The sequence below is a fragment of the Antechinus flavipes genome, chromosome 6 (assembly GCF_016432865.1).
Source record: "Antechinus flavipes isolate AdamAnt ecotype Samford, QLD, Australia chromosome 6, AdamAnt_v2, whole genome shotgun sequence".
In the NCBI taxonomy this organism is placed as follows: domain Eukaryota; kingdom Metazoa; phylum Chordata; class Mammalia; order Dasyuromorphia; family Dasyuridae; genus Antechinus; species Antechinus flavipes.
Window position 1 is genome coordinate 116,448,495 of NC_067403.1, and position 72,089 is coordinate 116,520,583.

A 72,089-nucleotide genomic window follows, 5' to 3' on the forward strand; every position below is an offset into this window, starting at 1 on the left:
ATACTGAAAAGAACATCTACCCAAATTTGTCAGTTTGTTACTATTTGGCATTAACTGAAGCTTGAATTTTGTGAATAATTATACTGCAATTATATATATCTATATTTCTCTCTATATCTCTATATGCACACATACATATATGTGTATATATATACATATCCATGTATGTAAATATTTTTGTAAATTATGAATATATAATAAGATTTTTTCAGGAATATCATGGAAGAAATTCTCAAATTAGATGAGCAATGGGGCTAGATGACCTTTAAGAGCCTTTTCCACTTCTAAGATATTATAATGTGATCTGTTCCCTAGGAGACTATGAAGATATGATTCATTAAATGAAAAACAATTTATGTTTTCTAGGAGAGTGAAAATAGAATCGATATGATCAATTTAGAAGAAAGGTTTGGGAGTCCTTGAAGAACATTGAATACTTTAGATTATTAGAGATCTACCATAGTTTATCGTTTGGTATTTGGCACAATGTCATTCATTTGACTATTTTTTTCTCAATTAATAATAATAGGAGGAAAAATCAAAGTCAGATTTGTTTATATTTTATCATTCTCTTAGCTTGGGTGTTTTAAAATGGGGCCTCCAAGAGTACCACTATTACAAAAGCATGGGGTGGAGGATAAAAACAAAGGATAAAAAAGAGAACTATTACCATCACTTAAAAATCATTCCTTTACATCATGCTAATAGAAAACCAATGGCTTATATTGCATTGTAAATCATGGATTAAGGTCTGGAAAGAGCTGCTAGACCATGTAGGAATTCTTGGATTTTAGGCTTGTTCAGGTATGAATGAATAAAATTGTCTATCCAAAGAGATTAGAATTGTCATCCCAAGCCTGGGAGGGTAATAACTGGAAATGTTATTTTTTTATAATAATAGAAGAGATGCCCAAAGGGCTATAAAACTGTGCATATCCTTTGATCCAGCAACGCCATTACTGGGTCTGTATCCCAAGGAAATCATAAAGGATGGAAAAGAACCCATGTGCAAAAATGTTTATAGCAGATCTTTTTTGTGGTAGCAAAGAATTGGAAAAGGAGTGGGTGCTCATCACTTGGGGAATGGCTGTGATACATGAAACTAATGGAATATTATTGTTCTATAAAAAATTATGAACAAGCTGATTATAGAAAGTACTGGAAAGAACTGATGCTAAACAATACATGCAGAACCACGAATACATTGTACACAATAACAGCAAGAATATGAATGATAAAACTATACGCTTGGTTCTTCTCAGAAGTTTCAGTGATCTGAAGCAATCCCAATAAACTTTGAACAGAAAATACTATTTGCATCCAGAAAAAGATCTAAAGAGACTGAATATAAATTAACACATGCTATGTTTACTTCTTTTTTCTTTTCTTTTTTTTTTATCTCTCTCCTGGTTTTTCCCTTTTGCTCTGATTTTTCTCTCTCAACATGATTAATAAAGCAATGTGTATTAAAAAAAATACACTTACTACAATTTTTAAAAAGATAATAATAGGAGAGAATTGTCAAAAAAATATATCATTCTATGGGTTGTTGGTGAAAAATGCTATGCTGAGAGATCCCTAGATAATATTTTAATTTGTTGGATCAAAATTTAGATTTTAAAAGAAAACTATCAATTAATAAGCATCTATTAAGGTTTATCTCTCTCTATATATATATATACACACACACACACACACATACACATATACAGAGAGATAGACAGACAGGCAGGCAGGCAGGCAGAGAGACAGAGAGAAAGATCAAGAACAGTGCTAGATGGTAGGGACACAAATAAGAAAAAATAAACAATCCCTGCCCTGAAGGAGCTTATATTCTATTCTGGAACAAAATGTGTGTATGCATGCATGCATGTATGTAAGTATGTATGTATGTATGTATGCATATAGTGAATAACAAATTTTAAAAAGGTAGTAAAATGCTTATGAACTGGGGAAGGATCTAGCAAATCGGTAAGAAATTAATATTTTACTGTCCTTTTCCCTGAAATCCTACTCTACTAATTATGTAGAATATATAAATTACTTAGAATTAGTTATAGAAAATGAGAGAATCTATTATTATTATTAAGATCTAATACTTAGAGGAAATTTTAAGCTTTATAAAATATTATATGTATAATCACATATATACATATGTACATATAAATATATATGATTTCATTTGATCATCAATAAAACCTTACAAGGTAGCTGCTATTGTTTTTTCCCACTTACAGCTGATTAAACTGAGGATTGTCATTGTCATATAGTTAATAAGTAGCTGCAATAGGAGACAAACTTGGGTCTTCCTATGTCCCATTCTCTCTCCCTATGCAACTAGTTCCAATGCTGCTTTTAGTGTTGGTACTTTAGGACTTCATTAAAAGTGAAATGTACTCTTTTACTAAACTTTGAATGAGATATAATATTAACTAGAATTTTGCATTTTATAGTAAGTACTTCATGTTAAAAGTCTCATTTTGGTTATACCATTTAATCACCTTGACTAATGAAAGTTACCTATTCGTCTGACAAGCAAATATGTAAAGGCCTTAAGTTTATTACTTACAGGAGACAGAAGTATTTGTTTTTATTGTTGTTATGTATGTGTGTGAACGTTGTATTTCTCAAGTATGATTCTGAAGGTATTCCATGAGAACCCTTGAATTATTTCTAATATTTTAAAGTATTATGCCATATGTTATATTTTTTTAAAAGAAAAGAAACAGAAAACATTTAGCTTTTTCTTTAGAGGGATCCATGTTCTCATTGGTGTTAGTTGTCTTTCTCTTGTTACAGATTGGATTATCTCCCTATGTTTTGGCCTATTGAATTTTGTTTTCCACATCTTTCTGTAAACATTCCCTAAATATTGTATTCAAAGTATTATATATACCTCCCTCGGATTCTATTTGATATCTTGATAATACAAATACAATATTCAGCTTGAACTCTTATCTCAGTCTTACTTCAATTGTCTTATCTCCTTACTTTGTCATACATATTAACTTTAATAATGAAATATCTTTGTCACCATATGTTGTTGTTTTTGTTGTTCATCCTTTGTTTTCTAAGAGAGATGGTATCGCGAGATAATATCTTGACTTGCATGTGAATTGCATATGTGAGGCAGAGCTGCACAAAGTCATCAGTGTCTTCCCTTCCAAACTCATTGATTCAGAGGTAAGATAAGGTCAGGACTAGTGGCTCAGGATTCAAGGGAGATCTTGACATCTTCAATATCTGACCAAATTCAAAGTACTATGTAATAATTTCTTCAGTTGCCTTCACGGCCACTGGAACAAATTATTCTCATCTGCCTATTCCACAAGGGAAAGTCTTCACATTCTTGAGGTAGATAACTCAACGATGGGTTTGAAACCTATTGGTTATCCAAGTTTATCCTGTCTTCCAAGATGTAATTAACAGTCTGTGGCCATTGTTCATGCTATAACTTCTTGGAGCCACTGGTGAGAGATGGATAAAGGTTGTTACCAAAAGTAGATATTAACAAAAGTGGATAAACAGCCCTGAAAAAGTCTAGGCAAGCGCTCACATCAGACATAGTAATACTCCCTGAACACTTCATACAGCTTAGTGATAATGGTGAACATAACTGCTTTCTGGATCATCATATAGGATTAGCTTCAGTGAGGGTAAATAGATCTAATCATGTGGACAGTCTCCATTGATCTGGCAAGTTTACTTAGCCTGGGATCCATGAACTTAAAATAAAATGATAATCGTATTTCAGCATGATTGTTTTATTTTTGTAATTATACATAATTTATTTCATGCAGTTAAAATTATTCTGAGAAAAGGTACATAGATTTCATCATATTGTTCAAAAGGACCACAAAACCAGAAAGGTAAAGAATTTATTTCCATAGGAAGATTTCAAAAGTCCGGTAAACTCCTTACACTGAAAATCCCACACAAAGACTGGGAAAGTTCATCAAATTGGAGAGGGGACTTCAAATCAAACCTCTGCTCTTTCTGTTATAATTACATAGATAGATAGGTATATATGAATGTATGCACATATTTAAATATGTATATATATATATTATATATATATACACACACACACACACACACACACACACACACACATATAAAATTATTATTCCTGCTAACCTGTGTTGTTTCCTCCAAAGTATCATTTTTTTTTTCTTCTGATTCACTCTAGTGAATATAAAGATTCAAAGATATCCTATAACTTTAAAGCATGTACCTAATGACTTTCAAATCTAAAATACAATCAACATTTAGAAGGTAGAATTTTGCTTTGCTGTTTTCTGTACTGGTATCATAGAAAAACAAGTAGAGAGATAGATAGATAGATAGAATAAACAATACACTGTATAAATGCCTATGGAAATTATATTTCAAAAATTTAAACTAGTAAGAATAGATACTTTAAATATAACAAATGGGCATCTCATTATTTGCACAGGGCACACATATATTCCTTTTTTCACTATGCAAATAAGCAACTGTCTGTTAAATGTGTTCATATAATAAATAAGGTAATATAATAATGGGTCATCACCTGCAAAATAACTAAATGCTAGACATAGTCTTCGAGAAGGTATAGTTAAAAATTGCTGTCAAGACAAATGTCTCTTCTGTTTTGTTCTCCAATATAATGGTGTTCATTTTTGCAGTACATTTAAAGATACACAACTGTAGCTATAGCAACGTAGGGAAGATCACTTTGTTTCCTAAAGCACATGGAGCCCTGTAACTAGGCAGCAGCACATTTCTTGAGTTCTGTTGTGCTGTGCATTTGAAATAAGGAACCAATTTTCAGTCTCAATTCTTCTCTCCTGAAATTAGAATATAGGTATTTTATTTTAACATGGAAAATGTGTCAAATTACCATAGTGTAGTGGTAGGGTTTTCTACATTTGAGTGTCTTGTCTTTTTTAATATTAATTCAACTATATGCAAATATAGTTGAATCAGTATGTAGGTATGTATGCACACATTCACACACATACATACACACACAGAGACACACACACATTTATTTCTAATTGATATATAATGACGCCATAAGTACTCTATACACAGAAGAGGTGGTGAAGCTGTTTTGGGATATTCAAGGCACCATCTGGTCAAATGATATGTCTACCCCTCTTTTAGATATCTGTCACAATTACAATTTGTAAAGTAATGTAAAGTGATAAATAACATACTTGTTAATTCAAAGAGATAAAAAGAAGAGTCAGTTAGATTTGAGATTTATGGTTAGAACACATAAACTTTAAACTTCCAAGTAAAATGAGGAAAGGTGTTTTGAGAAGTGACTTTGGGAGGAAAACTTGTTTCCTGCCCTAGTGAGTGAATCTAGGAATATTTCAGCAAGTGGTAGCCACTTTAATGGACTGATTCTCCCTCAATAAAATGACCAAACTTTCTTTTAAACATTATTTGAGAGGAAATAGAATTTTTTAAAATGAAGACAGAGAAACATAAAAAAAGCAACATGGAATTCTGGATAAGGATATTCGTATAATTAGGAAGACTTGGTTTCAATTTCTGACCAGGATCTATAAGATAGGACATCCTAGCTAAGTCTTTCAATTCTTCAGTATGCAGAGATAATTCCATAAGCTTTTGTCTACCACCCACTACATTTAGAAGCATCAAATTCAGATCTGTCATGGTACAGAGAGTTTATCTGGAGACTCTATGCTAGTGAAATCACAACTCTGGCCCACAAAGAAAAAAAAATGAAATATATGATTTTTTACTTCAATAAAATCACACACACACATACACAACACACACACACACACACACACATATAAAATCTAAATATAAATTCTAGAGAATGAAGGTATAATTCTTAACAATAGTCCTAGTTAATGATACAGACAAAATGAGACTTGCAGCTATAGAGGATGATGAAATAAGATTACCTGTCCTTGTACTAAGTGATGCCGTGCCCACCAAGAAAAGCAAACAAAAAACAATCAAAATCATGCACAAAAAGAGACACAGACATACAGAAAGAGACACAGAGATAGAAAAAAGAGAGAGACACACACAGGAGAGAAAGAGAAAGTGAGAGGGGAGAGAGAGAGAGACAGACGGAGACAGAGACAGAGAGACATACAGTGAGACAGATGCAGAGAGAAATAGAGAGAGATTGAGATTACTGGCCTCTGTGAAGGACCCAAGTGGAAGATGAAAACCTTCAATTGTGTTTTTCTCTGCCTTATCAGACCAAAAAAAGAAAAGGGATGAAGCAGAAAACAAAAATTCTTTGTATATCCATCTTATACCTTTCTCATGACTTCCAGCCTAGAAGGGTGATATCTAATTGCTTTCTTTCCTGGTGGATTCTTTATATTCTGCTCTGCAGCTGCCTCTAAAGGTTGTAAACAAAATTTCACCACCTCATAGTCAATCTCTTTCCCAGATTTGAGAGTCATTAGAGATGCTCTTCATTTTAAAGTGATAGGCTATTTTTGAAATGAGAAAGTCTGATTCAATTCAACCCAATATAAAATTTTATTATGTTCAAGTTCCTGAGTATACAAAGTGGAATGTAAGATAAAAGTGGTCTTCAAGTTGCTTGTGAGAGCATTGGATTTAGAACTTAAGGACCTGGGTTTAATGCCCATCTGCCCCCTTGTTATCTGGGGGCAAGTTCAGGAACATATTGACCTTGAACAAATTCCTTAACTTCTCTAGGTTGCACTTTTCTTATCTACAAATGAGATAGTTTGACTAAATGGCATCTTTTGGCTCTAAAGTGATGATTAAAAAATACAGATAAGTAAGTAAAAGATATTTTGAGGAGATTATGCTCTTTCTTGTTTTGATAGCATACCTGTCATGAAAAATTCTTACAAGTACTTAATTGCTAACAAATCCCAAGATAACCTCTCCCTATCCAATTTTAGATTTGATCAACAGAACACTATAATGACATATTTTTTGTAGAAATATTATAAAAGTTAATGAAATACTTAAAATATGTCAGTAATCGTTTTTGTATCTTTTTTTGGCTTTCAAAAAGTTCTTTAACCCATATTCATTTATCTGATCTTCATAATATAAGAGAAACACAAAAACTGGATATAATTCTGTTACTTTGGTTCAACACTTTTCTTTGCCCATCTTCTTTGAACCTGCAATTCCATCTTTTTTATAACTTACTGGAAATTACCTGCATTCCTGCCTGCACATCGTAGACATCATCTTCTATTAGGTACTTACCCTACTGCCACATTTACCACTGAATTAGAGAATTGGCTTCTACTTTATTCCAGCAAAGCCAGGGACAGCTTTCTCACTTTCAGTGTCTTCCTTCCAGCTCCTATTCCTCAGTGTTTTCTTCTCTTAAATAAGGAGAGAATAGGTAGAGAAAAGTGACAGGTATTTCCTCCCTGCTTTCTTAAAGCAACCCCATGCTTTTGTTTCCCTGATAAGAAATATAGTTTACTCCTATTGCCAAGGTACCAATTATACTATTCTACTCTTCTCTATATTCAGACATTTGCATTTTACAATTTCCCTCACCTGTTCCTGAACTTGCTATTCATTTCTCTTAAAAGACCTACAAAGCTGAAATAATTTTCAACTTAACCTGTCTATAACATAAGCTTTTTAAATAGGTACACCAGTATATTTTTCCCTCCGGGGATCCACTCTATTTCTCTCAATCCACAGGGAAGAAGATTGCCTGAATGAACTAACCTGAGCATAGTGTCTTTCTATTTTCTCAGTCTGAATGATAGATGATAAATGGAAAGTGCTTTGAAAACCCGAAAGTATTGTGTTAATTACTGATGATGGTGATGATACGGATGATGATTTTGATGATGACAATGTTTATCCTTGATGGGTAATGAAATTGGATCAGAGAAAAAATGGAAAAAATCATTTAAAAGCACATGTTCTTCATATTTTCAGGGTTATTTTTATAGTTCCTCATATGTCTTGCTTTTCCTTGCTCTGGACAAAGTAGCTACTCCTCCAAATTACACTCATTGATTAGTTTAGAACAAAGGTTCTTAACTTGGGGTCTGTGTACAGATTTCAAAGGAACCTTGAACTTGGATTCTTTTATAATTCTATATATTGTTTGCTGTTAGCAAATTAATTTGAGAAGTTATGCTTAGGCTTTATAAGATTTCAAAGGCGTACATTATACAAAAAAAGTTAACTTCTAGGTTTAAAGATTTTTTTTTACCCAAATTCAGTGAAAAGGTGTATATTTATTTATATGCAACATTAATCTCCTTGTATCTTAGGTAGTCAAATATTCAGGTTGTGTCCCTTTCCTGGGAAGCATTCCCTCCTCAATTGTCAATTTAATTTGATTCTGTTATGATTCATTTTTTGTCACCTTCTACATAAGGACTTTTCCAAATCATCCTAGCTTTCCTCTCATAATCCTGTATTTGCTTTTCTGTTTATATTTTGTAACTTTGTTAAACAAGGTTCATGAAAACAATGACCACATATATATTGCCTTCCAAGTAGTAGGTTTTTAACAGAAGTTTGTTAAATGAAATTGAAGTCAATCTTTTAGACATTTTAATTATCAGAAATAGATAAGGAAACATGGTGTAGAAGATTCTGCAAATGGAAAAATGTGTCAGGCAATCAGGAGTCACAGGAGATTCAATACTGTGTTTGGAGTAGAAAGATCTGCATCATATTTGTTTTATTACCCTGTGAAAATGGCTTAATTTCTCCAACTTTCAGGGTTTTGTTGTTGTTGTTGTTGTTGTTGTTGTTGTTGTTGTTGTGTTTTTGTAAAATGAAGCAATTGACCTTCATTTAAAAGACTTTGATGAACTCTTAAATTCTCTGTGCTAAACCATGATCCTATTTAAGAAGAATATAGAGATTTTACATTCTTTGTTATTTAAAAGGTTAACATTTTCTCATATCTTAGTCATCTGTAACTGCTCATTTTTTTTTCTAATAGGCACAATTTGGTGGATAGATTTCATGCTGTATTTGTTTAAAAATGCATATCCATCAAAGTGAATTTGTTTTCTTTGTACATAGGTCAGGTACGGACCATGTTGATATTATGAGAAGAGCTAGAGAACAACCACTTTTTGTGATCTTGAACACTTTAGTAGCTATTCATTTCTACAGAGGGTGCAGATTGGATATACAATTTGCTTATTTAATAACAACATCAGGATTCTAGTTGTAGGAATCTCATCTCATAGCATAGAAGCATTTGACCTCATGTATGAGTTTACATTTATTGTACTTTATAGTAGCCTCTTTTACCTCCTATTGCTAAGGGTCCTTTGATCATGCTATCCACCAGAGATTTCATGCCTCTAGTCACATAAAGGGCAATCTTAATTCATGGCTTTGATTTACCCCAATGAGGCTTCTATATAATATAATATATTAATAATATAACATACAAATATAATATAATGTAACATATAATATGTAGTTTTATTTGTATTTTGCACATAAATATAGCTGATGTGATATCTAATCCATCTTCTCCCTGGGAGACTGTAATTTCCTTCTGCTCGTTTGTGGATAGCAAGAGGGCTTGTATTTTCTTTTTTTTTCTTTTTTTTATTTTATTTTAATAGCCTTTTATTTACAGGTTATATGTATGGGTAACTTTACAGCATTGACAACTGCCAAACCTCTTGTTCCAACTTTTCCCCTCCTTCCCCCCACCCCCTCCCCTAGATGGCAGGATGACTAGTAGATGTTAAATATATTAAAATATAAATTAGATGCACAGTAAGTATACATGACCAAACCACTTTTTTGCTATAAAAAAAGAATCGAACTCTGAAATATTGTTCAATTAGCCTGTGAAGGAAATCCAAAATGCAGGCAGGCAAAAATATAGGGATTGGGAAGTCAATGTAATGGTTCTTAGTCATCTCCCAGAGTTCTTTCCCTGGGCGTAGCTGATTCAGTTCATTACTGCTCCATAGGAACTGATTTGATTCATCTCATTGCTGAGGATGGCCAGGTCCATCAGAATTGGTCATCATATAGTATTGTTGTTGAAATATATAATGATCTCCTGGCCCTGCTCGTTTCACTCAACATGATTTCATGTAAGTCTCTCCAGGCCTTTCTGAAATCACCCTGTTGGTCATTTCTTACTAAACAATAATATTCCATAATATTCATATACCACAATTTATTCAGCCATTCTCCAATTGATGGGTATCCACTCAGTTTCCAGTTTCTGGCCACTACAAAGAGGGTTGCCACAAACATTCGTGCACATATCCCTTTGAGGGCTTGTATTTTCAAGCCAGAATTGGGCCAAAATTATACCTATGAACCATACTAAAGATAAGCATATGTGTCTACAAATTAACACAAAAATAAATAAAAGGTAATTTGGCATGAGGGGGTGCTAGAAAATGGACTCTTCAAACCAAAACAAAACAACTTCTAAGTTGTTTCTAAAAAATCAAAGGATCCTTAGCAATAGGAGGTAAAAGAGGCTACTATAAACATGGGGAAGAACCAGGGGGTTGTCAATACAAAGATGTCGAGCAAGAAGGAGCCTTTCAAATTATGCATGATAGTGCCTTTATTTAATAGATGATCCGAAACCAAGAAATATTAAGAAATTTGCCAAAGTATAATAAGTAGTAAGGGGAAGTCATGGTTTGAACACTTCCTATGCTCCATATTCTTATCAAATTCTTTAAGAGCTCTACTGTCTTTCCTTATCTTTCTTTATTTAATTGTTTTTATTAAAAATTTTGTCCACAATATGTTTAGAAGAATTACATGGTTTACCTATATTGAATTACTTCTTGTCTGGAGGAAGGGGAGGAGTGAGAGGAAAAATTTGGAACACAAGGTTTTGCAAGGGTGGATGTTGAAAACTGTCTTTGCATATATTTTGACAAAAAGTTATTATTTTAAAAATAAAGATTTTGTCCACTACTGAGGTTTACTTACTTACTTACTACCTTATTTACTTTATTCTTTTTTCCCTTCTTTCATCCCACTCACTGCTCCAAACAGGCTTTGGTTAAGAAAGGATATATTTATATATAGATATGTAGATATGTACATACACATAAACACAAACATAGCCACAAACATATCTCCATTTCAGCCCTTCAAACACTACCCCCACCACTCCCAAGCAAGCTACAGTTAAGAAAAGCTATTTATGAATACATATGTAGATATATACATACACATATACATATCCCACATACACATGTCTTTCCTACCCTGCTGACTATTGCATTAAATTCTGCTCCATAACTTGACTTAGTGTTATTTAATCTCCCCTCGCCAGGAGATCCCTTTCTCCCTTATCTTTTTCCCTCACCCTTTGCTTCCCCATCTAGCCATAACTCCTCTCTTATTTCTTTATAAATTTTGGAGGGTTTTATACTCTTCTTAGTATATAATGTAGTGTTGCCTATTAAACTCATTTCTGATGTGAGTAGGTTTTCAGAACTTTGAACCCTCCTCCTCTCTCTAATGCTTTTGTGTCTATTCTCCCTTTGCACCTCATTTGTATAATGACTATGATTTTACCTTTACTCCGCCAGTTTTTTTTTGTTGTTGTTGAGATTATTCTATTGTTGATGTAAATCTTAAACATAAAGTATACATTTCCCATAAAAAAGTAAACAATTTGTCCATATTTAAACAGTTTGTCCATGTTGAGTTCCTTAAAATTGCTCTTTGATATTGTCTCTTATAAGTTAAATTTTCTATTAAGTTCAGATTTTATTGATATAAGTCCTGAAAATCTGCAAGTTCCTTGAATTTCCATTTTTTTTCTCATTCAAAATTATAGATAATCTAGCTTGTTGTGATATTTTTGGCTCCAAGTCTGGTTTTTTGTTTGTTTGTTTGTTTGTTTGTTTTGGTTTGGTTTTTTTTGTGTATCTGTAGATATGATACCAAGACCACTGGCCTTTTACTGTAGCTAAGTCTTGTACAATTCTAATTGCAACTCCAGCATATTTCAATTGTTTTTTTCTTGTTTTTTTCAAAAACTTTCTAATTTAGTAATAATATTCCTATGTTTTTTCCACCACTTTGAGGTAGTGATTTTTTTTTTTTTTCCTATTTCTACTTTCCCCTTATGTTCTATCAGTCCAGGACAATTTTCTAGGATTATTTCCTTCATTATTGTGTCAAGGTCCTCTTTTTGGTCACAACTTTCTGAAAGTTCTATTATTCTTATATTTTTTCTTCTTGATCTACAAATTCTACAAATCTGTTGTTTTTCTTATGAGTTGTTTCATATTCTGTCCTATTTTCTCATTGTTTATAATCTGTTTTGATATTTCTTGGTCTCTTGTTAGCTTCACTGGCTTCCCCTTGCCCAATTATAATTATATTTTTAAAAATTTAATTTAATTTTTATTTTTTAATAAAGCCTTTTATTTTCAAAACACTTGCATGGATAATTTGACAACATTGACCTTGCACTGCCTTGTGTTTCAGATTTTATCCTCCTTCCTCCTATCCCCTCCCCTAGATGGCAAGCAATCCAATATATGTTAAACATGCTAAAATATGTTAAATCCAATATGTATAAACATATTTATACAATTCTCTGACTGTACAAGAAAAATCAGATAAAAAAAGAAAGTAAATGAATAAGAAAACAAAATGCAAGTTAACAACAACAAAAAGAGTGAGAATGTTATGTGTATTCCATATTAATTCCAAAGTCCTCTCTCATTGTTGGAAAGAGTCGTCACATCCATAAGAATTAATCATCATATAATATTGATGTTGCCATATACAATGATCTCTTCTGATCATTTCACTTAGCATCAGTTGATGTAAGTCTCTCTAGGTCTCTCTAAAATCATCCTGCTGATTGTTTCTTACAGAACAATAATATTCCATAACCTTCAATTATCATAACTTATTCAGCCATTCTCCAACTGATGGACATCCACTCAGTTTTCGATTTCTTGTCACTACAAAGAGGGCTGCCACAAACATTTTTGCACATGTGAGTCCCTTTCCTTCCTTTAAGATCTCTTTGGGATTTAGATCCAATAGAAACACTACTGTGTCAAAGGGTACGCACAGTTTGATATTGAATATAGTTCCAAATTGCTCTCCAGAATGGCTGGATCTGTTCACAACTCCACCAACAATGTATTAGTGCCTCAGTTTTCCCACATCCCCTCCAACATTGTCATTTACTGTCTTCTTAGACAATCTGAGAGGTGTGTAGTGGTATCTCAGAGTTGTCTTAATTTGCATTTCTCTGATCAATAGTGATTTAGAGTACCTTCTCATATGATTAGAAATAGTTTTAATTTCTTCATTTGAAAATGGTCCAAATCCTTTGACCATTTATCAACTAGAGAATTCTTGAAAATTTGAGTCACTTCTCTATGTATTTTAGAAATGAGGCTTTTATCAGAACCATTTAATATAAAAATGATTTCCCAAATTATTGCTTCCCTTTTGATCTTTTCTGCATTAGTTTTGTTTGTACAAAATCTTTTTAACTTAATATAATCAAAATTATCTATTTTGTGTTCAATAATGATCTTTAGTTCTTTTTTGGTCATAACTTCCTTCCTTCTACATAGATCTGAGTGGTAAACTGTCCTATGCTTATAATATCACTATATGTCTATTTAGACACATGAACCAACCCATTTTGACTTTATTTTGGTATATGGTGTTTGGTGTGGGTCAATGCCTAGTTTCTGCACTATTAATTTTCTAGTTTTCCCTGCAGTTTTTGTCAAATCATGACTTCTTATCCCCAAAAGCTGGGATTTGGGGGTTTGTCAAACACTAGAATACTATAGTCATTGACTATTTTGTCCTGCAATCTTAACCTATTACACTAATCGACTACTCTATTCCTTGGCCAGTACAAAATGGTTTTGATGACCACTGCTTTATAATATAGTTTTTAAGTCTGGCACAGCTAGGCCACCTTCATCAGCATCTTTTTTCATTAATTTTCTTGAAATATTTAACCTTTTGTTCTTCCAGATGAACTTTGTTACTATTGTTTCTAGATCTGTAAAATAATTTCTTAGGAGTTTGATTGGTATGGCACTAAATAAGAAGATTAATTTAGGGAGTGTTGTCATTTTTATTATATTCGTTTCACCTACCCATGAGCATTTGATATTTTTCCAACTGATTAGATCTGACTTTATTTATGTGGAAAATATTTTGTTGTTGTGTTCATATAGTTCCTAACTTTCCCTTGGCAGATAGACTCCCAAATATTTTATAGTATCCACAGTAATTTTGAATGGAATTTCTTTTTGTATCTCTTGCTGCTGAATGCTGATGATTTATGTGGCTTTATTTTGTATCCTGCAACTTTGCTAAAGTTGGGAATTGTTTCTAGTGGTTTTTCAGCTGATTCTCTAGGGTTCTGTAAGTATACCATCATATCATCTGCAACGAGTGATAATTTGGTTTCCTCATGACCTAGTTTAATTCCTTTAATCTCTTTTTCTTCCTTATTGCCAAAGCTAATATTACTAATACAATATTGAATAGTAATGGTGATAGGGGGCAGCCTGATTTCACTCCTAATTTTCCTTAGAATAGTTCTAGTTTATCTCCATTACATATGGTGCTTGCTGATGGTTTTAAATAGATGCTACTGATCATTTTAAGGAAAAGTCTATTTATTCCTATACTCTAGTGTTTTTAATAGGAATGGGTGTTAGATTTTATCAAATGCTTTTTCTGCATCCAATGAGATAATCATATGATTTTTGTTAGTTTGGTTATTGATATAGTTGATTATGCTAATAGTTTTTCTAATATTGAATCAGCCTGCATTCCTGGTATAAATCCTGCTTGGTCATAGTGTATTATTCTGGGTTTTACTTTCTGTAATCTTGTTGCTAATATTTTATTTAAGATTTTTGCATCAATATTCATTTGGAAATTGGTCTATAATTTTCTTTCTGGTTTTCACCCTACCTCGTTTAGTTATCAACATCATATCTGTGTCATAAAAGGAATTTAGTAGGACTCCTTCTTTCACTATTTTTTCAAATAGTTTATATAATATTGAAATTAATTGTTCTTTGAAAGTTTGGTAGAATTCACAAGTAAATCCATCTGGCCCTGGAGATTTTTTCTTAGGGAGTTCATTAATAGCTTGTTCTACTTCTTTTTCTAAAATGGGATTATTTAAATAATTTATTTCCTGTTCTGTTAACCTGGGCAATCTCTATTTTTGTAGATATTCCTCCATTTCATTTAGATTATTAAATTTGTTGGCATATAGTTGGGCAAAATAACTCCTAATTATTGCTCTAATTTCCTCTTCAATGGTGGAAAGTTCTCCTTTTCACTTTTGAGACTAACAATTTGATTTTCTTCTTTCCTTTTTCTAATCAAATTAAGTAAAGTTTTATCTATTTTGTATTATATTATTATTGTCTATTTGTTTTATGGAAAAAACAAGTTCTTTGTTTTATTTATTAATTCAATAGTTCTTATTTTCAAATATATTAATACCCCCCTTTTATTTTCAGAATTTCAAATTTGATATTTAATTGAGGGTTTTTTAATTTGTTCTTTTTCTAGCTTTTTTAGTTGTAAGCCCAATTTGTTGATCTTTTCTTTGTCTATTTTGTGCAAATAAGCATCTAGAGTTATAAAATTTCCCTCTTATAACTACTTTGGCTGCATCCCACAAATTTGGTATGTTGTCTCATTATTGTCATTCTCTTGGATGAAATTATTGATTGTGTCTATGAGTTGCTGTTTCACCCATTCATTCTTTAGGATTAGATTAATTTCCAATTAACTTTTGGTCTATTTGCTCCTGGCCTTATATTACATGTGATTTTTATTGCATCATGATCTGAAAAAACTGCATTTAATATTTCTGCCTTTCTGCATTTGATTTTGAGGGGTTTATGTCCTAATACATAGTCAATTTTTGTATAAGTTCCATGAACCGCTGAGAAAAAAGTAAACTCTTTTCTGTCTCCATTCAATTTTCTCCAAAGATCTATCATTCCTAACTTTTCTAACATTTTGTTTACCTCCTTAATTTCTTTCTTATTTATTTTGTGGTTCAATTTATCTAGTTCTGAGAAAGCAAGGTTGAGATCTTCCACTAGTAGTTTTGCTGTCTATTTCTTCTTGCATCTTTCTTAACTTCTCCACTAGGAATTTCTTTCTTAACTTCTCCTCTAGGAATTTGGATGCTATAGCATATATGAACTACTTGATGCATATATGTTTAGTAGCCCAATTATAATTTTCAAAAAGTTATTTTCATCTTTGAGACTCTATTTCGTTTTCTAAGTTAACTTTTTTTTCATAATATTATTTTCCTTGGATGGGTTTTAATTTTTTTCTTTAGTTTTTCTTCAAAGTTTCTCATTTGATTTTTGGATTCTTTTTTGAGTTCTTCCATAAATTTTCTCTGGACAGGGATCCATTTCATACTACTCTTTGGAGTAGCTTTTTTTTTTTTTTAATTAAATTGTCCTCCTCTAAAGATGAATTCCTGTCTTCCCTGTTCCCATAACATTTTTCAATGGTAGGGTTCTTTCTTTGCAGGTTCATTTTTTAAATAAGGGCTATTAGTTTAATACCTCTGATCATAGATTGGGAAGATGGTGCCTCAAGTTTTTCTTCAGCTCTCCCTTCTGACCAGGAACCCCAAACCCTCCACCCTCCTGCAAGTGCCCACAGTCACATTGCTCCAACTCTACTGTTTCCTTCCTCACTAGGTGCTAGTTCCTTCTTTCCCAGGACCATGTCTCAACAGCACAGCTGGGCTTAGGGTTCACAATCACCTGAGGTACATTTTTTAGTGTGCCTCAAACTCCCACTTACAAACAGTCCGGGAGGTGAAAGTCTCTGTGATTTTTGATGAGAATCCAACCATAACCAGTTAGCCCAAGAAACCCTCACTTGATGTTTCTGTGGAGCTAGCTCAAAGGTATTTATACTTCAGATAGGTTAATCCGGGCCCAGGGTCTTCAGATCTTGTCTAGTTGTATCAGGAGTCCCTGTTCTACTCCAAGTCTTCTTGATTTTTCACTAGTCTGTGTTCATCCTGAGACACAAATTTGTTCTATTTGTAAAGGAAATCAGGAAAGCTTGAAATTTATCAGCCTACTCTGCCATCTTACCAGAATCCTCCTCCTATTCTATTTATTTTAAAGGAACTTAGTTGTAAATAGTATAGTATTCTTCCCTTCTTTATGTAATGTTCTGGAAGGTATAGGTACAAATATTGAATATTGGTTCCTTTTTGAGGTGATTTCTCCTTATGAGTTTTCCTCATTTTTCTTCTTTACATTATGAATATTGTTTTTAATTATAGTTTTTCAGTCTCAATTTTTTTTTCTGGGCCTTTCTTTTGATGATTTTTTTTTAACCTCCTTTGTTGTTACTTTTATTTTTATTTTTATTTTTTTTACTTTATTTGACTTTTTGACTTCTGTGTTTTTTTGTTTTTCCACATTAGATATGATGAAAAGAAACTGAGCTTAGAAGCAACCCTCTTTGCAGACATTGTGTCAGAAGGCTCAGACACTGGTATTGTGGTTTAGCCCATCAGATTTGGTAGGTTCTACCTGCCAAGTTTTTGTGTAGAATGATGGGATGGCATCTCAAAACAGCCTGCCTTAGTTTTGAAACATTCATATTACAGGTAGGTGAGACTACTTAAAGGGACAAACTTTTTTTTATAATAATAGCTTTTTATTTTTCAAATTATATACAAAGATAGTTTTCAACACTCACCCTTGCAAAAACCTTTGTTCCAATTTTTTCTTCCTTCCCCCTTACCTCGTATCTTCCTTCGACATAAAGTAACCCTATATAGGTTAAACATGTGCAATTCTTCTGAACTTTTTTCTACATCTATCATGTTGCACAAGAAAAATAAGATCAAAAGGTAAAAAAGTGAGGGGGTGGGAAATAAACAAACAAGAAAAAAAGCTAAAAATACTCTGTTGTGATCTATATATGCTCTCCATATTCTTCTTTCTGGATATTTTTTTGTTGTTGTTGTTTTTTTTTCCCTCCCCATCACAAGTTTATTGTAATTGCCTTGAATCAACAGACAACTTAAGGGTACAAATTTCAACATGAAAGTGATATTCTAATGACAGCTAAATCATGGATATCTGTTAAACTATATTTGGTAGAGGAGAAAGGTATTTCAATGACATTATAGATCGTAAAGTATTGAAAATAAAAGGAAAAGTAATCCTAATTCATTTTAGTTATTTTTTTTTATCATAAATCCCTCTGGGCCCTGAATTCAGAGAACTCAGAGAACATTTTTGTTTGTTAGGTTGTCACATATATTACCCTAACGTAGGAGGCTATTCAAAATTTGGCTTGAATTGTTAAGCCATTCCCACCCTGTAACTTTTCTTTCAAAACTTGAATCATGGTCTTAATTGCAGCTCTTATTTCTTGATGCCCTATTGAAGCATCTCTCATATATTTTTAAATATGAATATTTTTGATTGCATATTATTCTACCTTCCAAATTATCATGACTTCTGAATTATTCAGAAAAAATGAAGACCATACAAAATGGAAAATAAAAAAGATATTATTTTCTAAACTTAGAAAATATTTAGTAGAAATTTTATAATTTTGAGAAAATGATAAGGATATAAAAGGATGTTTGGATTCATCTATTACAAGAAATATATCTTGATTTGCATTTATAATAACATACAAAAATATAATATTCTTTATTTACAAAATAAAAACCCATTTGCTAGGGCAGTTAGGTGGCACAGTGGATAGAGCACCCTGAAGTCAGGAGGAATTAACTTCAAATCTGGTCTGAGACACTTAACACTTCCTAGCTGTGTGATCCTGGGCAAGTCACTTAACCCCAACTTCCTCAGCAAACAAACAAACAAAAAACCATTTGTTTATATAGTTTAGTGTTCATAACAAGTAGGTGGCATAAATAGTGAAATAATTATTAACCCCATTTTATAGATGAGGAAACAGAGGCTCAGAATTTTAATGATTCATGTAATGTTACAGATCTACGTAGTAATGGTCTCAGGTCATTTTGACAAGGTACTGTTTACCAGGTTGCTGCCCAACAAATATAATAAACTAGAGAGCTTGCCTCTTTGATACAAGTCCTCCCTTAAGGAATTAGGAATGATTACTCTTGTCTTGTACAAATTCTATATCAGTATATAGAAAAAGAGAATACATTATCAAGATGTTAAGATTATTTATGTTTTAAATAAATATAAACAATTCTAGTCAATGTTATGACATTCCATTTTATTTTAGATGTTTGGCCATTTGATATGGTGCAAAATATTTCTAACAATAAAACCTAATACAAGAAGAAAAAAAAAATCAAAACTTAAAAGCTCTTTAACATCATTTAGATAATCATCCCCTTCCCACAACAAATTTCTCTTAAATTTACTTTATGAAGTAGGTAGTATAAATATGACTTCCCCTTCATTTTAGAGATAAGAAAACCAAAAATTTAAGTAAATTCTTTGCAGTTATATAGGTAGAAAATAGTATAGTTATGACTTGAACACAAATCTCATGAACCTAAGTCCAATACTTTATCACATTATATCTTTTCTCTTTTTCCAACCACTCTCTTCTCTGTTCCAATACTTCTATGATGTTCAGTGTTTCCCAACGTCAAACATTTTTATAACCCAAGCTCAACTACTACCTTCCTTTCAAGTGTCCTCTTATATAAAATCAACTTCCCTTCATCCTTTTCCATTTGTTACCAGCAAATAGCAATTTTATTCCCTGAATGTGGCAGATATCAGCTTGGTAGGTATGAGGAAAAAAGTACTCTGATGGCTAAACTCCCAACAGATTTTTGAATTTTGACCCCAATAAACTCATAGCTGATAAAATTTTAAGACAATATGTAAAACAAATTATTGTCTATCCTGAAATCTTGGCAGCTTGAAATCACTCTGTGTAAATGACTGCCCTCTCCTAAAGCTTAGACTGCTTCATTTTATTGATTCATGAAGTTACTCTTAGTGGAATTCTATATGACTATGATGAAATCATAACTATGTCATTAAATGTGGTATATGATGTCAGAATTACAAATAAGTAAGCAATGCTCAGAATTTATATTAAATAGTGGAAATCATATGCCAATTGTAATTATAAAATTTTATAGCTGTATGGGGATTTGTAGCTTATTTGTTTTAATCACTTTATCATATACATAAATAGACTGAAGCATAGAGAGAAGATGACTGAACTAAGACCTCTCAGAATGTTAATGACAAAACTGGGAATATAATTTGGGTTCCCCTCTTATTTTCCTCTCTGCTCTATGGTCTTTAATTTCAGTTATATAATCATATTAGAATATAATGAGATTGCAATAGATACTATCAATAGCATAAAAAACACACATGGGATTATATACTCCTCTAAATAATAAAGTTCTGGGTTTTTTGGTAAAAATAAAGAAAAAACATTGCCAGGTACAAGCCAGATGTGGAAACTAAATTAAAATTTTAAATATTTTCAGATTATAAATTTACTGTTTTATTTTAGAAATGTTAAAAGTCTATTATTAAATTGAATATCATTTAAATTCTATATACATACACACATATTTCTATACTTTTATATATGCGACTAATCTTTTAAGGCATTATTGTTCTAGATCTGCCCTTTTCTCTTATTGTCCTTAAATTCTATCATTGTTTTCAATTGTGATTGGCAGCTTTATAATCTCATTTTATGTGATAACATGTTATAAGATTCTTTGTGGAAGATGTTAATCAGCTCTTATTGACTGCTATAATAAAGGTGCCTGGACTTTTTTTTTTTTTTTTTTCACATTTAAGCATAATTACATAGCATAACTAGATAGCATTTATGTATTGTTATATTCCTACTCAGGGAGAAGAATTTATGAACAAGACTAATACTGTTTTGTTTTGTTTTGCTGTTGTTTCTTACATTAGTCTATAGTGATTACAACGGCAGCATGTTTTAATAAATATCTGCTGTTGAAGTTAAGAAAACATGGGTTCAGGTCCCATTTCTTCTACATAACTTATTTGACTTTGGATAATTCATTTGAACTCTATGATGTGGGCAAGTATCTAAGACTATAAGTTGCAGAGAAAGTACCAATGTACATTATCAAAGGGTACTTATATATAGTAAATATATAAATACATACACACATATATATAGTAAGCATATAAATGCACATATACACTTATTTACATATATGCATATTTGCATGTATACATATGTGTGCCTATATACAGTGTATATATCATGGCTATATTCCACAATATAAATGTGTATTTACAATTGTTCATGCATGTCTATACACATGTGTGTGTGTTTATATGTGAAGATAGATCTGACATGTGATTGATTTCATTAGTTTTAGTTAGTTATAGGGTATGGATGATATCTCTTGGGCAATAAAATTTTTTAGGGAATTCCCATTGAGAGAGGTTTCTCATTAAGAGAGGTCCAAATTTATATACACACACATATACGTACAGACACAGACGTGTGTGCATATACATGTGTATGTGTATATATATGTATGTACACACACATATATGTAGTATTTATCTACAGGAGAGTTTGTTTTTAGTAGTGATCTATGTGGAAAGGGCTGCTAGAAAAGAATGAATAGAATGTAAGCTCTGAATTCAGGAAAATGAATCTTCCCGAATTTAAATGCAATCTCTGAAACTTACTTGCTGTGTCTCTGAGTAAGTCACTTAAACTTGTTTGCTTCAGTTTTCTCTATAAAATGATCTGGAGAAGAAAATGACAAATTATATCAGTATCTCTGATGAGAAAATTCCAAATTGGGTCACAAAAGGATACAACTGAAATGACTGAACTACAGCAACAACTATGTGGAGCATATGCCAATTTTAAAAATATCTCTATTTTCTCAAATAACTAAAAATGCTCAGGGGAAATATATCTCAGTACTCCACATATACATACAGCAATCTATAAATAAAGGGGCAGTGGAAATCCTTTATGAAATATATGAGTCTTGTCATTCTTTCTGGCTAAACACACATAATAATAATATAAATGTTAGTAGGTAATTATTAAAACTGACAGTCCCTGCCCAAAGCTAATTATAGTTTGCATTCATGGTCTATGTTTAATGCATGTATTTGGTCTCTGAAAAACTTTTAACCAATTGTTTGTACCTTAAATCAGCCTTTGCAATCCTATCAGCCTTTGCAATCCTCCTAGGTCCTTAGTGGCAAAAGAGTCTGAACAGTTGTATGCAAGGGCATTCACTATTGCTTTGACAATTACATCTGGTGGCCTGTGAGACTATGTCCATTAGGAAATAATTATCATGAAAATATTTATTAGATGATAATCCTAACATCAAGCTACTGACAATATATAAATGATTATGTGTAAAAGATATCCCAAGAACTACAGACTTTTTGAATAGGAAAGATTTCTTTAAATCATCTGGTTCTCACATCAGTTTTCTCTCATATAAACAAAATGTTAATGTTTAAAGGAATGAGTAGGACAACTATGACCCCTATCCCAAATTAAAATCAGGGACTCTCAAGATAAAAAGCAAAAAGAGAGAGAGAGAGAGAGAGAGAGAGAGAGAGAGAGAGAGAGAGAGAGAGAGAAAGAGAGAGAGAGAGAAAGAAAGAGAGAGTTTTATTGCCATCTAGTAAGAAAGGGCAACTCTTTTTGTTGTTGTTGTTGTTTTTTAATATTTTATTTTATTTTATTTAATAATAACTTTATATTGACAGAATCCATGCCAGGGTAATTTTTTTTTTACAACATTATCCCTTGCACTCTTTTCTGTTCCAATTTTTCCCCTCCCTCCCTCCACCCCTTCCCCTAGATGGCAAGCAGTCCTATATATATATGTTAGATATGTTGCAGTATATCCTAGGAAAGGGCAATTCTTAACAGAGAAGAGTGCCAAGTGCAAGATGCAAAATACAAGATATATAGACTAGTAGGCAGAAACCTCCCCTTCTTCTCCCCCCCCCCCCCCACCTTTTCTCCATTGGTTAGGAGAATCTAGATTTACAACATAATTTAAATATCTATGCCAGAAACAAAGAAAACTAGTCAATAACACACTCTTTATCTTATTAGGTTTTAAATGCTAATGATGCAGGATAAGGAGGGAGGGGGAACAGGAAGACCTTGTAATTGATTCTAAGATAATTGAACACCTGCAGCTTTTAACTATAGCACAACTTGTTATTGAAAACTCTCAGGTCACAATTAGAGCACAGGTTGAGACCATATTCTTATGAGAGGTCTTCCTTAAGTCAATCCTTAATCTTCCTTATTAACCTTTGAAGACCTATCACATCATTCTTGATACATTTCCTCAACCATCTCCTCCTCAGTCTCCAATTCTTCTGGATCTGCTTTGTCCTTTTTTCTCTGCTGAAGTCCATCCTCATCCTTTTATGACTCCAAGTCTTACTGGACCACCCCCTCCTGGTTGTTCAGTCTTTACCATCCTGACCAGATGATGACCTTATGATAAACAGTTTCACACAGGGGAGACAGACAGGGAGTAGTATGCATCCACGTAAAGCTATCAGCAGGAACCATAGAACCTGTTTCCACCAGCTGCCCCCAGACCAAATCCACCAAGGTCTGGAATGGGACATGGGCCAATTCAGCATATAAATTGGGTTCTGTACCCCAATTCCCATTTTGAGCCATCTTTCATCCCAACCATTTGCATCCCCCAAAATTAGAATAGATAACCCTTTCCAATAACGATGCTTATCACAAAAGTCAGCAATGACAGAAATATTCAAAGAAACAGACAGACATATGTATCTAGCAACTTACAGATGATTAGACCAAGTACTCACCTACTTATTTAAGATATAATTGATGGGGTTCTAATGGCAGTCAAAGAGTTGTGGAAATCCCCTTTTGGTGGGAGGCCCAGGTTCTTTTGTAATGCCAAAGAAACTGAGCAAGACAGAGATTAGAGACCAATTTAATAGTTTATTAAATGGAGAGATATACTGGGAACAAATGGATCCAATAGTCGCAGGGCTGGACGAGACTATCATCTCAAAGAATCTAGCACTGAGTATTAGACTGCAAGATTTTTTATAGGAATACAGGAACAATGACATAATGGGGGAGGTACCTGGATGGGGGTAACCTAATGGGGGGAGGCACCTAGGATGACACAATGGAGGGAGGTACTGGAGAAGTTACTGATATTCTAATCATGTCTAAAATGGATAGACCTTTATCCCGTCAAACATTAAGAAGGAATGAGCCTAAACATATAAAACCTTTATCTCATCAACATTAAGAGGGAAAGGTCATAATCTGAGGCAGAGTAACTAAATAGGACAATGGAGAAACTGGGTCAGGACATTAAAAGGAAACTGTGGCATAACATTTTGTGAAAGAATTCATGAACCCAAAGAGTTTTAGGCGGCAAAAATGGAGGATGAGAAGTCAATTTTGCTAAGAGACTGACTTCATAGTGGCAAAGTCCTATTAGGGAAATGGAGGCTGGCATTGAGAAGAGAATGTCTTTTCAGAGGGCAGGGTCCTGACATTCTGCAAAGAAATGAGTAAACAGAAACCTATTATATGAACAGATCTTGGCAGAGGGTTGGGGCAGTTTGAGCTGATCAGACCAGGATCTCCCAAATGAAATTGCTTTGAAGGCTTTTTCAGCCTGAATTTGAATAGCGATCTGGCTATCAATGGAAGTGATTTGCCTTAGAAATGGTCCAGTTGAATGAAGCCACTTAACTTGTCTGAGGAATATGCTTCCCAGGAGGGCCTGAGACTCCAATCTCCCTTCTTTACAGATCAAAGGGTACAAAATTTTAGAATTTTAATTTTACAGATTAAAGGGAACACAATTTCAGACCCTCATCATAATGACCACATCTTTTTCAGAAAGAAAACCGTAATATTTTACATACTTGATTTGTGCTTATAGCTTCCACTGACCACCTGCCCTGATTATAGAAGTTTGCTTTAAGTAGGAATGTGATCAAAAACTGGTCATTTAGGTTTTATACCAGATATTGGTTTTTATACAATTACACATATCCCTATATGCCAAATTTTCTTCCTATGCTTCAAAAATCAGATTTATTCCTTTCTGATTCCCAACCTCTCCTAGCTGATGCATTATCAACTCAGAAAGCCAGGGCCTTTGATTCAGAAATCCTAGTCAAAAGCATCCCTTTGAATTTCAATAGGAGATCCAGGCTTTTCCCAGTCAATATCCAAAGAAATCTGGAGTGACCTGGAGCAGAAGTCAGGTGAATTCCTGCCTTTACTCTGCCATCGTGGCTCTACCTTTCCAAATTTTCTTTAAAGTACACCTCACATTGCTTGAGCACACTGATTTACAGCTAAAATTGATGAGGTCTAGATTTGGGGTATCTAAATGAAATTAGGATTTGAGCTCTAGTGGCAGGTTCAGGGTACAGGGAGTCAAATAGAGCTCCCCTGCAACCCCTTTGGATTCCGCGCAAAGGTGGAAACTTAAATGAGGTCTAGTAGCAGCACAAGAGTCCCTTGTAAAGGAATTTACAGACCTGAAAACCTAGATTGATTTTAAAAAAGGTTTATTATGGGCATAGGAAATAAGGTTAAAGTCTAGTTAAGGAAATAGGTGAAGATAAAGAGTTTGCTTGGTGAGGGTTGGGAAACCTGAGCAGATCATTAGAATGGGGGCTGGGAAAAGCCTGGATCTCCTATTGAAATTCAAAGGGATGCTTTTGACTAGGATTTCTGAATCAAAGGCCCTGGCTTTCTGAGTTGATAATGCTTCAGCTAGGAGAGGTTGGGAATCAGAAAGGAATAAATCTGAAAGGATTAGTTTCTTAAAGGGACCATAACCCGCATCAAAATCTAATTATGGCCTTATTTAATCTTCTTTTCTTATTCTTTCTTTCTCATTCTGATTCATTATTTTTCCTGATTTCTTCTAGTGGTTTTTATATCTTCACTATGCTGAATATATATATTTCCTTCTCTATCCCATTCACCCATTCTTACAACAAGGAGTGGGAGTAATGGGGCTTGGAGAAAGAAAGAAACTTATCCTTCAAAATCTCCAATCTTAAAAATTGCTTTCCCAACCAACCATTTTTGCTTGTAAACCTTTTTCCTATGAAATTTTATAGCCTACCCTTTAAGTATAAAGGGAGAAAGCAAGACAAACCTTCAAGATTCAGAATACAGTTAATATCTAAATAACTTTGGACCAAATTTCACAAAATTTATACCTTATGTCCAGCAAAACTGACAAAATTTTAAAGTATAGCTCATATAATTTTTAGAAATTGACCAATATACAATTTAGCAAGCTACATAGTATCTTAAATATATTTCATCTAATTAGGAGATACAAACATGTGATCTCTTTAGGTAAGTTACCAGAGAACAATGTTTTAATACTCAATATTTTTTTTTAATTTTAAATCAAATACAGATTTAAATTTCTAGTAACAATACTTCCAATCAATGCACACATTTCTAAAATCTTATTCCCAAATGCATCAATTGAATAAAGCAATTCTAATCATATACAATTTAAATTTAAACACACAAATTTAGGTCACAATTTTGGAAGGAAACTCCTCTTCCTCTCAAAAATTTCACCATTCTAGATTTCCATAATATTTACAATAGGGATAGGGAAGGAGGAAAGATTTTATTTCGCTAAATTTCCCAACCCACTTAGATATAGACCACATTTTTAAATCCCAAGTGGCCAGATCTTTTCCTTTGTAATTCAGCTTATTGAGAGAAATTTAGACAAAAACACAGACTCACACAAACAGTAAAGCAAAACTGTTTTGCAGGAAACCCCTAGAGCTGTTAAGGGGACCTTGTTAAAGAGGATTAGGTAAGCAAATATAAGCAAACAAAGTCTGACTTTTCACCCACTAAGGAATTTAGTGACTGAATAAAGACTCTGCTCCAAAAGCAGAGGACTTACTACAGCCAGTGGGTTTTAGCTGTTGTGTGGCCATGCACAGCTGAAAGTAGTCCATCTCAATCAGTAAATGCAAAGAGTTCCCCTACAAAAATTTCTGTGAAGCTGCCTTGGTAGTTTAGGTTGAATGTCTTTAGGTTAAGTTCAGCTTTATATTCAGGATCATAATTCTTGTAGGTACTCTTAATATACCAGGATGAAAGAGGTGAGAGAATGCTTTAATTTATATTTTACTTGTAACTTTTAAAAGAGGTCTTTATTTCCTTCTTTGGGGATTTGCTACTGAGTGAGAATTATTTCCCCAGAGAGTGAAATTGAGAGAATATCCCCTTGTCTTTGTACAATGGGGCTGAGGAAGTGAGCAGTTCCCCTTGATAGAAAAGTTGGCTTTGAAGATTTATCCATGAAGTTGTTACATATATCTTTGAGTCTGATATGAATTTCCTTTGCCTTAGTTGGAGTATACAGAATGGGAAGCGAGCATAGCTGATAAGTAGTGGCTGGTTTCTCAACTGGGAAAACGTACCAACAATAGATAAATTATAATGGAACAATAGTTAGGAATAATAGATTATTACTTTTCCTATAGCATGTCAATAATTATAAATAATGAATGAATAAATGAAAAATCATTTATTTAACACTTACTACTTGCCAGCTGTGTTAAATCATGAGAATAAAAAATAGAAAAGTAAGACAGTTGCTGTCCTCAAGTTGCTTGCTGTTTTAGTAGGAAAAGATAACACATATAGTAGATTTCACTCTAAGATATGGGGGGGAAAAAACTCTGTGACCATTAATGTGAAGGAACAAAACAGATTGTATTAATTTTTTTTAATAAATTTCCATTTTAAAAATTATATTTGTTTCTAATACTATCATTTGCAATGGATTTTGGTAATAACTTTGTTTTATAGTTCTTTGGCCTCTAGGGCTGCATAGGGAAATAAGAACTGAAATACCTGCACAGAAAGATCAATGCTCTACAAGGATTGCTCCCCTAATAAATTTCAGGAGTCCTCAAATTATGGCCCGCAGGCCAGATGCGGCAGCTGAGGACGTTTATCCCCCTCACCCAGGGCTATGAAGTTTCTTTATTTAAAGGCCCACAAGACAAAGTTTTTGTTTTAACTTTAGTCCAGCCCTCCTACAGTCTGAGGGACAGTGAACTGGCCCCCTATTTTAAAAGTTTGAGGACCTCTGCATCATGGGTTCCAGGGGCAAGCTGGCACACTGCTGGAGATTAGGATTTCAGAGTAACGGTTTGTTTCAATGCACACAAATAAATTGCAATTGTGTTGTGAAGAAAATCAATTGTAATGATACATATATATACCTACATCCACATATGAATATTATATGTGTGTGTGTGCATGTAGGTATGTACACATGTGCATGTGTGTATATATATATATACACACACACTTGTGAGTTTCTTAGTGAATGAATCCCTGAAAACGGGGTGGTAGTGGCAGTGAACGATAAATTAAGAACTTCTGTTCTAGGTGGAATATTTCAAGTCTAAAAGCATCATCATAGATGCTGAATATATAAAATTAAAATGCACTTTATGCACTCAATAACAGATCTTTTGGAACGTCCTTAGCCACTTACTGATTTTCATCAAAAGTCACATAATTAGGTTTTCCTTAATTATATTAGCACAGGATTGATTTATCAATATTTTAAAAAGTACTCCTATTTATATAATTTCTAGTCAACAAAAAAACTATCTCTGAAATATTTTGAAAGTAGAATAGCTTTTATAAGGGCCTCTGATATGAGAAGGGTGTTTCAAGCAAGCTACCCATTTCTGGCACTCAATCAGTCCATACAAAACCATTCCTAAATAGAACTAAAGATTTTTCCTTTTACTGATTAGTCACAAGATATAAATAGTTCCAAGTCAAAGCATTTAATGAAGTAATTTTTTAAGTAGTGTAAATGGAACAGTTAACTTTCTCCTGCTGGTAGGATCAAAGTTCTATCTCAATCTTCAAAATGACTTATGGTCAAAGGTCAAATCTAACTACAGTCAATTTGCAATAATATACTTTCCCAGTCATGCTATTTCAGGAGATTGTATATTAAGAAAATGAAGGGGACATGGGTATCTGAACAACAAAACTCTGCTATTCTCTGAAATTCTCTGGATACTACAATTTAAATGAAATTAAGAAAGCACAAAAGTTGATCTAAAAGGAAAAAGTATTTGTATTCTGCCCTCCAAGCCCTTCTTCCTGCCTTTATCATGTCTATATGGCTGGAAATAACCTTCCTATGCACTGACTCTCATCCAAGGCACTATCAGATCCTACTCAAGGACCAGGTGATTATAGTCCCTTCCACATGGTATGAAGGGGATTCATTAAAACCTGATGAAATATATCTGACTATGGGATTCTTGTAGCACAGATAAATACTTTCAATGGTAGGTACTAAGCCTTATTAACTACTAAATTGATATCTGTTAATGGACCTTATTTGTATGGTAAATTGCCATATTTACCATGTATTTATGGGAAAGTAGGTCAATATATAGTGGTTCTCAATTGGGGAATTCAATTGATTATGCAATACAAAAAATTACTTGAATGTGGGAAAAGAAAAAATAATATCAAGCAAATGAGGTTATTTGTGATAAAAGCAATGTGTTCCATTGCATTGTTTCTATAGTTTAATGAGCTTAAATTGCTTTTGAACTCAGTATTTCTCCCCCTCTTAAGTTTTACAGCAGGGGTTTTTAATGAACTGTGAGCTCAGTGTGAATCAACAGTATGATATGACAGGCAAAAAACAAAACAAAACAAAACAAAATGATGGGATCTTAGGCTTTATTAAGAAAGATGATTAATCACCAGTGATGAGGGAGATAACAGGCACACCCTGTTCTTTCCATATCTAGTGTATTATGTTCATTTCCAAATAGTACATTTTAGGAAGTACATTAACAAACAGGATCTCATCCAACAGATAGTAACTGGTTTCACAAAGAATTAGGAATCATGCCATATAATGATGTGTTGGAAAAAAGATAGTTTAGCGTAAAGAAAAGAATGCCTGGCTCAAGGCAGATTGTCACTTAAAACTATATGAAGACCTATCATATGGAATTGAGATTAGATATATTCTTCTTGACTCCAGAGGGCAGGACTAGAAGCAGTGAATTGAGATGAATTGAAAGACAATGGATAAAGGCAGTGGATAAAGCACTGGACTTAGAACCAGAAAGATTAATCTTCATGAATTCAAATCCAGGCTCAAGCATTTATTAGCTACATGACCCTGGACTAGTCACTTAATACTGTTTGCCTTAGTTCTTCATCTGCAAAATGAACTGAAGAAGTAAATGGCAAACTAATCCAGTATCTTTGCCAAGAAAACCCCCAAATGGGGTCACCAAGAGACTGAAAAATGACAACTACAACACAAATAGGGAAAAATGTAGTCATTGGAGCTGTCCAAAGATGAAATGGACTGCCCAATGAGGTAATAAGTTCACCTTGAATAGAAGTCTTCATATGAAGACTGATAGTTCCTTAAGGTCAGTGAGTATTTTCTCTTCTGGACATTGTTCCTCCAGCACATAAGCCTTTAATCAATATTTGTTGATTGGTAGAATGGATTCCCTGATACAATAATGAATTGCCCTTTCTAACTTTCAGTATGTAGTTCTGTGTTTTAAACTATAAAAATGAGATATAATCTAGTTTCTGATCTAGGCTTTGATTTTTTAAGATTTTTTTTTAAATTTTTGAATTCTTACTATTTTCTTTCCTCCCAATTACATGTAAAAACAATTTTAATATCATTTTTAAATCTTTCAATCCCAAATTCTCTCCCTAGCTCCTTACTTTCCTTCACTGGGAAGATATACAATTTAATATAGATTATACATGTATAATCATGCAAAACATGTTTCCATATTTATAATGTTGTGAAAGAAAACAGAGAGCACTGCACCTCCCCTCCCAAAAAAACTAAAAAATTTATTATTATTATTTTTTTAAAGACATGCTTCAATCTGTATTCAGATACTCTTGGTTCTTTGGTGATAGCATTTTTCATCATGTCCTTTAGAGTTGTCTTGGATCATTTTATTTCTGAGCATAGCTATGTCATTGAGAACTGTTCATTTTTACAATATAGCTGTTACTTTGTACAGTATGTATTTCACATTGCATCAACTGATATGTCTTTTCAGCTTTTTTCTGAGAGCATTTTGCTCATCATTTCTTAGGGGATTGGATATTCCCCCAATTTTCAACCCCCTGCCACCAAAAAAAAAACCTTCAATAAAATATAGGTCTTTTTCCCCTTTAAAAAAAAATTTTTATAAAGACCTAGTAATGATATAGGCTTTGATATTTATAAATATGTAGTAAAATTTTTCCAATTAGTACAACTGAACAGGTATTAATTAAGTACCTTATATTGCCATCACTATACTAGCTGGCCCTAGACAACTTAAAAATCAATATAAAACTGGCTCAAAACACAATGAATCTATGCTCTACTATGGGAAAATAAAACAAGAAGGCAGAATTAATCAAGGAAAATATTCCAAGTCAATAGAGAAACATGGTGCAAAGGCAAATAGACAAGATGTAATATACATGGGGGACAGCAATTAGGCCAGGTTGGTTCAAACCAAGAGGCTGAGAAATAATACAAGCTTGAAGGCCGAGACAGATTTAATTACCTTCCAAATGTCACAGTTAGAAGGAGTAGGGAGTACACAGAAAGTAAACAGCAGTCAGATTTAAACAAATTCTGTTAGGAGCCAGATAGTGGCACAGTGGATCCAGCACTGACCGTAGAGTCAGGAGAATCCAAGTTCAAATCTGACCTCAAGACACTTGCTGTATGATCCTGAGCAAATCACTTAACCTCAAATGCTTTGCAAAAATAAATAAACAAATTCTGTTCCTCTACTTTCAATGGACTATTTACTATATTAATCTTGAAAAATATGCTATGATTAAAAGGTAGCATTAAAAGTCAAAGGATACTTGCATTTGATGATAGTACTATTTCTCCATTGTAATACGTAATGTCCAGAAATGCATGTTTGTAAACTTGTAGTTCTTTTAATTTGTTCTAAACTTATTTTTTTTCAGACCTTTTTATCACTAGCACTCTTGTAACTATATTAACCCATTCCCATCCATTCATCCTCTGACACACAATGTAAAAATACACTTGTAAGCTAGAAGAGAAATATATAATAAGGGCTTTTTTTTTTCCTCAGAGATTAGCTATGATATGTATTAGGGTTTTTGAAAGCATACATTCTGAGTGATTATATAATCAGAGCCATGAATGTCCAGTAAGCATTTTCATATAGGGCCATTCATCAAAAAAATAGAAATTATTTCTACACAACTTGAAAAGGGAGACCCTTAAGTAACTTTATTTTAGGTTGGTTCACATTCAAATAAGTTTTTCCTTGTAAGTAAAAAAGTGACAACTGGTATGTCAATTTAAAGAAATCTTTATTCAACATTAGCTATGAGTAGTATAATCAGTGGGACTATGAGAGTTTGGGGGATACAAAGATTTAAATAAAATAAAACAGTCCCTGTTTACATTCTGCTTGACAAATATAGATAAGTAAACATACAATTTTTTTTGATATATGGAATAGAGTACTGGAATGAGGACTCAAAAAATACCTTTTTGGGGAAAAAATGATTTTATATGAGCTCCCAAGATAGTGAGGGCTCAGAGACACTGGGTCGAGGAGGGAAGAACAGAGTTTGAAAGAGTGAATTACTTTAAATTCTAGTCTCATATGTATTTTGGTTTTTAATCTTTACAATTTTTGACACAGCAACCAGGGCAACTATTTGAGCGATGATCATGGTATTTGTATAAAGCACCAGATCTAAGAAAATTACATTGTAATGAATGAACACGAAGAAATGTTTTGAGGAGATAGGGCAAGAAATTAAATTTATAGATCTATGATGCATCAACCAGTTTAATTTTCCATTTTTTATGAAGTTTGTCCTAAGGCAAATCATGAATTTGTTGATAAGTTTTTAAAGGTTATCAGTATATTTATCATAACAGAGCATAAAGATAGGATGAGCAAGAGAGAAGCAGAGCTATAAGGACATATATTATTTGAGATGCATGCTAAATAAATAGGTCAGAAATTAGATGGCAATCTCTTTTGTAGTTATAGATTAAAGATTGATCAGTAAACAATTAATAGGTGTCTACTTAATTTCCAGTTGTACATTGAGCATTCAAAAAGAGGCAAATAATATCCCTTGCTTTCAAGGTTACAATCTAATTCAGGAGAGAGCATGCAAGCATACATGCATAGATAAGTAACACAAATTAGCTATATATGAGATAAATAAAAAATAATGTAGAAAGCACTAGAAGTAAGAATTTGGGAAGGCTTATGGGAAAAAAGTTGAGGGTTTAGTTGGGACTTAAGAGATACAGAGAACATTAGGTAAAATAGAGAAAATATTCTAGACATCGTATATAATTAGAGAAAATGCCAGACCTATGAAACACTACACTTCATCTTGCTTTAAGAACATTCAAGAGTCATTCAGTCAAAAGAGTACATGCAGAGTAAAGTGTAAAAAGACTGAAAATAAGAGGAAATTGGATTACAAAAGATTTTGAATGTCAAACAAAACATGTATTTGATTCTGGAGTTTCTTAAGTAGGCAGATAAGATAATCAAAACTGTGCTTTAGGATTGGTGGCCACATAGTGGATGGATTAGAGTGGAGACAGAATTGAAGCAGACAAATCTACTTGCAGACTATTGCAATAATCAAAGTGTGAGGTGATGAAGTCTTGAATAAAGTAATGGTACTGTCAAAGGTAAGAAGATGGCATATTCAAAAATGTTGCAAAGGTGAAACTTGCAGATCTTAGCCACAAGATTGGATGTGGAAAATGATAGAAAGTAAGAAGTTGAGGATAACTTCTATGTAGTCTAAGGTACTGGGAGGATGGAATTACCTTTCACAGTAACAGAAAAGGAAGAAAGGGTTCAACCCCCCCCCCCCAAAAAAAAAAAAATGACTTCTGTTTTAGACATGTTGAGTTTAAGATATCCAAGGGACATATACCTTGATATATCTAAAAGGCAGGTGGAGATACAAGATAGGAGGACAGCAGATAGTTTGGAGCAGAATTGATAGATTTGAGGGAAAACAGTATAGATATGGTTATTCAATTCATGAAATGAATAAGTGAAGTAGTACAGAAGGACAAAAGAATAGAGCCACCTGAAGGACACCTATATTTACAAGGTATAATTGAGAAGGATATCAAGCAAGGGAAACAGAGACGTGATCTTGGGTAGAAAGAGAAACAAGAGAGAATAGCATCCCAAAAATCTTGAGAAAGAATTTCAAGAAGGAAAGAGAAATAAGCAGTGTCAAAGGTTCCAGATAAGTCGAATAGAATGAGAATTGAGAAAAGACCTTTGGATTTGGCAACTAAGATTTCATTAAGAACTTTGGACAGACCAGTTTTAGAAGAATGATAAGTGGGGATCTGGATTTTAAGAAGATTGTAAGAGGAGAAAAAGTTGTGATATCCGTTATAGGTTGCTTTTTTCAAGGAATTTAATTACAAACTCAGAAAAGATATAGGATTATAGCAAGGATGTAAGGATCAAGAAGTGTATTTTAAGGATGGGAAAGACATATGTATATATATATTGGCAGTAGGGAATGAGCCAGAAAAGGCATGATTGAAAATAAGAGAAAGAATGGGGTTAATGGAGAGAGTAATCTAATGAAGAAGAGAGGATAGGATGGAATGGAATTGCTTGAATAAATAGAAGAGTGTTTGTAAAGAGTAAGGCTGCTTCATCATGTGATATGGAGTAAAGGAAGAGACAAGTAATATAAAACATCTGAGTGGTAGAAGATGAGAAAGAGGCAAGAGACAGAGGTTACAATGAATAGTCTCAAATTATTTTCTGTAAAACATAAGGCATGATTCTTGGTTGAATCACATGACATGTAGGCATAGGTATTAGAAGAGGAATGAAAAAGCTTTGGAAACACTACTTTGGAAAGTGAAATAGTGAGTTGATAAGAAGGATCTTAGTAGGATTGCCTAACAATACTGAGAGCCCAGTAGAGATTGTGTAACATAAATTTATAATACATGCATTCAGAAGCATTGTAAGATTTCCTCCATCTCTGTTTCGCAGCACATGTATAGAAGAAAAGGTGATGAATACATGGAATGATCTAAGCCCCTAAATACTTTAGTACAATTACATCACTACAGCACAGTGTGCCAACTATAGAACTACAGCCACAGCACAGTGCAAGTGTTAACTCTAAGCCCCTTGCTATTGATATGTAAATGCCTCCTTATTGTAAGTATAACTTACTTCAAGTAGAACACAGGTGGTCACACCTTCCTTGACTTCTCAGGAGGGTGAGACACAACAAAGGGAGATGGGGAGCCAAATCAGACATTGTCATCAGGTTGTCTCTGGGCTGAAAGATCTTATATCTTACCTAGAGTTCCCCCACTATCTGCGGCCCTCTACATTTCCCACTTTCTTTTGTTTTAGTTGAAACAGATATATATATAATATAAATCCATCAGCATGAGGTATCACACAAGCAAGTAGTAATATAATACAGGCTAGTAGTGATATAACAAAAAATCTGAATCAACATGAGAGGAATCACACAGGCATATGAATCAACATGGTATTATAAAAGATTTCCATGAATCCTAGAAGGAGAGTATATAAATAGCAATCACACATACACCTCCTTCAGCAGCCAAGAGATAGTCCAAAACCAATCTATTGTCCATCACTTCATGTGTCAGGGAATCCAATGATTCCTTCAGATTTTGAAGTCTTGCATCAGTCTCATCAAATGTCAGGGAATCTAATCATTCCTACAGATTTTGAAACTCTGCAACAGTCTCATTAACAATTTTTTATTTCTTAAGTCAATTGCCATACACATAGGGTTAACTGCCATGCTCTTTCAATAGCACATATAGTCAGAGATGGAACCATCTGATGTTCCTTGGGTCTTCTCCTTCGTTTCAAGAGTTTTCTCTTTTTCCATCTCTTTCTGATGGACAAGACAGATACAGCTCATTGGCACCCATCAGGTTCCTTCTCCGTCTGTAGAGATACTAGCAAACCCTCTCCCCCAAGCAGTTTACCTATCTGGTCTCTTCCATTCACCCCTCTGACTCTCTGTACATCACCTAGTGATTATCTAAAGATATTGGAGCTGCTTGCACTGGATACTGCCTTTCTGGCAGATTATGAAACCTGTCTGCTGGAGCCAGCGCATCTCCATCAGCAATCAAAAAAATTTAACATATAGAGTTAAGTGTAGAAGTTCTCTAGGGTTACCTATGGCTTCCACTTTCTTTTGTTTTTTGGAGGAGCATCTTGATGTCTCTGTTTCTCCTCTCTATTATTAACTCCACTATTTTAATCCTTGAGGATTAAAAAGTATGCCAGTGGTTTGTAAACTCTGATACTGTGGCAAATACAGAGGAATTCCAAAAACTTAGAGAAGGTTGTAAGTGTCCTTGGTCAAGTTGCTCCTATACTATATCTAATAAAGCCTGAATTTTTTTCATTGGTTAAGGGCTACATTTCTACCCACATGGTTCTATCAATTTTCCATTGAATGGAAACAGGTAAAAGTGCTGGCAGGCCTTGGGCAGCAGTCCTTCCTAAAAAGCCAAAGCACTTTATTGTAATCCTAACTATTGTTAAATGTTTCTTCCTCATAGATTGATGGAGATTTCTTTTCCTTGCAAAAGAAGTAAAAACTCCTGTTTTATCTTCAAATTTCCATCTCAAAAGGGTAGCACTAAATTCTCATTCACATAGATAGTGAGCATAGGACAGTCAACTGTAATAGCTGCAGTCAAGAATATTACTGAATTTTGTTGTTGGGAGTCAAAATTTGGATAAATATCACCAAATTGCCTATCAGGAGTGTGTATCAGGAGGCCTGATACTACTACTTCTCCTGGGTGATCTATCATACAATGTCTACCTGTATTAGTGACTGGGATATTAGCTACACATTCCCCAGTTTCCCAAATCAGTGTATGGATAGACACTGTTTTGTAAGCACTCTCAGAAGGTGAAATGGTCAAACCTATTATGTGTGGAAGCAAGGGATTGATAGGCCAGATAGGGATAAGTTTCAACTCTCCAGGGGATATCTCAGTATTTCCAGTGGCAGTCAACTCTATTCTCCTTAATTGCAATCCCCTTTCCCCATCAGATTGCTTCTGGGCTGACCGATCATGTTGGAGTACTGAGCTTTTAAAGACTCTCTGGGTGTAATAGCAGTTGCCATCATGCCTCAAGGGTTTTTTGCCAGGGCCCTGGAGCTGAGACCCACTTCTTGTAATGAGCATATAGGAGGTGGGCAAAACTGCTGCATGGGCAGTGCCAATGGTATCACTGCCCCTCCCATTCCTCCTTCTCCTCCTAGCCACTAAGGCGGAGTTGAAGGAGGAGGGTCAGAGAATGGGGTATACCCTAAGGGCAAATGCTCAGGGGTAGGCAGAATTGAAAATGAGCTTTGAAAGTGAAAAGCAAGCTCATCAGCAAGGTACTTAATTCCTTTTCTGAGCAACAGGCCATGGTAGTTAAAATACTTAACTCATGCCCTGCAACCTCCTAGAGCAGTAACAGGCTATATAAATCAGTAAAATACTAAAAAATGCTTCCTTAGCTACATCCCATGTGCTATACTCTCTGGGAATCTAGGTAACAACTCTCTGCTTGTTTTTCTCCTGATCCTTTCTTGTTTGGCTGCCCAAGTTAAAATCTTTCCTCTTTTTAAAACTTTTGGGATTCATTAAAACAAATTTTAATCCATTGTATTCAATTAGTTGTTCTCCCTCTAACTTTACCTTACCCAGAGTTCATCCCAGTATTTGTGGCCCTCTATAATTGTGTGGATAAATAATAGAGTTTTGTAAGACATAGGGAGAAGTAGAAAAAAAAAAAAAAAACAATTGATAGTTGTCAGAAAGTGGATTTTGGAACTCCAGAAATGGTACTACATCTGAGGATGATGAAATAGAGTTCAATTTAAATCAATTCAACAAACATTGCCTCTTATGTACAAGGCACTGTGCTAGGCACTAGAAATATACACAGAAATGTCCTTCTTCGAGGTATTTACATTCTTCTGGTGGAAACAAACAAATAAACACATAAGTAAATGCAAATCACTGTGAGGAAGAAGAAAGATCACTTAACTAGGGGAAATCAAGAATTCTTCTATTAAATGGCATAGAGATTAATCTTGAAAAGAAGCTAGAAATTCTGAATGTTGGAGAAGATTAGGGAATTGGATTCTAGGAGTGGAGTACAACTTGTACAAAGACATAAAAGTGGGAAATAGAAGCTGTACAATAAAAAATAATAATAATAATTTTTGTATGAGCACCATTCAAGACACAGATCAGAGAGAAGGACTCCAGATAAGAACCAGGAGGATTCATGAGTGAAGGTTGAAAAGTGACTAAAAAGCTGACAGAAATCACAAGAGTAAAGAAAGCAGAAAGAAAAAGCAGACTCATTGCCAGACAACTATGCCTTTCTGGATAGATGCAGTAGAGAGAAGGTATAACTTCTACCCCTTACTCTGACATGTAGCTACATAAGCCTTTCCCTCAACTTAGTTTTCTCATTTGTATGATCTTAGTTTTCTCATCTGTAAAACAGAAATATCCATTAAGAATATCTTTTTTTGTTTCAAAACTTGGAACCAGGTTCAGAACTAAACATTTAAAATCAAGTTTTTCAGGCTTGGATTCAGCTGTGTGGGCCTCTGACATTGATTGTCAATTTACATATTGCTGTTTCAGAATGAAAATCATTCCCCTATTTAGTTTTTTTGAAGTTTTTTCCCTTACAATATTTATTAAATGGATAATTATACTTGTATTTTGTAATTGTCTTCAAAGCAGGAATCTTGCCTACATATCCCAGCATTTTATCCTAAACCAGCAAGGATGAAAATCATTTTTTGCAACTCTATTGATCAACCCTAATGTACACTGGTTCCATTCTGCATGAATGCTAGTTAATAGAGTGAAGATCTGTACTCTGAGATATAAGAACTGTCACGTTTTTACAGCTTTATGATTTGTTGCATTTTCAAATAATGCACTAATATTAATCTATGTGTTGCTTCTATATTTGTTTATATCATGACAGATTCTTAATGTGAGCACAACCTGTATTTTAAGTTTTCTACTGTAAACAAAAAAGGAATAATATTAGGACATTAAAAAAAAAAACAGCAGGAAATCCTTACTTTACTACTAGCAATATTATGTGGATATTCAATTTTATTATTCTCTTGTAAGCAGACAGAAATGAACCTATCATTTTTTAGCAACTGGAACAGATGCTGGGTTCATAAAATGATACAATGTAGCTGAAACTAAACTAAGCCAAATTTATTCTCATGCTTACTATAGTGAGTGTCTTAACACAACCATCTCAGGACAGGAAAATGAAAATTGAGTGTGACAAATCATAGCCAATATAAAAATTATACATTTATTGAGAGCCTATTTAGTGGAAGATACTGTGATTGATGTTAAAGATAGAAAGACAAAAAAAGAAAGGAGAAACAGTCCATGCCTTCATAGATCTCATATTTTCCTGGGAGTAGGGATGATGAAAGTGTATGCAGAGCTTTGTAATTACCAAATTTATGCAGTTATATGAAGGAAATTCAAGACAAGTGATAGTTGATCAGTGAGATATCAGAGATTAGGAGAGACCTCTATAGGAGGCAGTCCCTAAACTGTGTAAATTACAGATTTTAAGAGGCAGAAGTGAGAAGGGTGATCTTGTGAGAATTCTGTGCTGGTCAAATTGAATTTGAGATGGCTGTGGGAAATCCATCAATCAATCAACAAATGTTTATTGGTACTTACTATTTTACAGGCACAAGGCCTGTAATATTCCTTTGGAGATGTCTGAAAAACTACTGGCTCCTGACATGGATCATGATCATCATGATTGATGAAGAATAAATATACATACCCTAGAATCATCAGAATGGGGATAGAAGCTGAAAATAAGTGAGACATGGTCTGAGCAACCATACAAGTGGTTTATTGGGATTCTGATGAGCAAACACACTCTATCAATGTAGACTATTATTTGATTTGCAGCTGATGGTCTTAAAGTGTCTCACTATAATGGTTTAGTTCAATGAGTGAATATAATTTAAGGACCTTCTTTATTTCAATCATGCTACTAACAATGGGATACAGAGACAAAAATAAAAATGATTCCTTGCTTCAAGGAGCTCACATTTTAATGGGAAGATGCAATATATGTTTACGTGTGTATATATAGACTATTGAAAACAAATCCAAGGCAACTTTGGGGAGAAAGCACTAATAGCTGGGAAGGATCACATGTGGCTTCATATGAAAAGTTGTGTTTAAAATGAATATTGAAAGGAGCCAAGGATTCTAAAATGTGAACATAAGGAGTGAGTGGATCCATGTGGTAGGGGAGGGAAGGAGAAGTAGAGGGGAGAGCCAGTGAGCCTCTTTGGCCTCTTTGCACTACAGAGTGAATGAAACCCCTAAAGGGAGGTTATGGCCAGGTGGTTAAGGCCTTTCATTGTCAAATAAAGAATTTTAGATTTAATCCTAGAGAGTTTGAGAAGGGATAAAGTATTATCATTATATTTCTCCCCCACCTGATTTTTTCCTCACCTTTTTTGGTCTCAATACGCAACACTATCCTTCACATATTCTCTGACTTGCCTATAACTTATCTCTATACTTTTGTATAAGCTATTTGTAGACCTGCAATGCATTTTTAGCTTATTCTGCTTCTTAGACTCCTATTATCCTTCAAATCTCAATTTATATGCTGCTTTCTATCTTTTGGAGATTTCTCCCTGTCCTAAAATTACCTTATATTTATTTTGGGTATACTAATGTATATGTTGTCTCCCCTCATATGTAAATTCCTTGAGATAAGATACTATTACATTATTGACCTTGTATTTTTAATAAAGAGTGTCTGTGGATTGAATCAAACATGGCTTTTGAGGGAATCACATTGTTTTAACTTACACCAAAAAGAAATTTTTAAGTATTCAGTGATTATTCCCTTTATTATAAACTCTATTAGTTTTCTTAGTACAAACATGAGACTCATCAGTTTGCATTTACAGCGATATTCTCTGCACCCTTTCCAGTGTTTAGGAGTCACATTTGTAACCCCCCAGTCCTTGTCATGGTAGCCAGCTTTAACATTAGGTTACATATTTTAGCAAACACTTTTCCAATTTCATCCCTGAGTGCCTTCTAAATTATCAGGTGGATGACATGTGGTTTTCATCAATTCACTTTAGCGTATATGGAGTCTTGGCTAGTATTTGATCTATTACTTCTAATTCATTCATGTCAGGAGATGGTTTGGAAGTTGTGATGTCCATCATAGCTTTTTCAGTAAAACTTAAGGGAAAGAATTCAGTGAGTTAGCAAATTCAGGGAATAGCTGGTTTGGCTGAAACATAGAATACATAAAATAAAGTAATGCAAAATAATAATAAATCTTCTATCCCTTTGAATGTGAGGTGTTTCATTTTGATAGACAATAGGAAGCCATTTATATATTTTGAGCAGGGATAAGATCTCTTTTTTGAGGTCATCTTTCCAAATATATAGGTGATTGACTAGAGAGAGGAAAGACTAGATATAGAAAGACCAAGGGCACAGTAGGGCACCAAAATTTGGTATGAACCTACGTTCTATACCGTATGCCTCAATAAAATCAAAATTCATGTGATTCAAATATTAAATATAATATAAAACTAGAAGATGAGTAAAATCTTAATTGCTATAGCTGGTGGGATAAATTCTTAAACAACTGTTTTTAATTACATATAAATATAATTTTAATTACATGATATTTAAAAACTGCTTTTTTGTGTTCAAAATTAATCCGATTGAGATAAGGAAGAATAGTAGACAACTGAGGAAATGTTCATATCAACTTGTCTGATATGATTCTGATATCCAAGATATATAGAAAACTAAGAGAACTAGATGTCACAAAAAGCTATTCTCCAGTAGATGAGTGTTTGAAACATATGAACAAACATTTATCAAAAATATTATGAACTACTAATAGCCATATTAAAGAAGACTCCAAATCTCTAATAGTAAAAGAAAGGCAAATCAAAACAGCTCTGAGGTATCACTTCATATCGAGCAAACTGACAAAAAAGGAAAGAAAAATTGAAATTGTCAGTATTGTTCCTAGAGATATATCAATATATTAATGCATTGTTTATGGAACTTTGAATTAATCCAGTAATTTTGTAGAACAATTTGGAATTATCTAGGGAGTTGGCAAAATATTCATACCTTTTGAACTAGAGATGCAGGAATATAGGCTAAGAAGAAGAAAGGAACAAGGGGAAACAGGTAATATAACCAAAGTATTTATTTTTGTTGTTTTCAATTAATTTTTCAGTTATGTCCAAATCTTTATGACATCTTTTGGGATTTTCTTGGCAAAGTTACCCGAGTGATTTATCATATACTTCTCTAGATCATATTTGTAGAAGAGGAAACTGAGGCAAATAGAAGTTAGGTGATGTACAGGATCACACAGCTAGAAAGTATTTGAGGCTAGATTTGAATTCAGTTCTTTCTACTTTTTACAGGCCTCATACTCTATCCACTGCTCTACCCTGAATTTTTATAGTAGTACTATTTGCATTGGCAACCACCTCGGGGAACAAAAAATAAGTGAATGCCAATCAATTAGGAAATAACAGCATTTCAATGTTGAATGCTGTTACATAAATTATGGCATATGTATACAATTTATGGATATGCACATGAATATGACTGTGCTGTAAGATATTATAGATAGAAAAATATATGATGATTGAATATACTAATGCAAAATGAAATTTACAGAGGCTAGAAAAAATAAGGAATAAATATAAAGTAAATGGAAATAAATCACCAAAATGAAATGCTATTAAATCATTCCACTTCAAAAATTTGTAAAATGGCACCTCTCCACCCTTTCTGTACAGAAGTGAGAGTCATGTTCATGTAACAATAAATGAAATGTCAACATTGTTCATTATATTGTTTAGTAAGGCTGGCTTCCCCCTCCTACTTTTTAATTATAGTAGGTATATCTGGGGAGAGAAAGAGTTATATTAGGAAACATAAGAAATGAGAAAAAAGCTATTAACATTTACTTTTAAAAATACACACAAACATGATATGTGGTGTTTTTCTTCTTTAAAATATAATAATGGTTCTCTCTGCGAGCGAGGTTTTCTGGAGGCAGCCTTAGTTTCAGTTAAAAGTAATAATCACCCAAAATGCAGCCAGCTGGTAAAAATGCAAACGTTTATTTTTCTCCTTCCAAAATAGCCCGGTTAGTTGAGGCCTTTTTCTCTAGTTGGTTCTAAGAGCTCTTGCAGCTTTGTCCTTTGCTTCTGCCTCTGTTTTCTTCAGCCTCCAGCCAGTACCAAGTTGAATCTGTCTTGCCTCCAAAAAGAAGGCTTCTGGCTCTCAATCTCCCAGAGTGCTCTGTGTCTGTCCCAGAGTGCTCCTCTCCAATCTAATTCAGTTGAACTCCCTTGACTGGGCTTATATATGATCTCAAATGGGATTATGGGTTTTCTCCTAGAGTGCTCTCTGGCCCTAAGAGCTTCAAGGGAGGTGTGAATTCACAAACTTTACTTTGTGACTCCCCCATACGTGTGAACTCCAATGAGTACTTAAATACTTCTTGCTTATATGTGCTCTCTAAAGGTATGAACACAAGCATTGTATCAATTAGTTCTACTTAGTACCTTGTTTCAGGTTCTGGCCCAAAACATCTCCTTGTAAGATCAGATCAATGATACTGAACCATGCTAAATTAGATAATTATTGTCTCTATCAACTCTAATGACTTAAAAGTTTGTAAAGATTCCAACAACGTCAGAAATATTGAGTTTCTTAACTAAGATAGTAATCTTAAGAGTAGAGGAAAGAACTTAGCTGCAGGTCATTGTGGAAGCTGAGTCAAGAAAATGGCAATGAAAAATATGACACTGAGAAATGAGGATTATTGACTTTGTGCCTTAGAGAATAATTCTTTCTACCACAGGAATAAAGAAATAGAAAATTTTGAAGAAGAGATAGATTTCATTGAAATAGGGAGGAAATAATGAGCTACATTTTTTTTTGGAGGGGAATATTTTGAATTTGAGATTATGACATGTGGGTAGAGGATGTAGTTATAGTTGTAGGATATGGATATGTAGATTTTTGAGTCATCTGCTGAAATAAATAATTGAATAAATATCATAGCAGAAATTATTAGGGGAGAGAATATAAAGAAAGCAAGAGGGCTCAAGTCAGACCATAAAGAACACTTTAGATGATGGTAAATTGATCATAAACCAGCAAAGGAAACAGAAAGAATAGATATACCGCTGGAAAGAGTAATAGGGAATGGGTAATAATGCCAAAAGTTTCAGAGAGAACATGAGTATGGGAACTATTAAAAAGATCATTAAGTTTAAACTTTGAAATTTGGAAAGAAGTTTGAAGGATTACAAAGAGATATTATAATAATATATTTAATGTTGGCAATGAAAGACAAGAGAGATAAAAAGTGATAGTTTAAAGGAGTAGAGGTGGAGAATTTTTTTTTTTTTAATATGAGGAAAATTTGGAAGGTTTGTAGGAAGAACAGATGATATGATTAGAAAGACAAAATTAGAATCATTTAATCAGAAGCCAGTTAGTCCAACCTTCTCATTTATACTGTGGGAGGTTAAGTGACTTTCTTAAGATGACACTGGTGATAAACATTAGATTTGGAATTTGAACCCAGGTCTTTATACTCAAAAGTCAATTCCCCTCCCCCATGATGAAAAGAGTCTGGACTGTATTGGGGGAAGAGAGGAGGGCTTTTACTAATGTGGCAAGCTCCCAGATGAGATTGGAGATGGAATACAGCATGCTTGAAAGGCTTAGCCTTGTTTCTTTTAGACTGAATTAAAACAAGAAAGGACAAGTGAAGCTAGAGGAATTTTGACATAGAGAATAGGGATAATGAAGAAGTTTGTGATAAATGTCCTCAATTTTCTAAGTAAAATAGGCAAGTTCATCTTGATGTGGTTAGTGGCAGGGCAGACAGTTGAGGTCAGCGCAAATTCAACATGAAAGAATGCCTGAAATATTAGTGGCAAAAAAGGAAGTTTTATTATTGGCACTGCAGAAGCCAGCTTTGCTAAGAAGACAGATTTCTGAGTAACAAGGTCCTGGTAGGGAAATAGAGGTCCTAGCAGAGAAATCGTGGCAGAGAAATAAAAAGGGGTTTTCACTGAGAAAAAGGTCTCTTCACAATGGGCAGGAGTCCAGCAGACAGCTATGCCAAGGAGAAATTCCTTGACAAGGCATAATTCTGCAAGTTATGAGTTTTAAATTGCCTTTTTTTTTTTTTTAAATAAGAGATCAATTGAATGAGATTCCTTCAATGTTGTCACTGCCCCCAGGCCTAGATTTCCAGTTCAATGAGACCACTTAAGTTTGAGCTAAGTAGGAGTGGTCCTGGACTAATTTTCGACTCAACAATTTGCAACTATTCAATAGAGGGTACAGCTACTCAATAGAGGGTGTAGCTAGCCCCATCAAGATAACAGAATGAAATTGAGGTGGATCTCTCCTAGAGGAGAGCTTCTCAGAGTTTCCCTCCCATTGCACCAAAAGTGCACGGGGAACACTATTTGCATCAATCTCATATGTTTAGAGAGAGGTCAGTATCACATTGGAGCCTTATAAAAAGGAGAATATGTTTGAAAAAACAACTGCTGGAAATATGATAATCAATAGGAAAGAATATACAGTGGGAGTCCAGTTGAGCATAGATAGAAACCTGTAGGGAACTCAGTTGATAAGGTAGCACAACCTCCTCCTGCAACATTTAACATTATAGAAGTAAAGAAGTCATAAAACAGACATGGCTGTTAAAGACTGTTGGGGCATGAATGACAAGATGACAACAAAATAAAGAATTAAAGGAGAATAAAAGTGTATAGTTGAATTGTTTAAATTTTTGAATGATCTAAATGAGTTTTGTTTGTCATATCAACTCTGAAATCCCATTGAAAAAATGAATTAAGACATTTGTTCCATTTCCTAAAATTTATTAACTCTTTTTTCTCTATGAGCATTCAGTGAATACTTAACTGAAAAGTCAATTACTTCCTTTTAATTAAAGGGTACTGATACCCTTTTCTCACTCTTCATCCTCCTTGAATGTTCATGGGGGAAATGAATATCGTTACAGCTAAGAATACATAAGCACTGGTCTGTGAATCAACTCTTTTTTGATTCTTTACTTCATTAGCCACTTTTTATTAATTATACATAATGGAAGATGTCTGATACAGAAATTTCATTTCTAACAAATGAAACATCTGTGTCAGAAAATATCTGTATTCTTTCTTTTCTATTATTCCTGGTTTAAATGCAATTTTATTTCTACTACCCTACTAATGGACCGGTAATTTGTTAAGAGTTCACCTGGCTGCATAAATTGCTCCAATGAGGGATTTTTCTATAAATACAAATCCTTTAGAATGGAAGAAATATTTTATCAACCACTTCCTCTTAGGATATATGTACTTCAGAGACTAGCATATCTTTCCTGGATAACATCAAGTTTATTTCTAATCACGATACCAAAACCCCCAGGGCTATTTGTATTCTAATCCTATTTTAGAAAGGCCTCACTACCTCTAAGATTTGCATTGATATTGTTTCAATTACTTTGGTAATATCTCATAGGCATGAACTAATTTGATAGAATTAATTTAACATTTGCCCTCATTGCAGTCCTGTTTTTGATGGCAAAAAATGATTTAACCTAAAAATTGCTTTTACATGTTAACTTTGTTGGTGGAATCACTTAGAGAAGAGTCAATGTCACTGAATCCCTTTTTAAACACTTCTTTGAGGTCATTACTTTGTTTATACATTTAACATAAGAACCCTCATGCAAAATTCATCTAAGAATAACAGCAAGCCTGATAACTGAGCAAAACAATATTTGCCCTCATATTTAGATTTGCTTCTTTGCTTTCACCATGCAGGTTTTTGAAACTTGTTCACCAGGTCTTAAGAAAATATTGCCTAGAAAATAATGAAAATAAGCGAATGACAAGTAATGAGGAATCCTAAACGTTTTGGACCCAGAAGGAACCTTTGGATTTCTGCAGGTTGAGAGATATAATATGTTTGAATCCACGTAATTTACTTTTGAGGAAATAACAGGAATTAGTTTCTACTTAATACTGAATGCTGATCATTAAAAGTTAAGTTAATATTCTCAGCTTCTCCCTGTTAAAAAAATAGAAAATGTTGATAACATTTGGAGCTGCATCTGTCTTGCCTGCACATTAAATATACTTGTAGCTTATTCCTCTTTTAGTGGCACATTTTGACAGCTTGAAAATGGTTACCAATTGCAAGTAGTTTCATTAGGAAGTGCCTGGAGGCCATAGACTGATAGTCATAAATAAGAGAAGCTATGTAATTCTGACCTTATCAGGCTACTATGGACAAACACATTTTCAGTCAGAGTACTTGATTCTTTTAATCTGATGCTGTTCTTCTCTAATTCCTCATATTTAGGAAGTCCATTGGGAAGAGAGAAAAAAAAAAATAAAACTGCTTTTCAAATCTACATCCAAAGTGGAAGTTTGTTTGTGCTAGATAACCTGTAACTACTTTGGAAGATTAGACAAATAACATGCTGTGAGATAGCTCCTCAAAACTGGCTCTCCATCCAAACTTCCCATATGTGGACAAAATGACAGGAAGCTCTTCCACAGTCTGCTTTGGAAGATATTATAGAAACAGTGATTTGAGCAGTAACAATATGAATAACCCATAAAAATAAGGGGGAAACAATTCAGAAGAAATTAAACTTTACTTCTACTGTTGAACAGGGTACATTGGTTCTTTCTGCCACAACTCCTTTCAAAGCATTTGACTGGTGAAAATGTAATTTTTAAAAGAAGAAAGAAAAGGGAGCAGCAGTGAACTGGACCCCTTCTTAACTTTCCTGTGTCATGGAAATGGGGATATTTTGGTTTTTGAGAAGGCTGAACAAGACCAGGTGGTTGGTAGAATTCTAGTCTTGAAGTGAAGATTAAATAAGTTCGAATCTTTCCTTGCATACTTATTGTCTATGCAAACATGGAAAAGTCAGTTACCCTTTCCGCCTCAGTTTCTTCATCTTCACCTATTTCAGATGTTCATTTTGAGGATCAACTGAAATTATAAGTGTAATTCACTTTACAAATCCTAAAGAGCTCTATGAATGCATAAATAGTAATGATAATAATAAAATTCACATCTTAAAATATTTAATATGGCACTTCTATGAAATATATATAATAATCCTTCTACAAAGGGTGTTGTACAGGGAGCCACAGAGCCTGAGTTCAAATCTAAACTCTGCTACTTATTCCCTATATTGCTATTGTTAATGAATAATGTTTCACTTTATTAATAAGCATTCACTATGATCCTAATATATGCCAGGCCCTGTGGGAAGGGATGAGGATGTAAAATTGTGTTTATTTGTTTTATAAAGTCCCTACTTTCTAGTAGCTCACAGTCTAACATGTTTTAGGCTACTTGTTTCCTTTCCTGAAACTCAGTTTCTTTTGAGAGGAGAGAGTTGGACTAGATAATCTCCAAGGTCCTTTCCAGCATTAGAGCTTTAATTTTATAATTTAAAATATGTCTTTGATAATTTGATAATTGTTATAGACAAAAATATTCTTCATGTAATCCTTAATCTAATCCTGAGGTTTGGTTTTAGATAACAAATAATCATTTGATCATAGTTTCTACAAGAATCCTCTTAAGTTTCATGAAGCCTATAGGTCTATTGCCTATAAAATTCTGATGTCACCTCTATAGCACTATGAGGCACAAAAGTAGAACTTTCGTTAAACTTTTATATATAAGAAAACAAAAGTACACCTATTTATACTGTGTAATTGGGCAAAATAACTATTAACAGAAACAGGAAAAATTACTCATATTTTTACCAATTTCATTTGTATAGGGAAATTCTGATTGGTTTAATTCCCACTTTTAATGCAGGCCAACACTTTCTATATGATTTAGAGTTTTAAAGAGTTGCCTAGAGCAAAAGTATCAAACTGGAGACCCATAAAACTCAAGTTTAAAAGATATTTGGAAAAAAATTAATAGGATATATAAAAATACAGTAAAACATGGGTGATGCTAATTTGAGATTTTCCCAGTCAATATGTTGCCTGTAGCCATTCATTTCCATTTGAGTTTGTCACCACTGAGAGTACTAAGAGTTTAAATGATGCCTCAGAGTCATACAATCAGTCTATGTCAGAGGTGGGGCTTAAATTCAGGTCTTCCTTTCTCCAATACTAGCTTTCTAATTACAGATACATGTAGCCTCCATCTATATATCTGCTCATCTGTTTAATTCCATACCACTTCAAATAGTCTCTGCATTTGGAAAGTTCTATAACTAGCTGTGTTTCATTCCATCTATCTAACATTATTTTCTTTAGCTTGAAAATGGGGTTTTGGATTAAATGATATACAGAATACTTCTAACTCTAATAAGCTTTAATTCATTTGAAATATATTAGTATGACTTCTTCTGTATGCTATAAATTTGCTACCAAATGGTAGTATAATACCCAGAACACAAGAGAGTCTTAATAAATGCTCCCTTCCAATATCATAGTACCTTACCATTCATGTTTTTAAATGTGATACTTGATTTTGGCATTCAATATAGATAACAGAAGTCAGGGATATAATATCATTTAATAATACAGTAATAACCAACATATAATGCTTTAAGGTTTGCAAAATGCTGTATAGATACAATGTCTCTAATCCTCCAAGGATAATAATGTCTAAGGCTGGATTTCAACTGAAGTCTTCCTGACTCACCTAGTAACATGCCTCCTAGCTGCCAAAGTTTATTGCCTCCTGTAAAACCTATGGGATTATTGTAGTCATGAATGCTTAATACTGAGAGAATTAATGGACCTGCATCTTCTTCGGTATATGGTGCTTCCAGTTGAGGAACTTCTCTCCCAATGCTGATGAGTCACTTCTCTCAAGGTTAACACTCTTAGGGATTTACACAGGGATAGCAGATGGTCATGAAGAGATTAAGTGAATTGCCTAAATTATGTCAGCCAAAGAAGGCTTGAATCAGACCTCAGCTTCAGATAGCTTCTTTATTGTCGTGAAATAATACTGTCTTTCTATGGAAACGGAATTGATATTCACAAAACCACACACTCCACTAGTAACCTCATCATTAGGTCTTTAGAGAGACTTGAAGATCTTCCCTTTGTGTGTTCTGGTTTTTAAAATCAGCTTGCCAACATCAATCAAAGGGAAAAAAACAAGTCCCAAGGTAGAGCGTGATAGTCAGTTTATCGCATCATAAATCATCTAACACTTTTCAATTTAGTAAAAATTCACACAGGAAAAAAAAAAATCTTCCAATGTTTCTTTATATATTACATGCTAATGCAAACACCACCCACACATATACAGAAACAAGTGTCCCAGATTGATTCAATTGACTTGAGGCAAATAAAATGCTTTTATCCTAAATATGCAAAAGTTTCCTTTTATATTGTAATGAAAATAGCACCTAATCATAGAGCTCAATTAATAGCATATATGCATAAGCTAGGACTTTGATAGAAATAAATATTTTTTTGTTGTTGTCTAAGCCTGATCAGAATTAGTGGTAAATTATTTGTGTGGTTTATTAGAGTTTTTACATTTTTATAGGGTTAGGAACTTTAAAAGCCAACTTCCTAGATCCAGTGTACCTTCTCTTTTGCTTATATAAAATTGAATATATGCTTGTCAAGTCCAATTGTCTCATTTTATAGATAAGGAAACTGAGGTCAAGGAAAATTGTGATTTGTTTACTTGTCCCACACTAGGAATTGAACCAAAGTGCTCAGATTGCATAGTAGACACTTTTTCCTCTGTAACACCGTGCTTGACTACAAGTTCTTTCACACACCTATTCAAAAGATTACATACTTATTTAAGTTAGCAATAATAACTAGGAAAATGGCATTCCATTTTTTATTTTTATTCTGACTTTAATATTAGCTTTTCCAAGAATAAATTTGTCATTGTGTAGTTACCCTTAGGGGTAATGCAGAGTTAAAAATCTCATCTCTTGAATCACTTGATTGTGAACCAGTTTATCTTTGTATAGTAGAAAATAAATAATATAATACTATGTAATATTGAATAGAACACTGAAAATTTTTAAGTTTATTTCCCTATATCTCTCAATTTGTTAATATATGTTAAGTAGAAAGCCTTGAACTCAGGTCTTCCTGATTCCAAAGCCAGCTTTTCTGGTCCTGTGTCATACTGCCTAATAAACAATAATATTATTCAATCAATCAATTTAGATTGAGATAACTTTAATAAGGTATCCTGAAGTTATTATTATACCTTCAGGACCTATCTACTTTAAAATCAGGTTAACTAGAGCTATTACTGATAGCTTTAGTGTGTGTGTGTGTGTGTGTGTGTGTGTGTGTGTGTGTGTGTGTAAAAAGAAGATGGGAACAACAGTAACCTAATTTCTTTAGGAAAAAATTAGTCAGGCTTGTCTAATATAATATAGAATTTTGTTTTGTTTTGTTTTGTTTTTGAGCTAGTCAGTAGGTTCAGAGGAAAAAATGTTAGACATAATCTAATATTGAATATTTAAGTACAAGAGAGTAAAAATTAATGAACAGGATTGTCAAAATTTCAAATTATTTGGAAAATTCATAAGCTTTTGTTATATATGTTTTCTCCAGTAGACAGGTGTCTAATATACAGCTAAGAGCTCAGTGGACTCAAACCAGTTTAAAATGTAATTGAGGAAATATTAATAAAATAAAAATGTAATAGAAAATAATTAATGTCCCTATGTCAATAACAGCCTAAAGGGATTCTTAGGTACCTGTTAGAGGGATCATTTCTATTTGAATTTGACATAACTTTTAATATATAAAGTATATGTAAAGAACATAATTTGAATTTAGAACCAAAACTAAGACAGAATGAATCAATCTGAGGCTCTGTTTTAGTTTGAAGACATTGAATGTCTAACAAAATGAGGTTTTGGAAATGTAATAAGGAGTGGAACTTAGCTTCTATAAAAAAAAAATTCCCCCACCTCATTTTTCATATGGAAATCTGTCTAGTTAATAAGACAGGGTGTGGTAACTCATTTGATCTTTAAATATTCTCTAAATCAAAACATTCACTGATTGCACATAGGTGGGACTTTTTAATATCCCTAGGAGCCCAAGAATGGCATCCTAGGGGTGGATACAGAGGTATGCTAAAGATCATGCTAACCTGATTGTGAGAGTCCTTTGTTAATTTTTCAGTGTGAGTTCTTACAACTCAGTTTGATTTAATGTATGTTAATTGTTTGGATGTAATAAAAGGTTAATGATACATATTAAACTTTTTTAAATGTATGTATTTTTTTTTCTGGAAATCATATTTTTATTTTTTTATTTTTAAGGGAAAAACCATGGAAGAAGGGGAAAAAAAAAACAGAAAAAAGAAGTAAACATTTCATGTGTTGATTTATATTCTATCTCCATAGTTCTTTTTTCTGATGCAGATGCATTTTCTATCCAGAGTTTATTTGGATTGCCTTGGATCACTGAACTACTGAGAAGAACCAAGTCTTTTTTAGTTGATCACACATTCTTGCTGTTGTTGTGTACAATGTATTCTTGATTCTGCTTGTTTTGCTCATTTCAAAAAAAAAAAAAAAATCATCACTTTGTACAAATCTTCCCAGGCCTTTCTAAAATCAGCTTGTTCATCATATTTTTTTTAATAGAACAATAATATTCCATTACCTTCATATGCCACAACTTCCTCAAATGATAGGCATCTGCTCATTTTCCATTTCTTTGCTACCACAAAAAGAGCTGCTACAAATATTTTTGCACATGTGGGTCCTTTTCCCTCCTTTAGGATTTCTTTAGGTTATAGCCCCTGTAGTAGCTCTGTTGGGTCAAATGCTATGTACAGTTTTATAGCCCTCTGGACATACTTCCAAATTACCAGAATGGTTGGATCATTTCACAACTCCCAGTTTTTCCACATTATCTCCAACATTTATCATTATCTTTTCCTGTCATCTTAGCCAATCTGAGAGATAGGAGGTATTATCTCAGAGTTTTAATTTGCATTTCTCTAATCAATAGTGATTTGGAGCATTTTTTCATATGATTATAGATAGCTTTATTTTCATCATCTAAAAATTGTCTTTTCATATCCTTTGACCATTTATCAATTGGGGAATGACTTGTATTCTTATAAATTTGACACAGTTCTTTATATGTTTTCGAAATTAAACCTTTATCAGAAATACTACAATGATTTTCCCCCCACCTTTGTAATTCCCTTTAGTTTATGTGAAATCTTTTTAATTTAATGTAATCAAAGTTGTCCATTTTGCCTTTCATAATGATCTGTAGTTCTTCTTTGGTCATAAATTCCTCTCTTCTCCAAAGATCTAATAGTAAAACATCCCTTGCTCTCCTAATTTGCCTGTAGTATCACCCTTTATGCCCAAATCATATATCCCATTTTGACCTTATTTTGATATGAGGTGTGAGATATAGGTCTATATCAAGTGTTTGATATATTATTTTCTAGTTTCCCATCAATTTTTGTGAAATAGTTTATGCAAAATATTAGGCTTATAAGGCTATTAGAATGAGAAAGTCATTGGATATTAACAAATTATTTTTATTATATTAATTGAGTAAATTAAATTTTTGAATAAGTTTATAAATAGGTGCAAAGTAGAAATCATTTTTATATTTAATAAAATACAGAATAGGTAATTATATTTATATAAATATATACATGCTTATGATAGCTTTCTAAGTTTTAGAAATAGAAGTTTTTATATTATTCTATTTCTATGATTTTCTTAGTCTGCTTGTGATGATGATAATTTTATAATATAGAAAATGTTATTTCGGATAGATACAATTCCCAAAATACTAGAGAAAGCTTTCTGAAAGACGTATTTTTGCATTAACCCACATTAAGTTCTTTTTTCTAATAGTTTCTTGGGAGTCAATTGGACTTAGTCTAGTACAAACTAAATGCTAGCTCAAGTTCCCAGGTTTCTAATCTGAGACAAATCAATATGTTTCAATAGGTCTACTAGATCAGTAAATTGTAATAATCCTGGCATATCAACATTTGAGCAAGGCAATTACAGTTTTTCATGCTATGGAAAAGGGAGAGAATTGAAGACTAAATGATATTAGAATTAGGATTTCAGAAAGAGTTGAATAATATATCAAACGTGGATTAAGGGAAGTCAGCTATTTTTGTGTGCCCTGCTCTTTAGCTATGTCCAGGTAAATTTGTTGAGATTTTATTTTTTACACTGAAAAGTGATTTAATTTAAAGCATTTAAGCATAGGTAAAATGTATAGATCGATAGCATATGTATATGTGTAATATTCTATAAAACTTATAGACATACTTTAGATATTTAAATGCACAATAAACAATATTGCTATTTTCAGAGAGGAACTATAAAGGTACAGTAAAAAGAGAAACTAGCCAGCTTGCAAATCTGCAATGGCTCTATTGTGGCTGATATCAAATCTGAACTCAGTTATTGTTCAGGCATTTTTCAACCATGTCTCTTAGCAGAGACATGAAAGTGGTTTATTTTCTTCTCTGGCTCAATTTACAAATGAGGAAATTAAGATAAATAGGGATAAGTAATTCATGCAGGTTAAAACTCAGGAAAATGAGTTTTCCTGATTCCAAGCCCACTATTCTATCTGCTTCACCTAGCTGCCAATCTTTAAATGCCTTCAAGATAACTCTTTTCTGCTTGTTATTTCTGCAACCTGACATCGTGACCATTCCAGCTCAAGGTCCCCAAACTGTTGCTCTGAAGCTTTTCTTTATTCTCACTTATGAATTATGTGTTCTTAACTTATAGTTCTAGATTTCTTCTGTCCATTCTTTCTCTATCTTTCTGACTTATTCTTGCTCTACTTAGTTAGGATGGGATACCTTACTGCTCTCTTTTCTCCTACCAACTCATACCCTTTCCATATTTATATTAATAAATATCTACATTTACATGTTCCCTTTTAGGAGAAGTTTTTTTTTTTTTTTTTTAATTGCAATGGGAATGAGAAGGGAAGCAATATTAATGCACCTTAAATTGGTAAAGTAGTGATAAAATTTGTGAGGAATATAGAAAGCTTTTTCTAAAGTTGTGAAAAAAGGTTTTTTTTTTAAGTTATTTAAAATTTTGACAACATATTTTTCCAACATAATAGTTGATTAATTTATTTCACTCTTAAGTAGATTTTATAATTATGTATATATCTTATTTTTACAAAATTCTATTTTGAAAAAAAATGCCATTGAGGAAGGTGTTCCTTTCTACCTGTCCCTCTGATACTCTGACATTTTTGATTGATAATTGCATCTGTTTATATATTTCTTTCCATGATAGAGGTCACAAAACATTCATGCTTACCCATCTTCTGTCTCTCTAGTTCATATTCCACATCCTTCCCTGAATTTGCCTATAGCATATCCAGGCTCCTGGTTTTTTTTTTTGTTTGTTTGTTTTGGTTTTTTCTGTTATGTTTTTGGTTTTGATGATAGCTAATGCATCATAATTTCTGTATTTGTAATAGAGAATATGTACTATTTATACTTACCATTCACTTTGAGTGAACCTCAACTTTAATTTTATGGACATTCATTTCCCAAGACTTCTAGTAACTGGTTTGGTATTATAAAGATAAATCTTTGGTTCAAGAAGAAAGTCAAAAGTCGTTTCTCTCCTAATTTTACTAAAAAAATTATGTTTATTTCCCTAATTTGCCCCAATCACATTTTACCTCGCATAACTATTTGTTTCCATGTTGTAACAACTACTTCAACTGTAAGCCTCTTAAGAGCAAGAATTGTAAATTTTTTTTTTCCTGTAGTACAGTATTATTAGAATGGAATGATACTAATAGTGATGATGAATAACAGTTGTGTAGCGTAGTATTTTATAAAGTGCTTCATATATTATTTATTTAATCACATCAGGAATGTTTTAAAATTTAACATTTTTCACAATCTTGATGCTAAGAATACTGAACTAATAGTATTTGGAAGCAAATTTATTCATATTTTTGAGAAAATTTATATTTATTTATTAGGACAAATCCCACTTAAATAACATGAGAATTTTGGATTATCTGCTTAATGATAAAAATTCTTCAGTGAAATATTCAAAATTTTCATGCACTTTGATGACATTTGATGGTATCAAAAAAGGATATGTGGTCTTCAAGTCATTCAGATGTATTACCATTTAATTTTTTTGGTGGAAAGCTTGTTTTTTGTTTGTTTAATAGACTGATTTAAGACATTCATGGATATGATGATATGAAAAATAATAGGAAAACAATTTAACAGGAAAGTCTATGACTGGAAATGTGGATCTTAGAATAATGCATGCCTCTTATAATCCATTATGGATGAAGTGTCTGGTCCATCGTTTTCCACATGATCTACTGGCATAGTATTCCTCATGCCAAACTTGATTATGGATGTAACACCTTTTCTGTCAAAACTGTCTGGACTGAGAATGGTATGATACTAGCATACCAACAATTAGCAACAGAAATCAATCATATTTTGACAGTGTTTTCTCGGGTTCATCTTGGGAAGATTCGTGTGTATGTTTGTGTTAATTGTATATTAAAATTGATTCTTGCACTTTAGATCATTCATGAGGCATCAAATGAAACAGAAAAAGCCAGGTTAGTTAAGCTATTATAAAGTGGAAGCTAGCATCACTTTGAAATAGAGAAGAATATCTGAGTTTTGAGCAGTTTCAGAGGTTAATAATCTATTCTATTGTGTGTACACTAATAGTTTTACCTAAATGTCCAGGGGACTCTGTTACTATTGTTTTTAAATAATGACAATTCTTAGTAATGAACTTAAATATCTTCTTCTTTAAATAGGAAAAAGGGAGAGATATGTTTCTGTCAAAATTGCTGCTTTCCAGAAAATAATTACAATTTCCTGCAGTTGTTTTGGTTTTGGAGCTTTTTTGTGAAGCACTTGGGGTTTAGTGATTTGCCCAGGGTCACACAGCTAGTATGTGTCAAATATTTGAAGTTCTATTTGAACTCAGGTCCTCTTTACTCCAGATGGGGGTATTTTATCCAAGACAACCAATCAGCTACCTTCAGATAGTGGATTTTTATGTTATTAGCAGTCAGAAGTTTAGCCTCTATTAAATGGTGTTAGTATGGTTTGGATAATTTTCAACTTGCTAATTTAAACACATAAATAGTAACAGATTGGAGTGTATTCCTTTATACCACTGTATCAGAACTATAAAAAAAATCATAGGCTGCACACATGCTCCATAATTTTTAATAGTTATCTTTAGTAGTCATGAGCAAAAGTCATGTCATGTTGATAGAATGCTGGATAAGACCTTTCAAATTAAGGAAATCAGTATGGATTATAACTAATTTTATTGAAGATAATCTGAATTATCATTATCTAAAGTCAATTTATTTCCAAATCTTCATTTAACTTTTATTAAATGGTTGCTTAAATTTTTTGCTAAATATCTTTACTAATGTAATAATATGTGTGCATTTTTGTGTATATATAGTAATATATAAATATATAAAGACATATATTTATAGATATTTATGCATTTGTAAATATATAAATGCTTATATGTATTATGCATACATGTAGGAATGTATATGCATACATATCCTGTACACTTAGCAAAATACTAGTATATATTTTTGTGTATTTACATATAGTAATAAGATTTGTCAAATTCTGTTGACTTGCATATACTTGCTAAGTAGTGGTCAGTGTTTATTAAAGAAAATGTGATTTGCTTTTTTAAAAAGCATAAGAGTTAGGAATAGATTATAAGTATCTCCATATATTGAACTATTACATCACCAGTGATTTTAGATTTTAAATTATCCCATTATATAGTATTTTCTTTTTTCAGATGATGTTTTTCTTTGCTTACTCTCTTATTGTTATTCTTCTTTTTCCATGTATACATAGATGTATATATATATCATATTTTCATAAATATATATTATATATAAATCATATGTCATTTATATTTTACCTTATAATTTTTTAAAGTCACATTAAATCATTGATTTGTGCACAAATAATTACCTCAGTTCACATATCTAATTAGCTTTAGATCTAGCTCTTTAGAGCCCAAGAAAAGAATTTAGTTTCTTTTGCTTGGCTTCAGAGGGCAGTTCATGGAACAATGAGTGGCATTTCAAAAGAGACAGATTCCAACTCTGTATCATGAAAAATAATCCAATAGTTAGAGCTGTTCAAAAGTGGAATGGACTACCTTATCTCTCTCACTGTAGAGCTCTCAATAAAAGATGAATGACCTTCTGTCAGGTGCCAAAGGATATTTCTCTCTAACTACTTCATGTTACTTTTGTCATTTCCTCTAGCTCTGGGATTCTGCAATTCAGATACTTTCTCCAATCACACCATCATGATTATGTGTATGTTAAGATCTTTCTTATATAATACTTTTGTGTATTCTTGTCACTTCTTCTTAATTTCTTCTGCTTCTATTAAGTCTTTGCTATTCTTGTCTTTTATTATCCCCAATTTTCATGAAATATTCCCTTGATATCTCTATTTAATTGAAGAGATCTCTTGTCTTTTCACTAATATATTTACACATATATTATACATATAAGTGTGTGTGTATGTGTGTGTATATATATATATATATATATATATATATATATATATATATATATATATACATATATATATATATATTCTTTCATACCCACTGATGGTAGAAGAATGATAAACATTCATTGAGAAGATTGGAGCCATTCAAATCAAAGGGTGATAAGAATTTCTTCCTAGAAATAATGGATATTTATTTTTCTGAATTAGTCAAAATAATATACAACCTCTTTCTGGCATCATCCTGCTTTTCATTCAGTTCTCTATCCCACCCCCCAAAAAAGTGCAAAAATGTTTATTCTGATGGAATTAAAAAACTATAGATGTGATTTTGGGCTTTCAAATACAAAAAGCAATATCATGGCATCCATAAGTCAGATATTTTAATTAAAGTGATAGCTAATTCTATTTTTCTAATACCAATAATACTTCAACTATTTTATGAGTAATAAGCATCCAGTGTAACTTCTCATTTTACAGAGTACACTACTATTAGGAAATTGTTAGAATATAGCTACCAATAATGATGAATTTGGATGCATTCCTAATGAGTTAATTAAAATGTCAGAAGAATTTTACTTTTAATGACATCCTGTTGCTAGCAGAATTTTTCAAATACTTGCTCAGAAATTGAGCATGCTACCTTTCCAAAATACCAATGTATAACAAATAGAAATTATAATAAAGTAATCAATAATTTTAAAAAGTTAAAAAAATGACAACCTAAAATTAGATCAAATGTACAGGCAGCATATTGTTATTATTATTATTACAAAATAGATAAAAGCTATGATTTGTTAGTTATTTGACAAGTTTCTTTGGTTGTTTTCCTTTATATAACAATAAAGTTTATAAACTAGTTGAAATGTAACAACGACCATGATTTTAAAGAAAGGAGAGTTGGTATCAGGATAATTGAATATAATGAAAAATAGAAGCTCACTTAGCCCTAGCTGTTTCTTGGATATATCTTATGTTCTTCATATGAATAAAGTACCATAGTCTACTTATTTAAGCTAATAATTGAATTAGACTTTAACTCTTTTTAGGATAAGATGAGCACGAAGGGGTAGGGGAAAGATCCATAACTGCAAAGCTCTCACTTAGCCAATAATATTAATTGTGAGCTATTAGAAGTATGATGTGTTTTCTGCACATTCAACAATAATTGATGATGACAATAGTCTTATTTTTTTCTCAATTTGAAGATTTTTTCCCCCCAGAATTTGGATTTACCCAATATTTATACAATGGACTCGTTAATGAATTGTTTGATATGTTCCAAGGACTTCAATTTTTAAAAATTCAGATTGTCTGTGTTAGAACATAATTGTCTCACCAACATATGTTATAAAGGATGACAGTCACTAATTTTACAGTGAGAATCAAAGGTTTTTCATTTACAAAATAGATAAATAATTTGAAATATATGTTCCATGATGTGTCAGTGATTTTTGATAAAGATAGATCCAAATATCATTTTGAAATCGTTTTGAAATGTGGAGACAATCTAGTATTTGAACATATTAAATCCACTGACATATTTTTAAAACTTTGTTAGTGAGGAAAAGATTTATTGTTCTCTTTCTCTTATTCTCATTAAGTGGTACAAATCATCTTTATGTAACTTTTCTAAAATGTTAAAAAAAAAAGATTTGCAGCCTTTGACAAATATATTTTTAAAAACAGGAAAAAATAGAACAGATGTTCAATAGCATGTCAATGTGAATCATTATAAAACACTGTTTATTCCTTTCCTATTAAGACAACCCGCACCCAAGCCTATGACACATTTACAATATTTAAAAGTCCTAGGTCTCTCAATATCTTTGAATCCGAAATGCTTTCTGATGACTGGTATCACAGAGGGGCAAGGTTTGAAGAGAGAATGGTCAAATACTGGCATAAAACCAAAACTTCCTTCGGTGTAGTAGAGATAAGGGCACCAGTTCCTTAAAATGTGATAAATTAAGGTTATTATTCCAATCACCGTGCTTGGAGGGTAAGATTGAAAAAAGAGAAAATTGGGAGAATTTATGTTTAAAAAGTACTCAGGCTCATTTCTTGCTTCCCCCCATGTTGTCATTTATACGTATGCATATAAACACACACATACATATATATACCAATGGCACATCCCATATTGACATATGCTTAGAATTTTTGTGACTTCTTTTATACTTAAATGTTGTTTTAAAATATTTGTTTATTCTGTCTGCACTCAGACAAAAGTGCTTATGTGGAAGATAGGAGTGTGAGAACATGCGTCTTAAGGCAACTTCTGATACAGAAAACAGGAGCAAATATTTGATACTATTAGGAAGAAGCACAGAATAGTGCTTAAAGCTAAAGGTGGGTAGTAGCTAGCTTATGCACATTTAATGGCTTAGAACTTTGTACTTCTTATTCATTTACCATATTTACTTTGTATTATATTTATAAATGTACATATCTTATCATTCCTATTAAATGAGAAATCATGGTCTTTGAGAACTTGAAGGAATCTTAAAACTAATCTAATCTTACATCTTCATTTTATACTTAAGAAGCAAATACCAGTGAGAGGAAATCACTTGCCTAAGGTCATACATTTATGAATTGATTGAGCTCATTTTAGAGTTGAGTTCTTTTTAGATCTCCTCCAGAACCCACCATGATGCATTGTGCAGAATAGACATGTAATACAAATTATGAATGAATTATTGAATGAATTAACATCATGTTTGACTTTTTACCCACCTTTTTCATTTTCTCTTCATAAGCCTTTTTTAAGATCTCCCATCATTCCTTGATTCATGTTTATGATGTCAGCCATTAGTCCACATGAAATCTTCAAAAGAGCCACTGGTGGTACTCAGAGTTAATAAAATTTCCTGGTATTTGTAAAGGGAAGAATTCAGTTCTACCACTGTAAAATATGAGATATTAGTATAATTTACATCATTTTTTGTTATTGTAGTTGTTTATTTTGTTTGTTTTCAGTGAACTTTATATATGTTAGTTTTTTTCACAAAAATGCTGTATTATTAAATTTTGTATGTATGAGTGTGTATTTTTATGAAAGTTTGAAAATGTAGTACATCAAATATAATTTGGCAAAAAGTTAAACATTTTCTTTTAAATTGCCTCCCTAAATGACATGACTTCATGACTTTTGGTTGTTTAGTGTCTCTCTCTCTCTCTCTCTCTCTCTCTCTCTCTCTCGCTCTCTCTCTCGCTCTGTCTGTCTGTCTCTCTATCTCTGTCTATCTCTGTCTCTCTCTGTCTTTCTCTGCCTCTCTCTCTCTCTTTTTCTGTCTTTCTCTCTTACACACACTAATACACTCCTTCATATTTGCTAACTACATTCATTTAGGAAAGTATAAATTTCTGAAAACAATCTATTTAGTAATGATTAAAGATTAATAAAAAATAACAGAACTGTGGCTTGTGGATCAGAGAGAGGACCAGTTGTAAAGTACTGCCCATGTTTATTTCCTGTGTGATCTTAGATACATTGCTTAAGTGACTTGAATCTCAGTTTCTTCATCTGTAAATGAGGAGGTTGGATTAGAATGGCATTTGAGGTCTCCTCAAGCTTTATATCTATGCTCTTATGACTAGGTGATATATCAAAAACATAGCTCAAAATAAAAGCTCAATTTTAGAATTTTCTAGGCAAAGCTAATTTTTTTCATAGGTATAGAGTAACTTCATGTCTGTATATTTAGAGATATCTCTCTCTCTCTTTTTTTTTTTTTCTTGCATCCCCCCTTATGAATCTGGTCGAGGGTAACATTGAAGTCAGTGAAAAAAGTACATGAAGATAAGTTATTTGCTGACACTAATCAACATGCTAAAATGACTCATAGTGCTTAGAAAAAATATTCATTTAAGCAGTGAAACAAGATATATTGGTTTATGTAGTGACTTAAAAAGCTACCTTACAGTTATATCAGTAAGAATCTAACTCTAGACATATTTATACAAGCAGTCTTCTGCATACCTTGAGTTAAAGAAATATCAATGCTTCTTAGGCCATTCAAGTGCTCTTTTGTAGGAATTAGTGAAATACAATAAATTTCCTTTATGAGAAGCATTCTTTTGTAATGATAACCTTGTATTAAAGAGATACCAGTATAATAGCTTAGGTGAATTCATAATACAAATATAAATTTATAGAACATTATCTAAAATTCTGAGACACATAAAGTTTTATTATTCCATTGCTCTGTACTAGTAGAACTCATTGTCCCATGGTTATGGGAAATAAACATATAAAGATAACTTGTACATTATAAAAAGCTCTTTGCTAAAACATCCACACAAGCACACACACACACACACACACACACACACACACACAACTGTTCTTTTTCTTATCCCCAGTCATATTTTTCTGAGGCTACTTGAATAAAATTAATAGCTATAATTCTTGGCTAGTTGGAATGGGTTGTATAATCCTAATTTCAGGTCATCTTTCTAAGACCATTTAACCTCCAAATCTGCAGAGAGAAGCTTCTCTTTCATTTACAACTTCTCTGGGAAATCAAATCATGCTAAGCCCTCCCCCATTGAAAGAGTTTACATGGTTTTATCTTCAAAATGTTGGTATGAAATCTGACTGACTGATATCAAGAAACATAGGAAAAAATCACTTTCGTAATATTTGATCCATATAACATTGCTTAAATTTGAGTAATTTGTCTAGTCTTTTCTATAAACAAAGCTGTTATCTTTGCCTTAAATAAACCACTTGTTCTTTCACCTCTATTTGATGAAGTTGTTTCTAGTGACTAATATATCCTTTTCCTTTTTCTTTGCCTGTTAAATCTTATGTATATTTTAGAGCCCAATTCACATATTACTTCCTCCTGCATTCTTTCCTAATCATGCCTGTTTGCAAGGACCTTCCTATTTTGAGAATCTGCAGGTGAATTTCTTCTATTCTGCTCCTTTTAAGTTGAACACACTTCATTCATCTTTAGGAACAAGGTTAAAAATAAAACATCCTGGCAAGCTAACTAGGGCTCCATGTCTATATTTTGCCTACTGCCTACTGCGATTAAGAATCTTGATATACTTCCAAATTCACTTTGGGAGAGTCTGCTCACATTTTTTGCCAACAACAATCTGAGAAGAATTCTAAAATATTAATTTCAAATAAAAAAATCTGATCATACTTCCAGAATTGCAACATTATAGTAAAGAATTCCCAGAAGAACCATTTTAAAAACCATTCATTGAGAAGCTTGGCATTTATTAGTAGCAGTATTTGATAAATTAGTAGGACCAGTCCTAATATACTGAAATCATTAAACACAGAACTTTCAGAAGAAATGCTAAATTAAAGAATAAATTACTCAGCAAGAGATCAGAAAAAAAGAAGGGTCTATATTTAGTATGGCATGTACAGTTTTTCCTCTCTTTTCTTGTCAATGAAGTCATTAGGATCATAGTACCCTAGATTTAAAGTTGAAAGAAATATCAGACTTTCCTCTGCCAACCCACTCATTTTACAGTTAGACCCAGGAAAGTAGAATGATTTTCTCAGTGTTTTATAACTAATAAAAATCACAGACAGGATGTGCATCTTGGTTCTTTGACTCCAGGTCCAAAGCTCTTTCTCCTATACCATTATAGTTAAAACCAAATATTAGATGGCTCTGGATTTTATGGAATAAAAGCAGAAAATAAATGAATTTGATAATTTGTGTTTTATTCTGGTAGTCTTTTGAAGAATATTTTGGAAGAGAAGAAAGACTTCTGAATTTTGAGCTACTTTCAATCAACTGCATTCCTCAAAATGAGCAAATGACAACAATGAAATTAGATTTCCAGTTTCACAAGCATAGGAACTCTGCAATTACCCTATTTTTTTTTCTCTTCCTTTGGAATAAAGCCTATAGATTTCACAATTGTGAACAAAATTTTGTTTTGAATAATCATTCATCTGATTGTATCTTTTCAAGATTATTTTAAACTAGAGATAAGAATATAGCAAAGGAAGAAAGAGTTAACTTCCTTTCTACCTACTTACTATCCCTCCTTTTAGGGTTTTGGTGGATTTTTTGCTTCTTTAAGTGCTCTTTCTTCAAGGCTTTCATAGGCCCTAAGAAGGGCTGAATCCCAGGATTATTTAAATAGTTTTGATTTTAGTCTTTACCTTCACCTTTTCTGTACATACATATGTTAATCCCATTTTCCCTGCTTTCTTCCTGGCTCTCTGTCAGAACCAAATATTAACAGTACCACTGATGATAGATAGCAGAATTTCATGTCTCAAGAGCTCAAGTCCCAAGGTTTTATCCTTGAGAGTAGGCATTATTTCCTGTTCTTACTTTGTATGCTTAAATTTGGCACAAAGTAGTATAAATCACACATATTTAATAAGAAAGTGTTGATTTAAATTTGAATGTCTGTAAGGAGGCTTACTTTTCTGTCTTAGCTTACCAAAGCTACTATATAGGAAATACTAATAAAATTTTATCTCTTCAGGGACCATTTTTAAAGTTTGGTTTATTGTTATTTATTTATTCACTTACATTTTGTACTACCCAAAGACTGTTACTGTTCTTGAATTCCCTGACCCTTAAAATATTGTTTCACCCAAAGCCTTTTCATGGCATCCAATTAACAATATTCATATATATATATATATATAGCTCATTGAGTATAGTCTTGTTTTTTTTAGATCAAATCTCCATGGCTTATGTGGGATTAAATCAGATAAGCAATTTTCTGTGAAACTCAATATGATCTAGTGGCTTTACTGACTTGCTTCAGACTCAATTCAAATCCTCCTTTTTTTTTTCAGGAGGCCTTTTTTGTCTTCCTTTCCATTATTCCCATCATGGTAGTGCCTTCCTTCTGATATTATCTTCTGTTTACAATGTAAATGCCTTGCGAGCATATAGTTATTTGCTAAGTTTATTAAAATCTGAAGTTTTTGAAGGCAAAAACCTCATATGACTAGTCTTTTACCCAATGCCTCCAACATAGTAAGCAGTTAATAAGTAAATACTAGTTGAGTGACTGTTGGTGTGACTGCTATTGCACTTTATATTGTCCTGTAAGAAAAAGTTTAAATTATTAGAGAGAAAAGGTGATTAAAGATTGCTGTTTCAGAAGAGATTTTTTTATCTATATCAGAAGTTTTAAAATAAACTTTCATGAAATTTATTAGTAATTTTTTAATTTAGCCATAAAATCTGTCTGTTGGGAGATTATAAGGCAGACAGGACTATAGTTCCATTGGAATTGAAACGGTAATACTTGTAATGAATGGTAGGTGAAAACAAGATTGCATTCACTTCATTAAAACGAACATAATAATTAGGTAAATGGCCAGAGTTATAAATTAAATATTAATGTGCATTCCTACTCTACTTCTCCTACTTAGAAGTAACCATCACATCTCACTATCAATTTCATCTGTCATGACTCAAGCAAGACCATAAATTTTTCAGTATGCATGTTATGTGTAGTAATAATGTATATGCTTAGTCTCAAAAGAACATTTCAGACCTAAAGCAAATAAACATATACATGACATTTACATTTTTGATTTTGTAGTCATTTCTTGCTTTCTCTTCCATTTCATCCCACCAATTTGTAACTTTTCTTATAAGAAAGAAAAATAATTTATGATAATTATTCCATTATTTTTGCTCATAAATGTAACATTCTATATCCCTATTTTTCTGTGTCTCTACTAAAAAAAGAGAATTGTGCTTCAGCATGCATTTAATGAAACTCAAACTTCTTTTTAAGGTAGCTAGTTGGCCCAGTAGAGAGAACTGGGCCTGGAGTCAGAAGTTTTGAGTTCTAATATGGCCTCAGGCAATTACTAACTGTATGACTGGACAAATCACTTAACTCTGCCTCACTTTCTTTATCTACAAAATGTTGTGGAAAAAGATAGGTAAACCACTTTAGTACCTTTGCCACAATAACTTCAAATGGGATCACAAAGAGTCTGACATAACTAAACAACAACAAAAATAATGTTTTTAGTGATGTTTACACTTATGGTATTAGAGTCGTTCTATATATTCTTTTCTTGATTTTGCTTTTTTTCATTTTGCATCAGTTCCTTGAAGTCTTCCTTTAGTTCTCAGATTTTTCACTTGTTCCATTTCATTAAAAAAAAAATTCTATTACTCTATCCAACTAATCCTTAATTTTTGAATGTATAAGTTTTGATCCAACAAAAGAATATTTTTCCCTTCCTGTATAATTCATAGCAAAGTGCTTGCCACGCAGTCACTCAATATTTAACTGATTGTCAACAATTTGATACAGCTGCAAACTTTTTGTTTTTAATTTATTTTTTACTGATCTGTATATATGCACATACATATATACATTACATACATATGAGTATATGTATATATAAAATATATTAAGGGGTATGATTTTTCACACAGTTCAACCATATTTTCCTGAATCATTCAACCAAGGAATAGTTCTTGTAAGAATGGTCAGTATGCCACCAATTATATAGTAAATATTTAATAAATTCTTTTGAATTTTAATAAATTAAATTGATTTCCCCCAAAGCAGCTGTCTAATTAGAATGTGCCAGTAGCAGACTCAGACCTACTTTTTTTTTCCTACTCCAATTAACACTTTTTGTTATTGATAATATTCATAATAAGATATTTGTGCTCACATACATGCACATACCTATACATATATACACACATATCAATGATAAAATAGTAAATTCAAATTGATTTATGCACTTATTTATTTGCTCCTCATGATCAGTCCATCATCTAGATTCTGATTATAGTTCATTTTATAAAGGAATTAGATGATTTGCTGAGAGTTGCAAAGACAGACTAAACGGGCAATCTGTGAGAGCCAAAGATCAGAGTGCTGAATGGTATCTCTTGAAACATGAAAGCTATTCCTGATTTTGCTATGCTGATCACACTATTTAATCTTTCCTTGCTTCTCACTATTTATCAAATAGGCATAATAGCATTTATCACCTATTCTGGGAATGCTAATAAATTATTAATGTTTATGGAGTATTTAGAACTATCAACACATACACTAAGAGATGTATGTGAGAAGCCAGTACTTCAAGGATGATCTCACCTATATTGTTCTGCTAATCCATCCCTAAATTCTGAAAATGATTAACAATCCCTTTGCTCTAGAAAGAATATTTTGCAACATATTTGTGGCATATTTTATAAATATTTTATGTATTGTTTCACACACACTGCCTTTGTTCCATCAATAAGATTGTGAGTTTATCATCTTCATCTTTTATACTAACAATGGGAGCATTCTACTATAATATGTATCTATGCCTGCTTTGTCCTAGGGTCTATAGTGGGAAGAACATAGGACAAAGAATACCAAAAAAAAGAAAACATAAGGTTGTAAACTTGGTAGTAGAGGCAGGGAATGAAAGCCCTTGCTTTTGTCAGCATGATAGCAGGTTTTAATTGAGGCAGCTATAACTAGAACCATCTAATTTCAAAGGGGATTGTAGGGGAAGAGGTCATCTATCTTTTCTCTTGCTAAATGGATGACTTATCCAGGATCACATAAATAGTAAACAGCAGAGAGTTTTTTGTTTCTGTTTTAAAAATATTTAGTAAAAAATTCATTGAAATGTTTTAGAAATTAGAGCCTTATCCTGCTTTAAAAACATCACATTAATGTTTTTGTCATCTAATAAATGTTTATTATTATTATTATTCATATTCTGAACTTTACAAACAACAAATGGAATGGACATTTGTATATACGTGGTAGAAAAGAAAAAGATACTTGTTCATGAAAATGTACTTAATCTATTTCCAATTTTTTTTTCTTTTACAACAAGTAAGAATAGCATCCAGAAGCTGTTAGATGGTTTTCAAGCTCCAAATCCATCCTTCTTTCCACAGTAGTGTGTGTGTGTATGTGTATGTGTGTGCATATGCATGTGTAAAAATAGAAATTAAAGGAACTTAAAATATCAGCAGTGGCTATTCTATGAATTTGACAACTATTTTAATGGATAATTGCTAATCTTTAATATAGTATTTTAAAGTTTGCAATGCACTTTACATATATTAATCTGTTCATTCCATGATAACTCAGGGAGTTAGGAGCTATTATTATTCCTAATTTAAAGATAGGAAAACTGAGGCTGAGAGTAGTTAAGGTGTTGCCAGTGTAATTACTAAATATTTTAGATATAATTCAAACTCCAAATTCAGTGCTTTAGTTGCAATAGCTGCCTAATTGACAGCACTTCTGATTTGAAAAAAAGGAAGTGAGATCATCTCATTTCTCATCTTATGATGGTTGAGAGGACATGTAAGTACTGGAAGATAGGTAGACCAATGGATAGAATGTGAGGCCTGCAATCAGGAAGACCTGAATTCAAATGTGGCCTTATATATTTAATGTATGTCCTTCAACAATTCACTTAACCATGGTTACCTTAGATTCCTCATTTGTAAAATAAGCTGGAGAAGGAAATGCTAAACCATTCCAGCTTTTTTTTTTGCCATGGAAACTCCATATGGAGTCAGGAAGAGTTGGCGATTACTGAAACAAATAAACTACCATAAATAACAAGTAAACTAGTCATAGAGAAAACACATGATTTATCATTGTCATTATCAGTTATCAATGTTAGTATCAATTCTACTTGCATAAAAAAATGGCGGGGGGTGGGGAAGGGACTTGAAAAGCAGATGCTGTACACTAGCAAACAGCCAAACTGCCACTGGTCAATGAGTTTCCCCTCCCTTTGACTATTTGTTTGCTGCTTACAGGTAGCATCTCTCTTGGTACATTTTAGCTCATCCCTGTGATGCTGTTTTTTGCTTTGAAAAGATCATTGTCCAGAATTTATAGATATTTCTGAATTGCTTTTTTGTTTTACTACTCATTATTTCTCCCTCACTCTCTGCTGGGCTAACTTAACCATTGCTTTAGACCTTCCCCAGTCCCAGCGAGCATCAATTTTGGTAACCAGAATCAGACCAAAGTTCCCTAAAAAACTAACCCAGATTATCATCCCCATTAGGATTGATGGAAAATCTATTCATTACAGAGGCCTGCATGGATTATCCAATTGCAAAAAAGTCCCATAGTTGGCTTTATAAGTAAATCACACATAGCCTTATACTATCATAGAACATAGAGCTGAAAGTGATCTCAGAAGCAATCCATCCCAAACTACTCAATTTAAAGCTAAAGAATTGTAGCCTGGGGGTGGGAAGGAGAGGTGGGATTAATAATTTATAGATGGTCACACTAGAATAATTCATTCTTTTTTTTTGAGCAATTCTGAAAATAATTTTACAATCCTTTTTTAAACAATTATATGTAGCCTCTTTTATTTGAAGGTGCCAGTGATGACAGGGATCATTATTAAGTATAATAATGTGGTTGACAAGTCTGTTAACATCACACAGTTTCTACCCAGATCATCCAGGTTAACCACCATTAATGGCAGTCATTTTCTGATGGTTGGAGTGGCCCATGATGTTGGGACGTATTGTCTTAATGATAGAAGGTATAACTGGCACTCATAGTACTTTAAGATTTACAGAATGCTTTATATAAATTATCTCTTCTAATCATCAGATAAACTCTGAGAACTAGGAACTATTATTATCCCTACCTGACAAATGAGAAAATGGGCCTTAAGAGGGGATCCGATAGCTAGTAGTGACACAATGATAGGGAAATGAGCCAAGAAATTTCAAAACCAACATAACACTCTGAGGTGGAGAGCAAATACCAATGCCTGACCAAAATCTAAATGAGATAACTTATTAAGAAAAGTATTTTAAGTCAGCCTAAATCAATGATAAAATGAGAAGGACTAAAAGTTCAAAAGCAGCATACAAGCAGGATTATACATAGAATAATACAATCTATTTCAAAAAATTGAATAATGAATGAATAGGGACAAAATTTTAAAAACATCACTTAAGAGTGATATTGAAAGGAATATGAATAATATGGTAACAATCCATGCAATAGCTACACTTCCAAAATGTGGAAATATATAAATACACACATACACATACGCACAAACACAAACAAATACACATAGACACCCACACGCTGAAAGGAATGGTGGTTTTTGAGTAAGACAATGAAGTTCATTTTGAATTTTGGATGCATATGGGATATTAAGGTGAAGGTGCTTCTCTGAAATATATGCCTAAATTTCAGGACAGACATTTTGTTTGTTATTTATATTTGGGAGTCATTTGTTTGGTGCAGATATTTGAATCTAAGAAAGGGGGGAGAGTCTATGAACTTTGACATATACCACATATAGGTACAGTCTATCAATATTTTTCTGCAACAAAGGACCAAACGAACTGAAAACAGAATCATGAAAGAATTGTCTCATGAAAACAAACAAAACAAGAGTGAACTTTAATCTTTCTCTTCTTCCTAATTATCTCTTCTGCAAATAAATCCAATCAGGGACTCCCATCCTAGAAAATATAGCTATTACACAACTTCATCCCCTTAAACTACCACATGATCCCTAATCCTTTTAATATTGATTTTAAACAAGACATCAAAATTGTATTTACTCACACTTCAATTCTTTGTATAATTTTTATAATAATTTACATGTTCTAGAACTTAATAATTTTCAAAGCATTTTTGTTACAACAATAATTTTTAAAACATAGTAAACATCATTCTCCCAATTTAAAGATGATAAAACAGAGGGTTTGAAAGCCATAACTAAAATCCATGATCATGCAACTAGCATCTGAGGCAGCATTCATATCCACTGTTCCTGACTCAAGCCAACATACCATAATGGATTTCAGTATAATTCCCTGAAACTACCCTTTTTCTGTGATTTCATCAAAATTATTTCTCATGCAGGGAATAGATTTCCCTTCCATCCTCCCCATAAAATTTCTCTATTGCTACATACCTACTACATACATACATACTTCATTGTTAAACTTGGAAGAGACTTCTTCTAGCTGCTTCAATAGTTTTCCTTCTCAAACTCTTTTTTTTTTTTTTAAACAGGAAAGGATTTTTATTTTTTTATTAAAGCTTTTTATTTGCAAAGCATATGCATGGGTAATTTTTCCAACATTGATGTTTGCAAAATCTTTTGTTACAAATTTTCCTCTCCTTCTCCCCACTCTCTCCTCTAGCAGGCAGGTCCTATATATGTTAATATGCTGAATCCAATATATGTATACATATTTAT